Source organism: Gopherus flavomarginatus, chromosome 15 (genome assembly GCF_025201925.1).
Source record: "Gopherus flavomarginatus isolate rGopFla2 chromosome 15, rGopFla2.mat.asm, whole genome shotgun sequence".
Classification (NCBI taxonomy): domain Eukaryota; kingdom Metazoa; phylum Chordata; order Testudines; family Testudinidae; genus Gopherus; species Gopherus flavomarginatus.
This window is the reverse complement of record NC_066631.1, coordinates 14,529,461-14,590,408: the sequence shown is the minus strand read 5'-3', so window position 1 is coordinate 14,590,408 and position 60,948 is coordinate 14,529,461. Positions and strand designations below refer to the sequence as shown.

General features: G+C 50.0%; 1 protein-coding gene across 1 annotated transcript; it reads left to right on the top strand.

Annotated features, from left to right (window-relative positions):
- The first annotated feature begins 2,253 nt into the window (after positions 1–2,253).
- Positions 2,254–30,910, top strand: LOC127034778 (carbonic anhydrase 15-like). The gene is made up of 8 exons (XM_050924003.1): positions 2,254–2,342; positions 15,602–15,637; positions 19,756–19,926; positions 20,434–20,594; positions 22,318–22,410; positions 25,906–25,972; positions 26,666–26,832; positions 28,952–30,910. Exons 1-8 carry the CDS (start codon positions 2,282–2,284, stop codon positions 29,171–29,173), a joined length of 978 nt encoding a protein of 325 aa, XP_050779960.1. The 5' UTR covers positions 2,254–2,281; the 3' UTR covers positions 29,174–30,910.
- The last annotated feature ends 30,038 nt before the right edge of the window (positions 30,911–60,948 follow it).

Genomic DNA, 60,948 nt, shown 5'->3' with positions numbered 1-60,948 from the left:
CGGCTCTCGGAAGCCGCAGCATAGCCCCACTCTGGCTCCTACGTGCTCCAATGGGAGCTGCAGGCGCTCTGCCTGCGGATGGGGCAATGTGCAGAGCCACTTGGCTGTGCCTCTGCATGAGAGCTGGAGTAGGGACATGCCGCTGCTTCCGGGAGCCACTTGAGGTAAGTGCTGCTTGGAGCCTGCACCCCCTGCCCCCCTCCTGCTCTCCAAACCCCTCGCTCTCAGCCTGGAGCACCCCCCTGCACCGCAAACCTTTCATCCCAGCTCCACCCCAGAGCCCTCACCCCCTCCTGCATCCTAACTCCAATTTTGTGAGCATTCATGGCCCACCACACAATTTCTATTCCCTGGTGTGGCCCTTGGGCCAAAAAGTTTTCCCACCCCTGATCTAAGGCCCAGTGAGTGTCTCTGCTGTTTCATTGCTCTTGTTCTCCTCCTTTCTCTTTATTTTTGGCTCCACTTGTGCCTGGACCCCTCCTAGGAATCCCTCCCCCACCCCAAGTTTACTGGAATGAGCACAGCTTGGTTGTTTCTTTAGCATTGAAATCAACAAATGCTAAAAAAAACACTCCCCCCCCCCCACGTTCCCTGGAGGGATGGCATCCTGTCCCCCTTGCCCCCAGCCCTCCTTAGCACCCTGTTGCTAGGCCTGGCCAGGGCATAAGCCTCGCAGCCCAGCAATGGGGTGTGAGAGTTTTACTTACATGGCTGTGCCTGCACCATCCAGTCAGAGCCCCAGGGCCTCTGCACAGGCCTCTTAAATCTTTTGTTAGAGGTTTCTAGAGGGCCAGAGCCAGTGCTAGACACAAGCAGACTAAGCAGTAGCTTAGAGCCCTAACAGCTTATGGGGCCCCCTTATTTTTGTGTGTGTTAGGCCCATCTGCTCCTCGGGCACATTTGTTGTGTCTAACTCGCCCAGCCAAGGGACAGAAGTGGGGTGTCAGTCCAGTAAGCTCACGGAAACGTGCTGCCCCTAGAAAGGGCTATCTTAGTGCTGGCCTGGCCTCTAGGCAGGGTACTTGCTGCGTGGAGAGGGGGTGATACTCTAGGGCAGGGGTTGGCAACCTTTCAGAAGTGGTGGGCCGAGTCTTCATTTATTTGCTATAATTTAAGGTTTTTTGGGCCAGTTATACATGCTAATGTTTTTAGAAGGTCTCATTCTATAAGTCTATAAGATAGAACTAAACTATTGTGGTATGTAAAGAACATAAGTTTTTTTTTTAAATGCTTCATTTAAAATTAAAGTAAAATGCAGTGTCCCTCAGACCGTGGCCAGGACCTGGGCGCTGTGAGTGTGGCTGAAAATCAGCTTAGATACTGCCTTCACCACCCGTGCCATGGGTTGCCTACCCCTGCTCTAAGATATCCTGCGGTGTCCCCGTTTACCAAGAAGACCACACCTCTGTGCAAAGCAACAGCTCCCACCAGTCTGGGGGACACACAGCCAGAGACGGGTTGGCTGCGCCCCTGTTCAGAATAAGGGAGATCCGTGGCTGGTCTCTGCGTCTGGCTCAGGGGTTCAGGAAGGGCATAAGCCCCTTGGAAAGCTGTGGCTCGGCGTAGGGCTGAGCTGCAGCAGTGATGTGTGGGCAGAGCAGGCACGTGCGACCCAGGAGTCCTGCTGGCCAGGCTGCAGCTCTAACCACTAGGCACCATTGCCAGGTGTCCAGTGGCCCCTGAGGGGAGGCTGGGGCTTGCTAGGCTCCCCTGCGCCATGTTCCCGCCGAGCTGCGCCCCCCGCCGGGAGCGGGGGCAGGGCCGGGGCTTGCTGGGTCCCCCTGCGCCATGCGCCCCCCGAGCTGCGCCCCCCCCCGGAGCGGGGGCAGGACTGGGACTTGCTGGGCTCCCCTGCGCCATGCGCCCCCCGAGCTGCGCCCTCCCCGGAGCGGGGGCAGGACCTGGGCTTGCTGGGCTCCGCTGCGCCATGCGCCCCCCGAGCTGCGCCCCCCCCGGAGCGGGGGCAGGACCGGGGCTTGCTGGGCCCCCCTGCACCATGCGCCCCCCCCGGAGCGGGGGCAGGACTGGGACTTCTGGGCTCCGCTGCACCATGCGCCCCCCGAGCTGCGCCCCCCGCTCGGCCCCGCGGCGGGGGCAGGTGGGCAGGGCCCGTCGCGGGAGGCGAGCGAGGGGTTAAGCGCAGCCCGGCTCCCGGCGCTGAATATTTAAGAGCCGCGCGCAGGCGGCAGCGCAGCCCCGGGTTCCCCTCGCGCCCCGGACGGCCGAGGCTGGGCGCGAGCCGCAGAGCGCGGGGTGGCCCCGGGCAGCAGCCGGCCGGAGGATGCAGCGCCTGGCGCTAACTTTCCTCGCTTTGCCGCTGGTGCTCCGCGCCGCTCCGGGAGGTGAGCAGCCCCCACCCCGGGCAGGGCAGGCTCCAGGGACCCGCGCCGGCTCTCGCCGAGCGGCTGCAGCCAGGGGCGGGGCGGGGGGACTTGCCTGGGGCAGGACCGAGCGAGCCCCTCGGGATCGGGCCGGGTTGTCTGGTGACTGCGGCGCTCTGCCCCCCCAGCGCCCCGGGAATGGCCCCGCGGGGGGAGCGGGACTCTGCTGGGGCCCCTGCCCAGCTCGCTTCTTCCAGACTCGGCCGCTACCTGGCCTGGGTCCCCGTCTGCTGCTGCTTTTCCTGCTCTTCTCCAGCTCGGAAAGGCCTGAGGGGCCAGAGCCCGGGCTTGTTCCCTTTCCTCCCCCTGGCTGGGTGTGGGAGGGTTTGGAGACACCGGAGAGCAGGGCTGGCTCTCGGCTCCCCTCTGTCTTTGCGGGCAGGTGGCATCACCTGTCCTAGGACCTGCCTGCGAGCAGCACTGGAGGCGCAGGAGCCTTCCACCTGCTGCTCTCAGCCCCTGGCATTCCCAGCTTCTCTGTGGGCTACAAACGGCCCTGCCCTGCTGAGTGCCCCAGCATCCCTGCCACTCATAAAACCCCTGGTGGGGCAGGGCGGAGAGCAGCAGCTGGGACGAGTGGCTTGCCCTGGCTTTGGTGCTGAGCACCAACCGGCTCGGAGGCTTGCCCTGGAATTGCTGGCTCCCCCAATTGCTGGCTGCTGGCACCAGGACAATGTCAATGGGAAAGGGGGGCTCATTTCCATAAAGTGGTGTACCCGGTTGTTTCTTGCCTTAGGGAGGCAGTTTCCTGCCAAGCTGTGGAGAAGCTGCAGCTGTGTCTAGGGATTTACCGGGACTGGATCAAGTGCACAGCCAGTGGCCAGATTCTGCTCTCCCTGCCGTTGGTGTAAATTCACGGTAACTCCACTGATGTCAGTGAGGATCCAGGCCAGTGATGGAGTTCAGGGGTTTGGCTCATTCTCATTATGCATTAGAGCTGGCTGGAAAAGGTCAGCAAATGAAATTTCAATGAAAGACCAACTGAATCTCGTGGAAATATTTGTGATATTTTCCATTTGCTGCCCAGCTCTGCTACTGGCAATAACAACACTCAGCGGGTGCCTGGCAGTAAGAGCGGTTAAGATGCTGGCCCGGGATGCAGGAGTTCTGGGTTCAATGCATGTCTCTGCTACAGGTGACCTTGCGGGAGTTGCTAGGGGCAGATCTTCTCAAGAGCTCTGCTTCCATGTAGACCCCACGGCTAAACATGTAGACTCAGTTTTCTGGCTCTCAAATTGCTGGAGACCAGGACTCCTGCCTCACTGGGTGAGGAGGCTGCTGGCATGGACTGTGTCCTGCCAGCAGCTCCTGGGTTTGAGCCTGAAGCTCTCTGAGGCGTCCTTGTGAGAGGTGCTGGCTTCACAGCTCTGCAGGCTGATTTGCTGTGCCCAAGTACAACGTAGGCAGGGGCCATGTGAGCCTTTAGCACTGTCCCACCAATGAGCCTCACACCTGATCTGCAGGGACCATGTCTGGTGTGTGGTGGGAGAGCTGCCTCCACAGCCCAGCCAAGCTTTGGCTTCTCAGCCGGGGATGCCAATAAATGTGTTGCTCAATGCTGAGGTTACACAGACCTTCCTCCACTAGGAACAACCAGGCTCTCAACTCCTTTCACTTAAGGCACCGATCAGACCCCAGCTGCTAATATTTTCTGTTTATGGATCTACTGACCTGTGGGACCAGTGAGCTCCAGGCGAGAGGAGCCGTATCTGATTGCCGAGCCTCTGAGCCATTTCGTTCAACATCCACTCCTACTTTTCTTCATCACGCGTGGACACTTTAAATGCTACAGCCGCTGCGGTTGGCAGACTAGCCTGAAACCCCACAAACCTTGATGTAGAGCAGGGGTGCATCTGGCCCTTCAGATGTTTTAATCTGGCCTCGATCTCCAGCTGGGGAGCGGGGTCTGGGGCTTGCCCAGTTCCATGCATGCCAGGTCTCTGTGCGGCTCCTGGAAGCGGCAGCATGTCCCTCCTATGCATAGGGGCAGGAGGGGAGACATGCCACTGATTCCAGGAGCTGCTTGAGGTAAACGCAGCCCGGAGCCTGCACCCCTGACCCCTCTTGCACCCCAACCTCTTGCCCTAGCTCTGATCCCCCTCCTGCCCTCCAAACCCCTTGATCCCAGCCTGGAGCACCCTCCTGCACCCCCAGCTGAAGTCCTCACCCCCTCCCGCACCTCAACCCCCAATTTCGTGAACATTCATGGCTTGCCATACAATTTCCATACCCAGAGGTGGCCCTCGGGCTACAAAGTTTGTAGATCCTTTGCTCAGCCACTCAGACTGCAAGATGAGGGACCTTGCAGCACATCACTATGCACTGGGGAAGCTGCCTAGCGCAGGGTGGGGGACTCAAGGGGTCAGCGCTGAATTTCTTGGCTCTCACTGCCAAGTGACTGGTTCCAAGCCATCCCAGGAGGTCCATGAGTGACCGGAGTCAGGAAACTGCTCTGGAGGCCTGTGGCAATGTATGATTGACAGCTCCAGTCCAGCTCCCTGGCTGACACTTGCTCCAGTCCTGGCAAGTGTCTGTCTGTTGCATTTGGCACTTCCGGTAGAAAAGCCAAGAACTGAACTGGGTGTAAAAACTGCACTGCCCCTAGGTACAGTCCCTTACTGGTGGGGAGTGGGGTGTGTGTGATGTAACACTGCTGCTACTCTGGCTTTGCCTGACTTGCACCTAATTAGACAACTCCAGAGCCCCTTGAAATTGTGCATTCAGCACCTAGATGTGTCCTCTGTCTGTCTGGCTCGGTGGTTCTTTGCACAGCACCCCACCAGGTCATTGCTCCTTGCCCAAGGGATCAGCAGATCTCCAGTGTCACAGGGTATCTACGAACAGGGAAGTTGGCCTGCAGCACAGCTCTGCTCCTGTCAGAGCAAACTCAAGCCCCTCCAAAGCACAGGAGGTTTCCCTGTTGGGATCACGTTGGGGAACTGAAGTCACTACTGCAGGAGTTCACAGAAGAACCTACAAGGGCGATTGATGCTCTGCCACAGTGGACAGCAGAAGGAACACAATGGCCTCCCATAAATGTGCCAGCTGAATCCTCAGGTGAATTGATTGGCTAGTTAGGCTTCAGATTACCTGATCTGCAAATGACCATTTTCATGCAGATGGGCAGGTTTCACCACATGCAAATGGAGATACCTGGGAGTGCTCTGAGTGCATTACTGGAGGTTGTTTCAGGTCCGGGTCATCTGAGTGCAGTGCAGAGAGGACCCGGCTGGAAATTTGTGATCCCACTGTTCTAGGATCTGCTGGAAATTGAGAATCAGAGAATCAGATGGAATTCTAGACTAGCTCAGGCTAGGACAGGTGGGGCTAGAGGGCCTGATCCAAAGCCAAAGTCAATGGGAATCTTTCCATGGACTTCAATGGGTTTTGGATCACGTCCATTGAGAGTGTGTGAGCGGGGGTGTGTGTGTGTGTGTGTGTGAGCGGGGGTGTGGAGAGTAGTTGGGCGCAATGAATGAATTCTTAAGAAATTGTGAGTAACTGCACAATGGGAGTTTGTAGCAATGGCAGGAGTGCGTATTGTTCAGTGCTTTGAATTCACTGTGATGAACTTACTTTGCTGATTGAAGGTATCACAACCTGTCTACTGCCCCTAAATCGGAAGGACTTTATCTTTTGATAGCATTTGTCAGAGAGGGTTATGGCTAGTCTTGAGCATGTCCGGCGTCCTCAAGAAACGGATCAAGCTGATGAAAAACATCTACAGCAAGGTGATGAGTGTGGTGGCAATAGACAAGAATCCGATGGAATGGGTCAGGATGACCTAGAAGCAAGGATGCACGTTATCACTAGATTTGGAAGCAGTAGTGGCTATTGCACTGAGAGATGCAATGGGAGGTGTCATGTTGTGTGGGAGGACAGTGAACAACTTTATTTTCGCAGGTGATATTGACCAAGAAGGATTTACAGAGAATAGCTGACAAGGTAGATCAGAAAAGCAGAAAAAGTCAGACTGAAGATCAGCACAGAGAACACAAAAATTATGGCAACTGGAAGACACAAGGGAGAGGTAAAGATAAAACCCAGAGACAAAGAACTAGAACAAGTGGAAAAAATGTGTGTACCTTGGAGGTACTGAAGAATGGAAACTGTGAAGATGGCATAAAAAAAGAATTGAATTAGCGTCTACTGCATTCATAAAACTCTGTAACATCTGGAAGGCCAAAGATATTTCAATCAAAGCAAAAATCAGCATGTATGAGCCAGTTGTCCTGCCAACGCTGTTGTATGGGTTGGAGTGTGAGGAAAGCCAACGAATGAAAGGTGTTGACTGAAGAAATGGACTGGTTGAGGGGAACATTGAGAGTTTCAAGGCATGTCCTGGTAATGAGGAAACGAGGACAATTGGTTCTAATGACTCAGTTACTGATTGTGAGAACTTGAACACAAAACAAAACAGGAAGTGAGGAGAAAACAGCTAAGCAAGTAATAAGCCTGTTACAGAAGAAAGATGACAGTGGGTGGTTTGGACACACGGCCTGAATTGACCCAGAAAGTACACTGTACATGGCGATACATACTAGAGTGCAAGAAGCTAGACACAGGGCAAGACTGAGGATGCATTGGATAGACATGGTGAAAAATGACACAGAACAAAAAGGTTTAAAGAGGAACAGAACTGTGAAGCTAGTACAAGACAGAATGTGGTGGGAAGACTTCATTTGGCCCCATTGTCACTGTTGAGCTGATGGACAGGAATAAAAGCCAAAGCCTGTCCCTAAAACAAGAGTGTTCTTTACAAATATCACCTCTAGATCTGGGACAGATTACTTACCGGGCTCACCTGGGCTTCTCATCCTCCCGGATGTCCGTGTGCTTGCTGTGTGGTTGGTATGTCCCCTCAGAGTGCATTGGGCAGTAGGGGCAGGACTGATATTCTTAGATAACTCAGGAGTAGTTTAGTTGGCCTGTAGCTATGACTCTTTGCTCTGCCTGAGTAAAGCTGGAAGAGAGAGGCACAGTCAGCCCCATAGCGGGATGTAACATTTCAAGCTCACAGCCCTTGGAGGATATCACGTATTATTTATATTATCGTAGTTCCAGGACCCTGTTGCCAGAACAAAGGGTCTCTGCCCCAAAGAGCTCACAACCTAAACAATGCCTGGGGGCTGAGGAAGGGTGTTCTCTCCTGGCTTTCTTATACCCCCCGCACAGCTGGGCAGAGAGATACAGAAAACTTCATGTGCACCCTGGAGTAAACGTGCAAAGCTCTCTGGTACCATGCTGGGGGACGCAGGATAAAATGCCGAGATAAATGGCGGGGTTCACTCCCCTTTGGTCCGACACAGCCTAAGTTTGCTGTGCTTCCGGGCCCATGCTGAGGGGGTGGCAGGACAGGGTGCAGCGCATTCTTTGAGATGGCTGGTGACTCTAGATGTATCACTGGGTGTGTCAGTGGGACTTTTGCCTGCCTGAGGAAATGGGCCCTGAAAAAACCATGAAGGGCCATTAGCTTTTCTTGGTGGGTAGAGTGGGGAGCAGAACCGATGGCAAAGTAGGGAAGGGGGCAGAGCCCACGCTGGGTCTGGCTGTGAGCAACCAGCCATGCAGCAGCACTGTCCGTGTCACCCTCGTGAAAGCTGGGCCAGCCCCTTTGCTCCTTCGGGCGGGACAGCGCACAGCACAGGGAAAGCGAGAGCGGGGAGCGGAAGAGGGGAGAAGAGTTCCCTGCTCAGGGTGTTTGCAGAACCTTCAGCAGCCAGTTCAGCCCCGCTTGACTTGGGCTGAGTTAACGCAGCGTCTGCCAGGGCTGAGTTTGGCCATCATCGCTCAGAGGAGAGAAACTTCTCCCGCATGCACCATGGTGACCATGTCACCGTGTGCCCTTCCCCGTGCCTTGCCCCCGCCAACCCCGGCTCCCTGGGTGCCCCTTTCCATGCATGTCCCATCTGTGTGTACTCACCACCCTGGGGAGCCTCTCCCTGCCCATCCACCTCCTCATGCACCCTTCCCTGTCTGCCCCCCAGCCTGGGACACCTCCTCTCCAGCTTCCACCCTGTACAGTCTCTGCCCACACGCCTCCCACCCTGGGCACAATGGACCCACCTAGTCCCCTGCCTAAGCATTGATTGCCTGGAAGTGCAGGATGCAGACTGGACAGTGCTCGAACGGGCTGCTGGCGGGGATGGGGGAGGAGGGGAAGTGCTGGCTCCAGTCACTTGCCTTATTTTGCATTCCCGCCATGTGCAGTGCTGCGCTTCCCTGTTGCACTGAGGCCATGCTGCAAATGAAGCAAGTGCTGTCGGCACAGAGATTGGGGCCAGCGGGGCACTGACCCTTGTTAATTGCTCTGGTGTGTCTCGCTGGAGACCTGAGCAATGAAGAATGTGCCAGACAGGGTTACGTAAATGATCTAGAGGCCTTGTCTAGGCAGGCGGCTCCGGGCTTTCGGGCAGGGGCCATGCTGTTGGCAAGGTGGGTGCTGCATGCCCTGGTGCCCACCAGCTGCATGCCCTCTGCTCAGGCGCTCCTAGGAAAATGACTATTTCGCGGGGCTCGGAGCACGTCTCGGCCCTGCGTGCTCAGGTGTGGAAATACAATACGAATTGTGCCGGAGGGGGTTTTTGACTCTTTGACTCTTGTGTCCAACAGATGATTTAATCTTTGGGAGGGGCGGTAGCGTAGGCAGAGGGGAGTCTGGAGAAATGAAGGGGTTCCAGCACAAATCTTACCTGGAAACATCAGCTGCAGGCAAGGTCGTCCCTAGGGGGCCTGGGACAACCCTACACCTCTGTCTCAGGACCCGCCCCTACTCCACCTCTTCTCTCAAACCACCGCCCAGCCTCTTCCTGGCTTCCGCCCCCTCCTCCGAGCGATGCCAAGAACCGGCGGGGGGTAAGGGGGGGTGGGCTGGGGCCGGGTTTCTCATTGCTGCTGGTGCCAGGCCCGCCGCTAAACCCCCAGGCTGCCCTGGGCCCTGCTCCCCGAAGCTTGGGGCCCAGGGCGGTTGCCCTGATCCATCCTATGGACGGGACAGCTCTGGCTGCAGCCAGGGTGAGGGAGGTGACAGCCAGCTGTGTGCAGCAGGAGGCGAGTGACCCCAGTGGGCCCTGGCAATCGCACCCTGCACACTTAGCAACAAGCCTGCTCCATACTATTCTGCGGGGAGAAGCTGGAGGAAGCTTTTCCTGGTAATTTGCCTTTGCTGGGTCTGGATGGTGATACTTCAGTGAGGCAGGGTGATGTACAGTCTGCTCCAGAATGTGTGTGAGCCTTAGGGTGCATTGAAGAGGTTTTGTCAGTGCCCCAGCGCATGATGTTTTGCAATTTAGTTTAAAATTATGGTCTGTCTTTGAAATTCTCAGTCTTCCTGGTCCTGCTTAGAGGTTAGGGGGCTCTGTAGGGAAGTGTGTGATCAGAGTTAGTTCTAGAGCAAGATGGGGTGAATTGTGGCTCTGTTTTTAGGGAGCAGCCTGTTCTAGCTTCCTGTGTTTTGGGGTTCCTGTGTGGTGGTGTGCCGAATTCTAAACAGTGTTATGGTGCACCTTCCGGCAAGTGTATTTCTGTTTTTAGCAAACTTCTCTATGTGTATGCTGTGAACATAACCCAGAGCACAGGGGTATTAGTATCATGCACCCTCTGCTGCAGGCTAGCCTGTAGCTCTGATGGGCTCTTGTAGGTAATTACCTTTGCAGTTTTGCAGCACAATGCCTTCTCTTCGCAGAGATCAAAGTGACTAACAGGTTTAGCCTCACAACCCTCTGTGGAGGTAGGGAAGGATTGTTATCCTTGCTTGACAAATGGGCAAACTGAGGCACACAGCCAGGAAGGGCCAAAGGGGACCTGGCTCTGTGTTCATGACTTTCAGCTTTTGGAGACAACTGAGGTCAGATTTGTCCCTGAGTGATTGCACAGCAAGGCAGCGTCAGAGATGAGAGTAGAACGCAGGAGTCCTGACTCCCAGCACCATGTGCTAACAACTAGCCAACATGGCCTCTTTCACTGTGCTATGCAGGTCGCTGATCACCTAGGCCTAAGCCCATGGTGATGGCTCAGGCTACCACTCCACTGCTGTGTGTGTGAGGAGGGGAGGAGATGGCAAGTCACTGGGGGCAAGGGCAGCTGTGTCTGGGAGGGGTGGGAGGAAGCAGGGCTTGGGAGATGTTTGGTTTTGACAAGGATCAGACTCAAAGCTCCCACGAACAGATGCAGAGACCCCAAAGGCAGGAGATCAACATTTCCCCAAACCACCTGCACAGTTTTTTGCACCCAAACTGAAATTCACCCCCACCTCTGGCTCGGGGAACAGAGGTCCAAGGAGCAGGAAAATGACTGAGAAGTTTCAGTGCGTCATCCCAGAGCTTTGGAGAGAAACAAATCAGCCAAAGTGATGAAGCTGGGGCAGGATCCATTGCAGCCTTGGGGACTGAGTGATAGTTTACCTGCAGTAAATTAGAAAATGATGAATACGGGGCTGCCTGCCGGCCTGCCAGCTCGGCAGTTTCTGAAAAGAGAACAAACAAATAACTGGTGGATTTCCTGGGAGACAGTCGTGTGTGTGTGTGGTGGTGAGGTTAAGGGGGGGTAAGAAAAACAGCCAAGCTACCAATAACCAGGACAAAGTGAGAAACAGAATCACCAATTTCATAGGTAGTTTTGGGACAAAGACCCCGGGACTAGAGAAAGTGGCTACGGGTGGCTCTCAGGTTTGAAGAGAAGACTAACGAAACATGCAGAGAGGAAGGAAGGAAACAGTCTGCTTTAACACGGCATCAGAAAAGGACAGAGTGGAAGGTTGGGTGACACTTATCTGTTGCTGTAGGAGCCTCAGGCCAATGGACCAGGAGGTTTATTCCCCAGTGCCAGGGCTAGAAATGAGGACTATAGGTTCTAATGACGCAGTTACTGACTGTGAGAGCTCAGCAAGGGAGCTTTCTCCTGGGGGGACATGGTTCGCTGCAGCAGCCAAAGTGGTCACCTTGTTAGCCATTGAATCATGTATGGGTGATGGGTGTGGTGGGTTGTAGAACCTTGAGGGTCATCTGAGCCCGTCGTTGCTGGATTTGAAATACAAGGGCTGGTGGGCTGTGACTGCTCCTTACTGAGTTTTAATCATGTCCTTGTTACCTTGTGCTACCCCACCTGTTCTCTCATTTTGTACTTAGTCCCTGCCCCAAAGAGCTCACAATCTGATGTGCGTACACACAGTACTTTGTGCAATGGGGTGTTGACTGAGGCCTCTGGGGACTACTGTCATATATGAGTATCAAGAATAATGGGACGTTAGAGAGACCCCATGGCCCAGCTGGCATGGCACCAGCATGGGAAACAGCCCTCCTAAGCCTTGTTCCTGTCTCTGCCACTGACGTGCTCTATGACCTTGAGCAAGTCCATTAACTCTCGGTGCCACCATGGAAGGCGTTTTGCTGTCTGTGGATGAGAAGTGCTAAGTGTTGTGGGAAGGAGAAAGGGGTGTCTGGAAATGTAATGTGGAAATATGTGAAATGAGCTGGGAGGGGACTGTGGCCGAGTTTTTCATCTTGATTAAATCCAGAGTAAACACACAAAAGGGCAACAAAGGCCAGGCTGGTTAAGTGGAGATGTAAAGAATAGGACAAGCAATTATAAGGAGGTTAAAAATACAATCAATCTGCTCAGGGAGAGGATTGCAAGAGCTATAAAAATAAACAAAAGCAGGTTACAGGGATAATTAGAGGAGCAAAAGCTAATATTGAAGGCTGGATTGCAGTGAAGATCTCTGCTCCTAAGAAAGGTCTCCTTAGATCTATTATTAATAGGCAGAAGATAAAAGGGAAAATTGGTCCAGTAAAATGATGATGGGGAGCTGAACACAAGTGCTAAGGCGAGGGTGGATTTTACGAGAGCTTGTTGCTGGCTTTATGGGATGGGAAGAAGACAGGGAAATGCCTGAGACAGGAAGGCATTTCTTGTAACTGGACAGGAAGCTGTTGCCCCCTATTCTCCCCCCTCCAATGTGTCCTCCCCTGTCCCCTTCATCCGCTCTTCCCCCTACCATAGTCTGTCCTCCTCTACTTGAAAGCAGCTCTCTGGCTGTCTCCCACCCTGTCGGGATGGGTGAATTCTTTACTAGCCAGAAACAGGGCATATAGAGCCCTTGGATGCTACCACATCCCTTTCACCTGGCATACAGGGGCTGGAGCAGGGATGAGGAGCTCAGTTCCTGTCTCCTGCCTTCTGTCTGTCTTGTCTACTTTGACAGTGAGCTCTTTAGAGCAGGGATTGTTTCTGACCATGGGTTTTCCCAGCACCTCTCACAACGGTGCCCTGAAATCAGTTGTGACATCTAGGCACTACTGTCATAATAGCGACGATGGTCATTGCCAGATAATAATTAATTTAGGACGACATGTAAAATGAGCTGTCCCTAAAGAACAAGTAGGGGACGAATTGGAACGTATGTAGATTGCTTACCCTGCATCACAAAACCCTGATGTGTTCAGAACTGACAGGGAGGATGATGCCGGAGAGTTGGTGGAAGACTGAAGAAAAAGCACAGAGAAAACGAAGTAGGAGTGATCCTGGCAATCGCCAACCTGCACATCTTCCTCGTAAAATGGTGCAATTGTTATAAAGTGGAGACTGAGTCATGAAGCACCTAGAGATAAGAGAACCATAGTTCCTGAGCACTAAGCAGGATGGATTCAAGAACAGATCCAGCGTGGTGAACTAGACTGTGTTCCTTTGATAGCAGGAAAATGGTATCAGTGGATGAAAGGCATGCAGACAACTGCCTATTGTGTTTGACGGTCACTAAAGCACATTGATATAGGGTCTCATGAAATCTTGTTCTCACAATTAATTCCAACCGGACTGGCCAGGATTAGTGACACAGATCCAAAACCGTGGCAGCACTATAAACAAAGCAGCGATGAATGGCAGCGTATCAGCCTGGCAGGTGATTCTAGTGCGGGTACTGCAGGGATAGAGGGTAGATCCAGTTTAATTAGCATCTTCTACAGTCATCTGGAAGAAGGGGTGAAAAGCACACGATTGAAATGTACAGGTGATATTTGGGAGGTGTCGCAATTGCTGCTGAGGACAGAGAATTAACGCAAAGGGATCTCGAGAGGCTAGAACTATGACTGTGATCTATACAAATGAGATTCAGTTTAATCTGTATCTTCCTGATATATATGTGTGTGTGTGTGTGTGTGAAGGGCCTGGGCAGTTGCTGTAGGCTGCAGGGAAGAGGAAATTCACAGTTTCATGAAGTACAAGAAGGGCTCAAGCCCATCAGTAGTTTTGAGGCAAAACTCCCCTGGTGATGAATGAAATTAGGCCTGTGGAAGGAAGACAGGCTACAGCCCAAAGTGCTTTTGGACTGAACCCTCTGGTGCTGCCCCGCGAGGCTCAAAAGCAACAGGTATCCTGCATGATAGGTGTTTGCTGTTGGATAGCTCAGTCCTTCCTCGTGCTGCATCTCAGACAGAAGATGCTGAACGGTAGGAAGCAGAAGGCCAGCAGGATGGGCCTGGTACTGGATGCCAGAATAAAATGCTCAGTAATAAGGGATTCTAGTAGGTTTGTTCTTCGCATCCCCCCCTTCTCTGTGGGTTTAGCATCAGTTTTCCCTTTGGGCAAATATTTCTGGATAAAGGTAAACCCCAGATTGCCAGTGTAGCTCATCCAATGCTAGTTATAGCAGTGATGACCTGTAGGACAGACCTGTTCCATTGGAACTGTGCGGAATGCATCGGTGTGACGCTGGATTAGGTGTATCATGTGCTGATTTTCAACCCTCTTCCCCTTCACTTTCCTGCTCCGCTGCCGTAGGCCACAGGAGAAATGGGGCAGGTATGTTCTTGCATGCTGGCTTTTGGGCACTTGGGTGTGAACGTGGTGGGGGGATGGGCTTGGGATGGAGCTTGGGGTGTAGCTCATCCTCCTCACAGCCCGGCCATGCCCTGGAGAACGGGGGCTACCATCACCGGTGATTTCCAAAGCCTTTGTAATCAGAAGGTCACTGAGGCATTCACAGAAATAACGACAATAAAATATGGTGCTCATAGAACAAGCTGTAGCCACATACAGGTCCAATCGTGCAAACGGGCATATGTTTCACTTCAGTGACTAGTCCGCTAGAAGTCAGTGGGACCACTCACCTTCTGGTCGTTGGCAGCAGGGTCGGCTCCAGCGTTTTTGCTGCCCCAAGCAGCGGGGGTGGGGGGAAAAAGCCGTGATCGGCGGCACTTTGGTGGCAGGAACTTCCCTCCAAGAGGGACTGAGGGACCCGCTGCCGAATTGCCGTTGAAGAGCCGGATGTGTTGCCCCTCACCATTGGCTGCCCCAAGCACCTGCTGGTGCGTGGAGCTGGCCCTGGTTGGCAGAGTTCAAACCCTGCAGCCCTAGTCTCTACTGCTGGTGCTGAAGGAGAGCACCTCTTGTGCTCACTAAGTGGCAAACTTTTATAGTGGCTGGGCACTGCTGTGAGAAGGAGACATGATCACATTCACTATGCTAGTGTTACACCCAGGTTCCTGTTATTTAAGGGGGGCGGGGGGCACACAGCTTTAATGATAGAGGTTTTGATAATTCAGCTAATTATTCAGCTAATTATTGGTCCAAATTTACCTCTAAAATGGCTGGTTTTAGCAAAATCCGGTGTCTGAAAAAAAGAGAAAATGTCACCAGAACCATGATAACCTGTTGCCAAAATGACCACAGGTACATTTCAGTGATAGCACAGCCCAGGCAGGAAGGGACAACTTGCTGAAACCAGGCAAGAATCTGCTGTGAAAACAGTGCTGGGTAATTCCTGTGATTTCCTCCTCCTCCCTCCATCCCCCAACACATCAGTCACTGGCAGGTCAGGAAGTCTGGCACTCGGAGCAGGGGGCAGAGATCAAGGTAGCTGCAGTATCTCCAGATCTCCTGGTTGCGGTGACTGGTATTCTGAAGGGTGACCACAAGAGGGCTCCATGTGGATCCTTCTCATTTAGATTCCTGGACTGCTAAGGAGAAACTCCACGAAGTCACGTGGGGCTTTTGAGGCTATTGCTGTTCACTCCTATATGTTGCCTCTGTAGAATCAGGCCCACGTCAAAGCCTGTGCATCTATCCGCATGTTGTTCTGCAAACCCTTCATGGCTGCTTAGAATGATGGGTCAGGAAAAGTGAGAACGCAACGAGCTCTTTGCCCCTGCGAAAATCTGTGGATTTTAACGCCAACTTTTCCCATTCCTACCAGCCTGTATTCTGAATTCTTCTCTCTCTTGCAGTTTCCTGGTGCTACGATTCACAGGATCCCAAATGTGGTGAGTACAGAAATTGTTTCAAGTTGGGGTGTGTGCAGAGGGCAAGTGTGCTGGGGCAGCGTGTCTGTGTGCACATCCGTGTCTGAAAGCAGTGTGAACGTGCGTGGTGTGTGAACGTGCGTGGTGTGTGAACGTGCATGCGTGGTCCTGGGGGCAGAGATTACGGTAGCTGCAGTACCTAAAACTGCCCTTGCAACCCTGGAATTCAGAGAGATTTTAAAATTACTTTTTGCAAAGCACCTATGTGGTTATTCCCATTGAGCCTAATCCAGCTCCCTCTCCCCGCAGGCTAAATCAGGACTGTCTTCTCTGAAGTCAGGGCCTTTGCACTGGTGCAGGAGCAGAATACGTCCGCCTAGAGTCAGGCATTTGGGGTTTTTAAATTTGTTTTGCATAAATATTCTGGGCCAGGCAGAGCCCTGGAACAGCGGAGCGAGCACTGGGACAACGTGTGATCTAGTTCATGGTGGGAAACCTGACCAAGGGAAGGAGAAGTGAACCCATATGATGCTAACGTGTGAATTATTTGAGTGCACTTTGAAGCCTAAATTGCCCACATGCTAATATATCAAATAAGCAGCTCTGTCTCAGCTGTGGTCAGTGACCTTAGGGACAGCTTGAGAGGCAGTTAGCAGGGGAGCCTGTATTCTGCATTGCTGTGGAGGTGAGGCCTGTGTGCTGGCCCCCGGGATCAGGAGGTTTTCCCTGTCACTTTAACGCCGAAGTATTGTGCTGTCCACCTCCTGACGTGGCTCTCGGGAGAAGCTCAGCACCGCATGTTTTTTCCAGTGACTGTTTCCCCTTTGTCATGCCTAGCTCCATGGCTCTCTTTGCTCCTGGCCCAAAAGGATTTCAGGGTCTCTCTAAATTCAGAGCAACTGTTGCATCGCCTTGCTCTGAGATGACACTGAGTGGAGAGCTACCAGCAGCCCTGCCAGGCCCCGCTCATTTGTCACATCTTGCTCGCTTGTTTGGAAGTCCTTCACTTCCCTGAGGAGTGGGATTTGGTTTTAAGTGTCACACACAGCGTGTGGTTAGAGCTTCCCTGGACAGGAGGGGGGTGCATTGCAATGGGACCCCCTGTACAGAGGACTGCAGGGCCAGGCTGAGGGAAAGGATCCATTTGCACTCGGCTTCCCCATTTTTGCTGAGGACAAGATTTGATATGTAGATAGAAAATGGCTAGGGAGCCGTGCAAATGGTGCCAGGATCTCAGCAGAGGCCAGGAGTCAGCAACATTATTCAATCTCCTGCTACCCTAAAGAGAAAACAGAGATGCGATGTGAAACGTCAGCCTGGCAGTCTGATGGGTCTGCTTACCGCCCAGCTCAGAAAAGCCTGGGAAACACAGCGTGGGGTGGACGGTTACATTTCAGAGGCCAGAAACGCCCTTCGCTGTGTCACCAAGAAAATAAACTGGTTGCTTTACCCGTACTAAAATATAGTTGCACATTTAAAATGTCGGTCATGCTTGATATTAAAGGAGCGGTTATAAATAGTTTATAAAGGGTTAAAAAGCTTAATAAATGTTTAAATGAATGGTTAGTCAATGGTTAGAGTTCAATAGATCAGCAGGTTGTTTATAACCATGGCTCATAGCCATTTATAATGCCTTTGAACGATGTGCTGATAACCATCTATCATACATACTGTTCATGTCTATAACATACTTATAACATCTATGAATCATTTATTAACTCTTTATAAACTATTTATAAAATGGAGTCATAATATAAAGTGTAACCAAAATGGGTAACTTCCATGGGAATGGTACATAACTAGTGTACATTTTATATGCCAGTATTGGACTTACAAAGGAGAGTGACTTCTTTGAGGACTTATGGTGTATCTGTGCGGTATTTTATTTCTGACATATATGAGGCCCTGTAAGGACTAGTGTGAATTTTGAAGCCTGCCATTTAGTACATGTTGTTATAAGAGTGGCCATGCTGGGTCAGACCAATGGTCCATCTAGCCCAGTATCCATTCTTCCAGCAATGGCCAATGATAGGTGCTTCAGAGGGAATATACAGAACATGGCAATTCTCGAGTGATCCATCCCCTGTTGTCCAGTCCCAGCAGCTGGCAGTCAGAGGATTAGGGACACCTGGAGCATGGGGTTGTATCTCTGACCATCTTGGCTAATAGCCATTGATGGACCTGTCCTCCATGAACTTCTCTATTTCTTTTTTGAGCCCAGTTATCGTTTTGGCCTTCACAACATTCTGTGGCAATGAGTTCCGCAGGTTGACTGTGCGTTGTGTGAAGAAATACTTCCTTTGGTTTGTTTTAAACCTGCTGCCTATTAATTTCATTGGATGACCCCTGGTTCTTGTGTTACGTGAAGGGGTAAATAGAATCCTAGAATATCAGGGTTGGAAGGGACCTCAGGGGGTCATCTAGTGCAACCCCCTGCTCAGAGCAGGACCAATCCCCAACTAAATCATCCCAGCCAGGACTTTGTCAAACTTGACCTTAAAAACCTTAATAACACTTCCTTATTCACTTTCTCCACACTATTCATGATTTTATAGACCTCCATCCTATTTCTCTTAGTTGTATCAATGAAGCACATCTGTACTGAGACATATTGGCATGCACCTCACAATCCTTCTATGCGTAAGTGGTAATATGACCCAGTGGCCTGGGCGCCAGTTTAGGATTTGGGAGGCCACGATTCAGTTTCCTGATCGGCTGCAGATTTCTTGCAGGCCTTTGGGCAAGTCACTTAGTGGCTTTCAACCTCTGTTTCCCATCTGTAAAATGGGCCTAATAGCACCACTCCCTCTGGAATGCTGTTTCAGTGCCTGACTCTGATCAGATGTGGTGCAAAAGGGAAGGACCCAGATGCTTTGCCCCATGGGCATCCAAGTGCCTTTCTGACTGTCCAGTGACAGGAGTAAGGCCCTGACCCCTCTCCCCCTTCGGTTCAGAGACAGCCAAATCTCAGTGACGTTGTTCCTGGGCTCCAGCTGACGTGGCGAGTGGGAGGACTGCTGATGAGTTGGCTTAGTGTTCTGCTTTAATTGTGGCATCTTCTCCTCCCAGGCTCTGGACTGTTTCAGGAAAGCAGATGTTCCATTGTGCCGCTCATTCTAAAGTGCAGAGGCTGGATTTCAGCAGCCAAAACATTACTGATCAGGGAGACTGTCTGGCTTCCTTCCTTGTTACAAGGTTACGCACCTCGCAGATTAATGTTACTCACCACGGTTTCCACTGAAACAATCCCAGCTTCTTGGGAGCCTACAGCTGTAGACAGCAGAGCCAGGCGGTGCCGACTGTGGTAGCCCAATGACGCATTTGTGTTCGTGGCCTTACGGAGTGGCTTCGTCTCTGTCTTGATGGCTTATCAGAGGTGTGAGGCAAGGGTTTGTGCTGCCTTAGTGCGAAGGCCTCAGGCTTACAAGTGACCATCGTGGTAGCTGTGGAGAACCCAAATGGTTGCTAGTGCACAGACCCATGAGAACAGCCTCAACCGGACAGGGCGGGGAGGCCTTGGTGTCTGAGGGGGCCGTGTACGGCAGGGAAAGATGGCTGAAGCAGGGGGGAGGGATGGGGCTGAAAGGGGTGCGGCTGGGCATGGAGAACCTCTCCAGGGGAGACCTGGGAGGAGCGGGGGAAGAAGAAGAAACCAAACCCAGCGAGAAAGCTACTAGTGGAAGCAGACCCTGTTCTTCAGGGACTCTAACTCTAGCTCAGAGATTAGGGGCCGACTGTCAGGCTAAATATAGGCCCTGGCCCAGTGAGGAAATCCTGCTGAATTATGAATGAGGCTTGACTAAGACCCGGCTCATTACTATTCATGAAGGTCGGCTAAGCGAGCGGCCGTCTCTCATGGGGCGGGGGGCCGTGGAGGGAGAGGCTAATGAAAGCACTGGCGTGCGCTGTGTCCTTTGCGGCCAGAGAACGCTCGCGGGCAGACGTGCTGCGTTTACCAGCATTTCGCTTGTTGAAAGCAGGACAGCCAGGAGCCCCTGGCAAACCCAGCTCCATTTTAATACACGCCCCAGGAAGCTGCTCTCGCTGGCGTTCTCACGTGATGACACCAGGACCCTTCACTCCGCAGTAGCTTGCCCCCATGTGGGTCATGTTTTACCCCTTTCTCTTTCTCTCTCCAGGCCCCAGGTACTGGAAGGATCTGGCAAAGGGCTGTGGAGGAAATAACCAGTCGCCTATTAACATTGACAGGCGCAAAGTGCAGAGGGACAGGAATCTAGGAGACGTCCTCTTTGACGGCTATGACCAGGCCCCGCCGGGCAAGTGGAGGCTCATGAACAACGGGCACACGGGTGGGTATTTGTGCCAGACTCCCTCTCTCCCTCCCTCCTTGGCCCCTCAAACTCTCTGATCCAGGGCTGGATCAGTCAGCTTGGCTTGTCGCAGGATTCCCTTCGGTATGATATACTTATTATTTCTACTGTGGTAGCACCTGGGAGCCCTGTCGTGGCCCAAGACCCCATGGTGCATGCTAGGTGTTGGACAAACACAGAACATGATCCCTGCCCAGAGAAGCTCATGGTCTTGCATCTAGCTCTGTTATTCACCTGATAATGCATTGTGCCCAAGAAGAATGGCCTTGAGGTTTGCCCAGCTGCATGGAAATTACAGAGGTGTGAGCTGGCTGATTGGACTCTTTTTTATGTGCTCCTCCATTCCCATGCATTCACTCCCACGCTCCCAGCCACCTCTACCCTGTCTGTTTTGTGTCCATGAGAGGTTGTTGATGTCCTGGGTGAGGCTGGTGGGATTGCAGCCATGTGTTTCCCCTCTGTAACTTCGCTCTGGCCCGTTGACAGTGGTGATGAGACTGGAAGGTGTGTCTGCGAGCGAACATATCAATATCACCATTGGAGTGCTGCTTGAGAAGTACCGAGCCCTGCAGTTCCACTTTCACTGGGGGAACCTCGAGGGGAATGGCTCGGAGCACACCATTGATGGACACCAGTTCCCCATGGAGGTAAGTGGGGGAGAGATGGTCATGCCTCATGGGAGTTGTAGTTCATAGTAGCAGTAGGGTTCATAGCAACTTATTGCTGAGAACTCCACCTGTTGCTGTCAAAGATAATGATTAAGACTGTGCACTCGAGCTGCACAAGACCCCCAGATTAATGTGTATATCTTAGGTTCAGCCAAACCCCAGGTGAACCCACATCTCTCTGAATTTTGTGTTTGTCAGAGCTGGTTGGAAAATATCCTCCCCTATTCCTCTGGAAAACTTGAGTGAAAAAATGAAAGAATATTCATTTTCATTGAAGTTTTGTATGGACAATTTCAAAGTTTCAGTGAATAACCATAAACCAAAATTCATTTCTTTTCTGAAACGCCACAGCAGTGCCTCATGCACCCATTCACTTTTATAGGCCTGGTTCTCTTGTCAGACGGCACCTTCTGTGATGCGCTGCAGTCTCCCCTCTTAGTGAAGGGAGGCCATGCACCAGGCCATGGCACATCATGGAAGATGTAGTTTGGGTGAGGAGCCCAGCCCACAGAGGAAAATGGGCACATGAGGCACCTGAACTACAACTCCCATGAGGCTAAACTGCTCCAATCCAGAGTCCTTCCCATGAATGGGGCATGTGATCCTGCAGCTAGAGAGATCGTTGTTCTGTATGTTCAGAATACATTCAGTACGGTTCATTTAAAAATGGTGACTTTTTATGACGGGTGAGTGTTTTCTCCCCATCCTTCCCACTTGACTCAAGATGCCCATCCTGTTCAGAGCTATAAGGTGATAAATATCCCACCCATCAAACTGTCTGACTGGGCAAACTCTGCTAAGGGCTTTAGGATACTGGAATGGGGCTGTTTGCTAGTCATTAATGAGCCATTAGCACAGGGGTGGACAACCTGAGCCTGAAAAGGAGCCAGGATTTACCCATATACATTGCCAAAGAGCCACAGTAATATGTCAGCAGCCCCCTGTCATCTGCCCGCCCCGCTTCCAGCGTCTCCCACCCACCGGCAGCCTCCCCGATCAGCACCTTCCCCGCACTTCCCAATCAGCTGTTTTGTGGCATGCAGGAGGTTCGGAGCTGGGGAGGAGGAGCGGAGGAGCGAGGGCATGGCAGGCTCAGAGGGGGCGGGAAGGGGAATGGGGGCAGAGCCAGGGGTTGAGCAGTGAGCACCCCTCGGCACATTGGAAATTTGGCGCCTGTAGCTCCAGCCCTGAAGCTGGTGCTTATACAAGGAACTGCATATTAATAGATGATTATTAGGCTGTGTACAGCAGGGTGCATGAATGAACACGGGTGTGTGTCTGCAGAGTGCATGCCCAGGGAGAGAGGTAGCCAGGGAATACCTGAGCGCAATTGCTCCAGTACCTTCCTGTTCTCGGAGGGAATGAATTTTTAATGCAGCCTTAAAACACCAACTGCCTGATTCTGCTTTGCACTGAGGGCCCTTTATGGCACTCTGGCAGTGTAAAGAGGCCTCAGAGTGAGCGTGACTGTCATTGATACCTACGCTAAGGCCCCCTTGCACTTCCAGAGTGGTGTGAAGGGCCCCTAGTGTCAGGGATATGGATGCCCACTAGGGTTGAGGAGCTGTGTGCACCGTTGACTACAAAGGGCGCTGGACGTGGCGAGCTGAGTGTCCGTTCGCTGTCCCTGTGATTGATGGGGTAAAATCCCACAATGGCCTGGAACAAGTCTCACCCTCATTCTGTGTCTCTTCCTCTCTAGCTGCACCTTGTTCATATGAACACCAAGTACAAAACCTTCAACGAGGCCAAAGGGCATCCGAATGGGTTGGCCGTCCTGGGCTTCTTGTACAAGGTACGTCAAAAACACCCTGCCCCTGGCTTGCACGTTCACGGCCAGATTCCTCCGAGTTACCCTGAGGAGGTGGCAGAGAGTAGCCTGCGTTCTAGGCCCTCTAATAAACAAAAATCCCCTTGCTGGAGTTCCCACTCTGTGCTGTGTTGAACTGTGGGCCGCCACATCACCAGGTTGTGATCAGTTTAGAGAGAGAACCTCAGGCTGGGGCATGCAGGTGGGACATTGCCCGGAGAGTACCTGCTCTGGGTCTAAAGTCCCTTGACCCTGTCAAGTCAGCCCCTTTAACCAGCACCAGAAATGGCACTTTGCCTCCAATGCAGATAGGAACACTCCCGCAGCGCAGCCGCGGTGCCCTGGGGTCTGATTGCCACAGCTCAAGTGTGCTGCAAATCCTGAGGTCACAGGCTGTGTGCTGCCAGGCCCAAGAAACACATCTGTGGCTTGCTTCAAAGTCACTGTGTTCACTGTACCCCAGCGGTAACTATTGGTTTAATCTCTGATTTGAGATTCTAATTTACCATGTAACTGCTGCATCGAGGGCTGGGGAACAGGGCAAAATGCAGCCCTCTGTGCCCGGTGCATCCGACGGAATGCAGCAGGGAAAGGTTTGAAGTTCACCCCAACGGAAGAATAACCCAAGAACATGAACCCTCTGGACAGAGTAGAAGTCACCACTGAGTTGAACTGCAGCTAAACTGAATGTGGCATCTTGAGGCAGTCGCGGGGGTTCCCTGTTTTTGTAAAGCAAATGGACAAATGTGTATTTTAACACAGCCTGGTTCACCCTCCTCTCCCACCAACCCTGTGCTGCTGTCAGGAGCTGCCTAGAATGTAGCCAAGTTCTCATTTCGTTCAAAGACGGTTCTGTCCCGAGAGCTGCTCCATTGCTCATTCCAGCGCCAGGCCACTTAGCATGTGGAAAGTCACAAATTTCCATTTCTGAAAACATTCACCTTCTGGCTGTCATTACAGCTCCTAAGAACCATGTGCTTTTTGCTGCACTTTGATGTGCTCAAGAGTGAAAAATGACCTAGAATGCATAAAGAGGGATCAGATGGAGTTGTGGTGTTAGATGGACCCTAGTGATCATTTCCTTCCAGAAAGAATAGGCTTGAGCACACACTTAGCCTTTTCTGGGTTGCAAGTAATGTTCCAGCTCAGTAAAGCACTTGAACTCTGCAGGTGCATTTCTGTATCTGAGTTTTGATCATTGCAGGTTTTGGTCCATTAACTACATAAGTTATGTTTTCCATACACCGAGTAACGACACACTTACAGTCTAAATTACTTCTGATTCGTGATTAAGAAGCAGCAATAAAACAAGAAAGAACCAAACTAAAGTCTCCAGGAGAGAGCACAGTGTGGGTGTCTCTTCTTCAGCTGAATGGAGCCCAGCAGATTTCTAGAAATGTAAAGGTGCAATGCACAGAAGACAAAACCTTCTACATTGCCACATGTGCCATAACAGAGATAATCAGTCAGACGGATTGCTCTCTCTGTCCAAAACATTATATAAACCTTAAAGAATACTATTGAAAGACTACAAATAAAAGTTAAGCAGATAGGTAGTGGGAGGTTAGCTGGGAGTTTATAGGTTTGAGAGACCATTGTTACAGCTGGGGCAGTGCTCTCTTCCTCTGCTCCCCTGGATATGAACTGTGCAAAGCCAGGGTGGTTGGTCGCATTGTAACCAGCTCTCCAAAGTACAGGTGAATAGTGAGAGCTAAATCAGACTGATTTCAATCAGTTAGGTGATATCCCTCTCCTGACAATGGTGTTAGCAGCTGGGGCTCCAAACACCTGCAAACACCATTGAAAATACCTTTCCTGACTGCCCATTATGGTGCTTATGAAAGAAAGTCACATGAAATGGCTTAAGGGTTCTGGGAAAACTTCATTTAGCTGATGTGGGAACGAGCCGGTGTGGTTTATATCAGTGCAGCGCCATTTCTCTGGAGCTAGGAGCGTGTGAGTGAGACAGAAGAGGAAAGGAGCGCAAATATTTACATATAGTGACTGCACTTAGAAAGCTGCCTCTGTTCTCTCCACGGGGAGAACGCAAAGCATGGAAAAAAGTCTTTTTAATAATAATAATAAACCTTGCGTTTCTATAGTGCTTTCTATCCACGGACCTCAAAGTGCTTTGAAACACTAGTGATGAAGGGGGATGATTATTCCTAGTTTGTAGGCAAGGAAACCCAGGCCCTGAAGAGTGATGTGATTTGCCCAAGGTCACCTAGTGAATCAGAGATAGCAATGTAGAAGTAGAACCCACGGCTTTTGACTTGCAGTCCCGTGCTATAACCAGGAGACCTCAGCCGTGTTGGCTTCGTTCTGAGCCCGCGGTGTTTGGCTGTACAGCAGGTGCATAGGAAGAGAAGTGTTTTGGTCCTCTACAGTGCTCTGTGCCTGTCTGCTGGTAGCTGTGACCCTGTTGTGTACCGGTGAGTGAAAACCAGCATCACGTCTCACAAAGATGCTTAATCCACGCGCTATCCAGGCAGCATGCCTGGGTGGGAGCTTCATGTCTACTGGGGGGCTCCTTAGCCACCTACTTTGCTGTTTGCTGGGATAGGATTGTGATCAGCATGTTGTCTGGTACAGTGACCTCGCCCGCCCGCAGAGGAGCTTACAATCTAGCAGCCTGAGACTGGTTTTGTCTTGTGAACAGAATTGGATTCTTTTCCCATCAGGGCCTTCGTCTGCAATGCATGGCCGCTGGAGTGTTCCCATGTTAAACTGTCACTCAAAAACATACCGAATCTTGGAGATTTAAATATACCTCCCACATTCCGCTGTTGATCATGGCAGAGAACGGGCAGTTTTGACGGACAGCTTGAGCAGACAGCATTAAACTCCTGTTTAAGAACTGACGTTGACTTCCCAGCTTTCTATTGTGTCACTTCCCTTGCAGAATAGCAGCTCCCTGTGGGCATGGCTTAGGGAGCAGCAGTGAGATCTACAATAGGCCTGTAAAGGACGTTTCAGAGCATCCTCATGTGGGAAATGCCATTAAAGATCCCACGGCACGTTTCATAAGAGGTGGGTGTTAACTCCAGTGCCAGGGCCCAATTCCCCCTTGGTACTGACATCAGCCTTCTTAGAATTGCTGCAGTGTCTGTAGGATGCCGTTATTCGTTACTGGGTAGAGTCACTGCGTGTTGCTGAGCAGTGATTGCGCACGTCTCGCAGGTGGCTGAGTTTCAGTGAAGGCGGACGTGAGCCAACTGGGTAGTTCATGTTAGTTTGTAAGCACTTTGGATCCTCTGAGATTAGCAGGTGCTGTCGAATCTCCATCGTTGTCCAAATTGGGGAAGCACAGCACAAGCATAGGTGTCCAGGCACCCATCACTCTGCACGAGAGCTGCAAACGCACTTGGGCTCTGAGGTACCCAGTTTTTGTCTGGAACCATTTGGACTCCCCCTTGTAAATAGAATCCTCGAGATCTGCTCTGGGCTGGTTGTTCATTCTTCCCCTGTAATGCTTGGCAGGTGTCGGATGTTGATAACTCCAATTACAACACGATTGTAGCTGGCCTGAAGAACATTTCCCGTCAAGGTGAGTCCTCCTGCTCCTCTGTCGTCTCTGCTCCAGAGCAGGCAGAATAGAGGATGAGAGGAACCCGGAAGCAGGAGGGAAGGGGATAGGTAGGGGCACCAGTCACTGGTTTCAAGGACCCTTGACTCATTTCCATGCCACTGTGTAAGTGGGTAGTTCCTGGTGGGTTAACACAATGTGGGCACAGGTGTGTCACTGCCATCAATCTACATGGCCTGCCTGTTGTCTAATTCAAGGACACTCTGCTGTGAACAGCCCCTTTTGAGAATCAGTGGCACTGGGCTTCCTGGGGCCCATGCATGGTGTGGAAAGCCTGGAAACCAGGGCCAGTCTGGGGCTGTCTGAGCCAATGACTTGCTGATGCCATGTTGGGTTCTCGTTCTGTGCCAGGGGAGGAGCAAAGCCTGTCAGCCATGCCTGATGCCCTCCTGCCACGGGCTCACAGTGTTACCTGTTGACTGACTTGTGGAGGTGCGGTGAGGGCAGCCTCCCCAGGGTCTGCCAAGCAGAGCCAAGATGCTGCTGTTGCACCTAGTGATCTAGCACCATCTGCGGTGGCGAAGGATGCAAGGTGTGAGGCAGGGTTGAATGGTGCCCGCTGTAGCTTTAGAAATGTCAGCTCTTCCAAACCATTCATCCCCAGGACGGGCTTTTGTGATGTTGGCTTTTCATTCTCTCTCTCTCTCTCTCAAGGGGATTTTGTGGATTTAGCATCCACATTTTGCTTGAACAACCTTCTTCCCAGCATGGCCAAGCTGTCCAAGTACTACCGCTATCCGGGCTCCCTGACCACCCCAGACTGTGCGGAGGTTGTCCTCTGGACGCTCTTTGAGGAACCCATCCCTATCAGCCAGTCTCAGGTAAAAGGGCGTCATAGCTCTCAGGGCCGGCTTTAGGAAGTGTGGGGCCCAATTCGAACAGTTTCGACGGGGCCTCGGCAGGGATGACTTAAAAAAAAACAAAACCCACACACATGTAAAACAACATGTGGGGCTTGTACTCACCGGGCGGTGCTCCGAGTCTTCGGCGGCACTTCAGCGGTGGGTCCTTCACTCGCTCCAGGTCTTCAGCGGCACTGAAGGACCCATCACCGAAGTGCCGCTGAAGAGCCAAAGCGCCACCAGGTGAGTAAAAATTAAAAAGGCGCCTCTAGCCAGGGAAGGGATTCTCACTGGGCGCGGGGCCCTCTTAGGCGCGGGGCCGAATTCGGGGGAATTGGTGGAATAGGCCTAAAGCCGGCCCGGACAGCTCTGTTGTAGCTACTGCTCTGGTGAATCCTGCAGAGGGTCTTCAGTATGCAGAGGTCCTTCCCAATCCCAGCTCGTGGGCAGCAGTTCAGGGAGCAGAGATCCTGCTCAGATTGTCTGCTTTTACCATCCCTGCCCACTGAAATGCCACACAGGACCATCTGCTGCAGGTGCTGGACTTGAAACCCATTCCAGGTGGGCACAAATAGCAATTTCAAGTACATGTGCTCCCAAGGGAAATGGCATCCAGGCAACCTGGGCTTTGCAGTTCTGACCTGGTGCATCTCCTCCTGGGGACAGTACTCTGCACCATTCTGTGTCAGAGCTGGGCAACCCGTGGGGAGTCAACCCCCTCACCTGCCTGCCGCCCCCACGCACTGTCTCATTATCTGTGAAAATAAAAGCCTGGAGTTCCTGCTGCTGTAATTAGTAATGTAATATTATTCATTCTTCAGTGAGTATTGGGCAGTTGCCAGTGTACCAAATTGTCAGTGTGCGTGTTGTGTCCACAGAAGATGGCAGCCTGTTGCAGCTCTCCGTTGTTTAACTCTTGCTTCGAGCTCTGGAGGTCACATGTCATTTTCACTGTTTTGTGCCAGAAAGTGAATACAGTTGTTTTTTCTCCTTGATGGGATGACTGCAGCAATATCATGTGACTTATGTAGCCACTTTTCCTTTTATTTCTTTAGATTGAAACAATAATAAATTACTTGCACAAGAAGCTCTAGGGCCCTGACAACTAGCTAGTTTTCTAGCAACTTAATCATGACCCCTAGGCAACATTAAAAAGTCATATCTGGATAGTGTACATTGCCTGCCAGCGGCAATCAGCAACCAGGAATGGGAACAAATTAACTAAGCTAGACAGTAAATCAAAGCAACAGAAAAGCTGCTCTCCACCCCCAGACTCTCCAGAAACATCTTTGCAACCTCCCCACTAAAATCCTGCTGAATAAAGTGGGGATCAGGTAGCTGGCAATTCCCAAAAGTGTGCTACAGTCAGCAGTGCTCCATGTGCGTTGCCCTGCTGTGCTGGCATGTTCCCTCTAAGGACCGCTGGGCAAAGGCTGTATGGGCAGTAGTGCCCCAAGATAACATGCTGGTTCCTTTTCCTGATTCCAAGAGGAACAGACAGACTGGTGGAACGTCCTCCTCTCCTGGCTCAGTGGCTGCTCTGCAAACCCAGCTTCCTTGAGGCAGGTGCAGCCTAGCCAGCCATGTGCATTCCAAAGCCATCCGTGGGGCCTCAAAAATCATGAGATTTTCCAAAAATAATAATCTGGGGTTCATTGCATTGGCCTGCTGGTTTCTAAGCTGCTGGGTGCACTCGAGTCATGTTTTCAAGGGTTTCTCCACAGCTATGAGAACTAGATACAACTTTTTTTTTAAATTGAAAGCAGAGATTCTCGTGGCATCACTTGACTCCAGGAGCTGAGTCTTTAAGAAAAATGCCTAGTATCAGGAGCCTTGTCCAAGAGTGAGCAACCCTGAGTCACAGGGAAGCATGGGGATGGATTCTGATGTCTGCCTAGGCCCCAGTTTAGCAAAGCTGTTAAGCACGTGCTTCACCTGAAGCATGTGTTTAAGTCCATCCCTGTTCAAGAAAGTACTTAAACATGTATTTAAAGATGAACATGTGCTTAAAATCTTTGCTGAATCAGGGGCCTGCAAAGTATTTTGCCTGAACATAATGAAATGGCTTGAAATCTCTCTCTGTCTCTCACATCTGCAGCTGAACGCATTTGTCAACACAGTTCACTTCCCGGCCAATGGCATCGGCACCTCTTTGGCGAAAATGACCAACAACTTTCGACCGCCACAGCCTCTCAAGAACCGAAAAGTCTATGCGTCCAGAGATGCCACAATCAGCTGCAGTGCCATGCCCAGTGTCAGCCTCCTGCTCCTTCCTCTGCTCTTGGTTTTCCAGATTGTCCACTTCTCAGGTCCCTCCTAAAGGCCCCTCCCCTGACTCCTTCCCTTCTTTTTCATGAATGATTTGTGATTATTTTATGATGTCTTCATATCAGTGATTCCACACTGTGATCATTTTCTAGCCACAGGATTGAAAGCGATGAATGAAATGAAAGCAGATTGGCGGGGGGTACTGGGCCAGACCAAAGGTCCATCTAGCCCAGTATCCTGTCTTCTGACAGTGGCCAATGCCAGATGCCTCAGAGGGAATGAACAGAACATGGCAATTCTCCAGTGACCCATTCCCTGTGGTCCTGTCCCAGGTTCTGGCAGTCAGAGCCTTAGGGACGCCCAGAGCAGGGGGGTGGCATCCCTGACCATTTTTACTTATAATCATTGATTGACCTATTCTCCATGAATGTCTCTAATTCTTTTTTGAGTCCAGTTATCCTTTTGGCCTTCACAACATCCGCTGTCAACGAATTCCACAGGTTGACTGTGCGTTGTGTGAAGAAATGCTTAATATTTGTTTTAAACCGGCTGCCTATTAATTTGATTGGGTGACCCCTGGTTCTTGTGTTGTGAAGGGGTAAATAACAATTTCTTCTTCACTTTCTCCACACCAAGTCATAATTTTATAGACCTCTCTCATATCCCGCCTTTGTTGTTTCTTTTCTAAGCTGAACAGTCTGTCTTTTTATACCTCCTCATATGGAAGCTGTTCCATACCCCTGATGATTTTTCCATACCCCTGATTGTTATCTGTACCTTTTCCAATTCTAATAAATCATTTTTGAGATGAGGTGACCAGATCTGCATGCAGGTTTCCAGGTGTGGACATACCATGGATTTATAAAGTGGCATTATGATATTTTCTGTTATTATCTATCCCTTTCCTAATGATTCCTAACATTCTGTTAGCTTTTTTTGACTGCCACTGTACATTGAGCAGATACGTTCAGAGAACTATCCACAATGATGCCAAGAGCTCCTTCTTGAGGGGTAACAGCTAATTTACACCCCATTGTTTTGTCTGTATAGTTGGGATTATGTTTTCCAATGTGCGTTACTTTGCATTTCTCAACATTGAATGTCATCTGCCATTTTGTTGCCCAGTTACTGGGTTTTGTGAGATCCCTTTTACAACTCATCACAGTCTGCTATGGGCTTAACTATCTTGAATAGTTTTGTATTGTCTGCAAACTTTGCCACGTCACTGTTTACCTCTTTTTCCAGATCATTTATGAATATGTTGAACAGCACAGGTCCCGGCACAGATTCCTGGGGAGACCCTGCTATTTACCTTTCTCCATTGTGAAAACTGATTGTTTATTCCTACCCTTTGTTTCCTGTCTTTTAACCAGTTCCTCATTCCATAAGAAGCCCTTCTCTCTTATCCCATGACTGGCTACTTTGCTTAAGAGCCAATGGTGAGGGATCAAAGGAAAAGGAATGTTCGTTGCTAGTTTAAAAAATCAATAACTAAGACCTTGATTCTACCAAGACTTTCATGTAACTTTAAGCACATGAGAACTCCCACTGAGCTCTCCCATTCCTCACCTGCTTAAAGTTAAGCACTGGCATTGCAGAACTGGACCACTGGACCCTCACATCCAGTAAGGGCATATTTACAAATGTGACCCCTTTGGTTTTGCCAGCTGCGCTATGCTGGAGTGACTGATGATGTGACACACACACAGTGCTTTCTGTTGAATGAGAAGAAATTTTTAAATGATGTCAGAATGCAATTGTAATAAATCTAGAGTTCTTACATCTCTGGTCGGAATCACTTGGCTTTTTGTTTGTTTCCATTTGATACTTTGTGCGTCTCCATGGTATCCTGGACAGGGGGAGTTGCCCCATTTGGGTCTAGTGGATAGTCAGTGTTCGAGGTCTTGCAGGGGATGTTTCCGTTAGGAGGCGAAATCAATTATATGAGTCAGGTTTATTCTTGGGCGTGATCTTCTTCAGTGACAAAAAATGTGCACAAAGTCTTTCCCCCTGAACACAGTAGAAACAAACAGCAGCAGAAATTCTTAGTCAGAAATCCCCAAGTCTGCTCTCCCCCTCCTCACAGTGACCTCTGTGCTCAAGAAGTCCTGTCTCTGCCCAGGGTCAGGCTCAGAATTGCTTCACCAGAGTTCCTGCCTCTACCATACACAGGCAACAAAACCAACATTCTATTCTCTGGGTTTGCAACCAGGGAAACCCCTCAGCCCACACAGTTTAGCACCGTCCTGCCATGTGCCTTGGGCAGTCCCTCCATTTTTTGTAGGTGTCTCTTCTACATAAACAGGCTTAATTGCCCCCCTCCTTTGAGTCTGTAAGAGTGCATGGGACATCCATTAACTTTACGTGGGCCTGGGATAATCTTTAGATCAAAGACTCGCCCTTTAGCACCTTTCAACCTAACAGGGGCTTGTGGCTAAAAAAAAACCTGGGAGATTTTTATCGAAATGTTTTTTGTTTTGTTTTTCCCCCATGAAAATTCAGGTTCCCTTCCTGGAAGGCTTGGTGGCCTTATCTAGGCCCCTGGTACATAGAGCACTAGGAATTTGTCATCCCCCAGCCTTGCCATAAATAGAGCTGGATTTTTTAGCCTTCGTTTCAAAGCACAGGCCAGAGGGTTAGATGGTGTCTGAGTATTCTCTCGTTGGAGACATGGAACTGCAAAGCAGCTGAGTTCAGATGTAGATGCACGCATCAAGGAGGAAGCATGGGGGACACCATCCATGGATGGTTTGTAGCTTGTGAATGCTCCCGCAGGGTGTTCCCCATGGGCTAAGTGTTCCCTGCAGGTGGAGACATGAGACTTTCAGTTGAAGGACCCGATTCCTCCTCTTGTTTACAACAAATCTATTGACTTAATTGGGGTCACTCCTGATTCACACTGTGTCAGTGAGAGAGGAATCCAGCCTTTCAGTCTCCCATTAAGGCACCGCTGAGAGTATAACTCAAATTGTCCATACCAGCCTTCACCTTGTTTTTTATGTCAGTCAAGAGCGATGTCTCCACATGGTGAATCCTCTGCTCTGGCAGGGGAACGCAGCTGGTCACCCTCTAGAGAAAACTGTTAAGGCTAAAATGACTGAAATGCAATGAAAATGTACCTGCCAAGATAGCTCTGGCTGCCAGATCTGCTCTTCTGGTCCCTGCTGCCCTTCATTGCTGAGGACAGGGGATAGGGGCGCTGTGGGGAAGGGAATTGGGATGTTCATCATTTATGTGCTGAAATTTCAGACTTGTGTCTTGTCCTTTCCTGAATTCCGGAAATAATAACCCAGATCCTCTTCTAAGAGAGGAAAGAATGGGTGGGAATGAACGAATAGAAATTCGGTTAATTTTTTAATTTCCTGTCCTAACAAGCACTGTCAGGCCGTAGCAGCTGCTGCTTTCACCCCAGAGCTAGCTGTATTTTAGTGGTGAAGGAAATCTCGTATGTTAGATTTGCAAACATGTTTGGGGGATCCTTCAGAGTGACAGGTACAATGGCTGGGATTTCCCTAGCAGCCTAAGGGAGCCCACTGACTTCCAATGGGATTTGGGCTATCCTGGGGGAGGGATAGCTCAGTGGTTTGAACATTTTTCTTGCTAAACCCAGGGTTGTGAGCTCAATCCTTTGCCCCAGACCCCTAAGTGGTCACTTAGGGATCTGGGGCAAAATCAGTATTTGGTCCTGCTGGTGAAGGCAGGGAGCTGGACTCAATGACCCTTCGGGGTCCCTTCCAGTTCTAGGAGATAGGGTAGCTCCATTATTATTGTTATTATTATAAGATTATCTGCATCCCCGGGTCTCTCTAATATTGTGCACTCCCTGTGCAGGAAAAGCCTATTGAGATAAAAATTGCCTGACCTCCTGGGGTTAACACACAGAGGGCTGAGGTACCTGGCTCTTTTGCAAAGAGCGAACCCGATCTCAGGAGCCTGAACTTTTCCTTTTATTCTCAGTAATTGCAGCTTTAAATTTAGAACTGGAGAAAAATGAATAGAGTCTAAAGTTAGCTCTGGAAAAGGTCAGTCAATTTTAGTTCATATAACCCAGTCCTCTGCACCCACACAGTCCTTTCAATTGAGCCTTTTCCCTGGGGAGGGCTTTCTCCTTCACTCTCCTCCCATCATTGGTTTTCACTGTTCAGAGAGCTCCGGTATTTATGGAGGGGCAGCAGTCGGCTCTAAGAATACCCGTTTTCAGAGAGATGCTTCATAGATTGAATACATGAATTAGAGCCCTCTAGAGCTGAGGCTGATAGGTCCAGCCCAGATAAGCTTCCTTTCTTTGCATTTTAAGGTCTGAGTTCCAAACCTGGCTTAGGTCCCGGATAGAATGAGTCTAGACGTCTCTTCTGAGCTTAGTGGACACTCATCTGCCAGCTGCAAAAAAGTCACAACAGTGCTGTGTGGGTTTATTAACTAATGGATATACATGCAGCGCTTGGAGATCTTCCAAAGGAAGGTGCTAGAGAAGTGCAAAATATTAACAATCAAAAGGGCGAGATTTCCTAAGTTGATGACTAAAGTTAGGCAGCTACATCCATATTAAGACATGTAATAAATTGCTTGATTTTTCACTGATGCTGAGCAGCCATGGCACCAGGGACTTCAGTAGCAGCTGCTGGGTCCTTCTGAAAATCAGGCCCCTTCTTGAGGGGCTTAAATATGGATTTCTGCACCTAACTTTAGTTCCCCAACTTTCAAAATGGGGACCACTGTTTCTACATTGGTTAAAATCAGAGTATCCAGAAGAATGAGAGGGCTGCCTCTTCAAAGATCCCCTACCCTAGGCAGGCTTTGGTAAAAGTAGGGTGAAGATATGAATTCATTTTGCCATGGCTGCTTACTCCTTGATCTAAGCATAAGACAGACAGAGAAATAGACATGGGGGTAAGTGGAAATGATGAGACAATATTCGTGATAAGCAGTGGTCGCTGAACACCAGTGGCCTAAAGCTTATCAAGTTTTTTGTAGGCATCGTGGCAAAGGAGAGTTTTGCGGAAGGAGTTGATGGAAGATAATGAGGCAGCTTTGTGGGTATTTATGGGGAGCCCCTTCCAACTGTGAGGAGCAGCGTGGGAGAAAGCACAAAGGTGCTTGTTTGAAAACGTAACAAGTAGCTAATCGAGGATGGCACCAAGGGCTCATCGGAGGTGAGGGACATCTTGACAAGGAATGAAAGCTGATGGGGAGGGTGGGGACTGTGAAGGGCTTGAAAGTAGGGGGGAAGCCAAGTAGCTTATATTTCATGTGCTAGAGAAGGGGAAACCCAGGGAGGGATGCAAAGAGAGGGATGACACAATCACAGTGACAGGCTATGAAAATGATCTTTGCCGTGCTGTTTTGAAGACGATTGTATTTGTCAAAGGCAGAGAGAAGAACATTGCAGGAGTTGAGATGTGAGATGATGAGAGCTTGAATGAGAATTTTGACTGTCTGGATGGATAATAAAGGCTGTATCTTATAAATGTTCAGAGAGAATCAGCAAGGTTTGGACATAGCCTGGACCTAGAGAGAGGTCCAAGTCGAAGATGAACCCAGGTTACAGGCCTGAGTGAGAAGCAGGATGGTGGTGGTGTCTTTAGCAATTCAGAAAGGAGGTAGCAGGGAGGACTTGAAAGAGTAGGGAGATGGAGAGTTCTCTTTAGCCATATCGAGCTTGAGTTGATGGCTAGACATGTACAAGGAGATGTCAGAGACCAGCCAAGATTTTAGTTTGGACAGGAGGTGACAGGTCTGGAATAGAGAGGAAGATCCATAAATCTTCATCTTACAGATGGCAGTTTAATCTGTGTTTGAGGATGAAATTACCCAGAAATAAGCCCAGGGACATAAGAGAAGGGGACCAAAGACAGACCACTGTATTTTGGAATATTTTGCAGTAGGTGTCCTCTCTCCCCCACCCCCCTCAGTTTCATATGTACAAAGACTGATAAATATGTCTGAACATTTCTGTGACATACATGACGTTTACTAAGAATTAAAAGAATGCCATAGCCAAGGAAATTTTTCTGAGCACCTCCACCTGCCTTTGTCACTGAAGGTGTCAGCTGTCTTAGGAAAAACATAGATTAGATTTAGTGAGGGTGCTGTGACATTTCAAAGAGCGGTCATTGTGCGACAGCGGGAGAAATTCACTATTGTCTACAACATTCCAGGAAGTTCTTCTTAGTAATTACTGTGATGGGATCCCCGAGGTGCAGCCGGGGACTGTGGGACCACTATGCCCCCTTAACTCCCCAATCTGGGCTGTCTCTCACAAGGCTTTGCTAGTGACAAGCAGCAAGCCCCTCCAGGTGCTGTTATCAGCACAACGGTATGTGGAGCTCCACACCCAGCTAGATTGCATGGAATGCTCCCAGAGCCACTCATGAATCACACACATAAAGGCATCAGCCAAATTCCCACAGTTCCCAGCCTTGTACCTCAGGAATATAAGGACAAGCAGTGCAAATTTATTAATTGCTTCACCACTTCATGGATGGAAAGTTGGATATACCCTAGCCTTTGTAAACCTGAGCAAACACCCTTAGCAAACACTTCAGGCAAACTCAATGGTAAAGATAAACAGTTAAACACATTTATTGACAACAAAAGGTAGATTTTAAGTGATTATAAGTGATAGGCAAAAAGTCAGAGGTAGTTACCAAACTAAAATAAAATGTAAGCATGCAGTCTAAACTCTCAACCCGATTAGACTGGGCAGCATCTAGATTAAGCAGTTTTTCTCACCTCACTAGATACCGTAGTTCAGAGTACACAGGTTTCACCCTTGAAACCTGAGCCAGTCCCCTCTCTTGGAGTCTTCAGTCTTCTGAGTGTCCTTGTTGCTTGCAGTAAAGGTGGGGGAAGGAGAAAGGCCCAGCAGGTGGCCACTGTGTTCTGTTTTATACCTTTAGTCCATGTGCTTGGAGAACACACGTCCAAGCATGTCTAGGGGGCATTGCTGAGTCCCCAGGAAAGGTTAAGCAATTCCCCTGGGCTGGCCTTGTGCAGGTGAGTCCTTGACTTTTAACTCTCTTGTTGGACAATGGCTGGTGATGTCTGTTCAGTACCCACCTGGGCACTGGTTACCTCTTCCCTTGTCATTGTCTCTGGAGAGCTAGGATCTGGGTGCTTCCCAAACCCACAACATATTTTAGTGAAAACTATACAACACAATTCTTATAACTTCATATGCATTGATGAGATAGAACAATGGCTTTCAGCAGATCATAACCTTTCCCCTGATACCTCAAATGGCCTGCTTTATATGCAATATCACAATTATATATAGGTGTGGAATAGGAGGGTTACAAGGTGCTCCCCTGAAGCATAGTATGTCACAATTACATCTAGTGAACAGTGAGACAAACCAGGCCCTCCTCCTTCAAGTGGCTCTGTATATGGGAACCGCTGAATGCTGCAGGGCCCTGTGCGCTGTGGTTCTTCTGCATGGGCCAGACATCTTGCAGGAGCAGAACCTTAGTTAGTGAGGGCAGAGATGGATTAAACCTATAAGGTGTCTGCACCAATGTCAGTTTGTGTTCGGAACTGCAGGTCGTATTCTGGGTACGGGCTTGGATCTTCCCCCACACCAGGCACAGGACCTACATTTGGTTCGGATTGTTTAAAACACAGAACGAGTCTCTTCTATAAGTAAATGAGGGAAACACAGCAGATCAATAATGGCAGAGAACACTGAGCAACTGCCCTCCCCAGAATCCATCTGTGAACCATTACACCCACATCGTAAATCTTTTGGTACGGGGGAGCGGAACGTTGTGATCACAGACTTTTGTCTGGCACCAGGAGCCTTTGCTTTGTGGCTCGCTGGTCTTCTGCCATTAGCTCGTAACTACAGGATTTTTATTGTAAAAGAAAAGGTTATTTTTTAAAATAGTGTTTGTTAAAGGGCATCTGGAAAATCTTCTGTGACATGAGCACATTAGCAAATTCTACCTTCTCTTTTTCTCTCATTTTTAAACAATTGAAATAATATTTAAAGTAAATAAATACTCTAGCAGAACTCTGATTTCAATAGCCTGTAAGGCAAAATACTCTTCTTCTACATATGTAGGACATATGACTTATGGCACTATGCTAAATCAATAACTATGATTTAATAACTTCAAAATAAATAGCCGTCAGACAACAGTCAATGGATTAAGGCAGTGGCTCTCAACCTTTCCAAACCACTGTACCCTTTCAGGAGTCCGATTTGTCTTGCGTATCCCCAAGTTTCACCTCACTTTAAAACTAGTTGCTTACAAAATCAGACATGAAAAGACAAAAGTGCCACAGAACACTAGTACTGAAAAATTGCTGACTTTCTCATTTTACCATGCAATTATAAAATTAATTGATTGGAATATAAACATTGTACTTACAGTGCAGTTTGTGGTATATAGAGCAGTATAAACAAGTCATTTTCTGTATGAAATTTTAGTTTATACTGACTTTGCTATTGCTTTTTCTGTAGCCTGTTGTAAAACTAGACAAATATCTAGACGAGTTGCTGTACCCTGTGGAAGACCTCTGTGTACCCCAGGGGTACGTGTACCCCTGGTTGAGAACCACTGGCTTATCGTAGTAAATATAAAGATTTAATTTTGTAGGCCCTGAATCAGCAAGGAACTGGAACATATAAGTAGTCCCATTAAATCAAACTTATACTTATTCATATGCTTAAAGTTATGCATATGCATCAGTGCCCTGCTGAATCAGGGCCAAAGCTGGGTTAGTTTCATGTGGTTGTTGCCATAAAAGTTCCTGTGACTGTATTTCAGTATTTCTTGTTATAATTTTTGATTTTATCATTTATTTCTGGCCACAAACGATGCCATAAAATATGTAGTGTATGCTGTTAAGGGCATCTCTTCAGAGTTAGTTACAGCTTTGAAATCATCACTGCAACACAGATGCATAGGCCCAGTCTAGGTGTCTAGAGGTAGCATTTTATGCAGTAGTCTGGATTCTACTGGAGCAGAGCAATCAATCCACAATGACTAATCTACTGGAGATATCATGCCTTTTTCCTGGGAAGTGTCCACAAACAGCTTGTGGTGTTCAGTTTTTGGACTGAACCATTGAATTCTGGTCCATAGATTGTTTTTGAGTCATTCATTGCAAATATCCAAAATTCAAGGGGCATTGGCTCATTTTGATTGGATGTGTAGGCCACATGATATTATTTCTCTACCCTGATTGGATGAGTTTAACGCTTAGGTTTAGGATTCCAGTGCAAATGCCCCAAGTCTGAGCTAGAAATTTGCTTTCTGGAAATATTCTCCAGTATTCACCTAATGCTTGCGTCTTTCGGCAATCATGTCTGCCTTTGGAAGCGTGCAGTAGAACAGCAGTGTAAAGGGAAAACACACAGAAGCGTAAATATAGTAACTGAGAATTCAACACCTTTATTTGAATAAACATTAAAGAGCAATTTTTGCTGGATTTGCTCAGCTCTGCTGGTATCAGGTTCAGGTTCCAGATTTGGGTTCTCACTGCTCAACCTGGCAGAGGACGGTGGCAGCTCTCTAGGAAGCTGATCCGAACCTCACTGAAGTCATTACCTAAGTGGATGTTGCATCCAGTCAAGGCTAACACGTATGATTCAATAGTATGAATGTCCATCCTCCCCGGGGAAAGGGGTAGAAAGGGGACAGGAACCAAATGAGTAACTGAGCAGGACAGTGGGCATAAGCCTTTCAAAAGTGACTAGTAATTTTGGGTGAGACACCTCAAAGGGCTCTGATTTTCCCAGGCTGAGCACTTTCTTGAAGTTAGGCCCCTTTATGGGGTCTCAAACTGGACACCAGCAGAGGGAGAGGCCCAAATTCACTGGTCACTTTGAAAACCATGGTCTGGGTTTTTAAACTGGGTGCCCCAATGAAAGTCCAATTTCTGATCTTTATGGTGCGCATACAACTTCCCTCCGACTCCAGTGACAAAGCTGCAACCAGTTCTCCTTTGTCTGGCTGCACTTCTTCCTCTCAGGGGAAGCGAGAATGAAAGGAACAGTATGTATCTTGGTTCAAATATCACTGCTTTGTTTAGGAAATAATGAAATGGGTAGACGGAGGGATATTGCATTTTAGAAAATTGTACTTTCAAGATACTGACACATCCCAGATCCACAGCCCAGTGAGCAAGAGAATGGATAGAAATATTAGTTCACATAATGGAAGCGCAGCATGAAGAGAGTTTGAACCAATGGGATTCCATGCTTAGACAGCCGGCCTGATTTACTGGGCTGCACAAGGTGCTCCATCAAGGATGGCAGAAATTCCCCCGTGATCAATTATTCACCAAACAGCACTCATATGCGCTCACCGATGTAATAGTAACATATTGACGCTGATGGAGAAAAATAATTAAATGCTTTGTACAAGGACTGCAGAGTTTAAACAACTTGTCGATTTCCTAGCTCATGCCACACGCGAGATGTATGAACAGCTCCTGGAAAAGAGAGCCGTTCCCCAGGGGCCAGATTCTGGCCTTCTTACTTCACCTGAGTAGGGTTGTCCTCCTCAAGCAGTTACGCTGACATTCACTGGACTCAAGAGAAAGGGTTTTGCAATCAGAGCACACCAGCAGGATTTCCTTGCTATGTGCCTGCTCCAAAGCTGATTGAAGCCACTGGAACAGCCTCCCCCTGATTTCAGTGAGCTTTGGATCAAACCCTGTTTCTATAGCAGACCCAGCAGGGAAAGGCTAATCTGCACATGACACCAGTGCCAGCAGGTGTGTAGAAAAAGAGCCGTCAGCTGTGGCAGCTGGAGCTGGCAGGCTCAGCGCCCTGCAGGGTGGCAGGACAGGTCAGGCCTCAATAGAGCTTTTCCAAATTGCTTAGAATCGCTACTGTGCATCTCAGCGTTTGTTTATCTCCCTTTGCCTGTTCACAGGTGGTAGCTATAAGACACAGTGGGGCCTGGGCACCTGGCTGTCAGAGATGCCAAGTATGCATTATTCCAAATAAAAGTGCTGGGAGCTGTGGATGCCCCATGCCTCTGTCACTTAGGGCTTTGAATAAAGTCTCCCTGCCTTTCTGTTTGAGAAGCTGGTGTCCAGATCCCATAGATCAGTGGTTCTCAAAATGTGGGTCGGGAACCTGTTTTAAAGCGGTCTCCAGGACTGGTGTTAGCTGGACTAGGGCCTGGGGTCAAAGCCTGAACTGCTTCAGCCCTGGGTAGCAGGGCTCGGGCTTTGACTTCAGCCCTGGGTGGTGGGTATCAGGCTACAGGCCCCCCGCCAAGGATTGAAGACCTTGGGTGTTGGGTCCCCTCCCACCCCCCAGGGCAGCAGGGCTCAGGTGGGTTCAGGCTTTGGCCTCCCCTCGTGGGGTCAGGTTGGCATTTTTGTTGTCAGAAGGGGGTCATGGTGCAATGGTGTTTGAGAACCACTGCCTTGGATCTAGGTTGGACATAGATTGGTCCTGCCCAGTGATGACCTCATGATCATGCCCCCTCTACTAAGCCAGTGAGGTGGCTTGGTCTCCACCTGCACTGCCCAGTGCTAAAGCATCTCAGAGACCCAGCAAAAACGTGAAATGTTCCGGCAGCTGCTACTTCTCCCTGCCCTGCAGATGGACTGATACCCAGGGATCCCAGAAATCCGTTTGCCAGGGGAAGATGCAGAAAAATGCAGAGTTTGTGTTTTTACAAAGAATCTTTACTTTTTACATTTTGTGAAAAAAATAAAACCAGATATTAACTGCAGTAGAACCCTGTTCATCAGAGCCTCCATTACCCAGCTCTCCATGTCAGCCAAACCGGGGCTGACAGCCTGAAGCCTGATGCCTTTACCCATTCTCCGGATTATCCAAATTTGTCATTATCTGAAATGGTCCTGGCCCCAGTTAGATTGGATAAATGGGGTCCCACTGTATATCAATAAAACATTGCGTTCAGTTGATACCTATAGATATATCTTATGGTTGGGGAAAGTAAAGTTCAGCCTTTCATTTCAATCGTGGAGAAACATAGATTTTTATATTTTTGTAATCAGAATTTTTTTTTATCACGGAAAACTAGGATCCCTGCTGGTAACCCTCAGCCACTGGTAAGGCAAGCCGGAGGGTTTATCTCATGTTATGGGACAATAACTGTAAATGCTATCAAATGAGGGCTCCCTTTGTCCAGTAATTGAAAAAGTCATCCCAGCATTTCATTAAAATAGCAGAGAGGAGTAGGTTTAAGTTGACATCTGCGATGAGAGGAATGAGAGGAAAATACCGTCACAACTCACGCTATAAGTACAGAGGAAGGCCTGTGTGTAGGATCAGATCACACCCAATGCAAGCCCCTTAAAGATATTGTTTCAGAGCATGATGTAGATGCTGGTTCAAAAGGCCCAGAACCTCCAAGATATTTAGGTGCTTATCTCCCATTGAATCAATGGGAGTTGGGCACGTACGTATCTTGGAGGATCTGAGCAAAAGGGACACATGGAGTGGTTTAGAATTAAGGAAGGAGGAAGGTTTGATTCTCCTACTATAATTGAAATGGACTTGTTCTTGCCCCTATTTCATTTTCAGGCATGTTACTAGCAATCTATTGAGCTCCTATCTAACTCTGCGCTTGGTGCATCTGCTGCCTGATCTGCAGCTACCAAAATACCTTGTACTCTGTGGTGCTCTTACTCAACACCTCTTAAATCAAGCAATTCCCTGGGCAGGTTATGAATGCATGAGCAGCACTGCTGAGCTGCCCACTCCTCCCCACATGCACACGGATAATAATATATACTAGGGATGGGCTAGGCCACGAGATTTGAACCCAGATCTGGATTTCAAACATTCCAAAGGTGGGGAGTATTCAAAACTGTCTTTCTAGCTGTTTCTCGGGTGCCTATCATCTAAGCACTATTTTGATTTGGCTCATTACTGAGTTTGACCAATCTAGGGGTTTGGTCTGGATCCTGCCCTGGGTATCAAACATAGGTTAAGGTTCCAAAGTTTTGGTCTGAGCCCACCTGTAGTCTATATTCCTCCAGTTCAGTTATCTCAAACCCTGTCCCCCCGAAACCTTTCACTAGGTAGTAATAGCACAACCCCAGTGAACCATAAGCATTGTGATTTAAGCATTATACTTCTACGTTTACCATCTCTCGTTTCAGCATAACATTTCCCCTTCAACTGCTGCAGCCTTGAGGAGTTACTAGGTAAGTTGCACATCATTGACACAGCCTTTTGGTTGAGTTACATAGTGCAATCGGCTCTGTAGATCATAAATGACACATGGGAGCCCTCACCTTTCAGGAATCTCCACTCAAGGAGAAGACTAAAAGCTACTGTTGTAATTTAGCAATTTGCAGCTGTACCAACTCTGTGCTGTCACCGGAACATCTCCTAGCAAAGTGCCATATTGTTACTTAGCATTAAATACCTGTCATTGCATCAGCCTTTCTTTACTGCAAGGTTGTTGGGGTTTTTTAAGTGTCTGTCACATTAACAACCAGATGCTAATTAAAAGAATTAAAGACTATACAGATTATGCATCAGCCTGCCCATAAAGAGGAGCTTAAAAGCCACTGCTCTGGCTTGAAACAACAGTATGGCCAGTCATTGCTCACTGTCGCTCCACAGAGAGTAGCCCTGGAAGGAATCAGAGACTGCATTTCTGCGCTAGCTGCAGTACATCCATCTGGGGGACACCTAGGCTTCCGTGCAGAGAGTGCAGCTGTGGCCAGACTCTGTGCGTTCCTTCCCTGCAGGGCACCACAGTGTGCAAATTGCCTGGCGATCGTGCCGGCTACAGGATCCGTGCTCTGCAGTGATCTCTGCTGCCCACGAATTCGATGCTGGTGACTCAGTATTTTACACAGTGCTTGGTTAGTTCCCTCTCCCAACATCTCCATTCAGATAGGATTGGGGCGGAGGGTGAGGGGGAGGTTGCTCAGTAGGCAGAACAAAAGCCCATTGCCTGTCTGCTCCCATGCCTGGCTCGCTCAGTGGGCTGTCACACGGTGCTGTCATACGGTGGGTGAGGTATCACCGTTCTGCTGGCCATTTTGTGGCCATAATTTCCTGTCTGCTGGTAGCCCCTGGCAGCTGGAGGTTCCATGATCTTTTTAGGCTGCTTCTTGCCAGCGGGTTTCAGGGGGTTTGCAGGGGGTAGAAAGGTGCTTTTCACCTGCAATGGATCCACAGGGTCTGAGTTGGATCAGGGCCCCAGTTTACCAGTCAGGGCTTTTTGGGCTGTGACGAGGGTCATGGCTCGGAGCAGGACTTGGTTTCTGTTGGGGCCTGGCAGTGGGCAGAGGGAGGGCACGGAGCGAGCCTTGAACTGCTCCTCCAAGGTTGATGGGATCCTGCCCCCCGGCTTTTCTCTCTGTCCAGCCCTGTGGTAAGTGCCTTTCAGCGGGCCAAACGTGGCCTCATCCTGCTCTTCCAGTGGGCTCAGCTCTGAGGGCAGCAGAGCGTGATGCGCGCCGTGAGCTTGCAGGGTCTCACGCAGGCTGTTCAGCTCCTTGGTCACATCCTTTCTCACAGCCTCGATGCTGGCAGTCACCTCCCCTCTCAGTGCTGCCAGCTCCTTCTGCAGCTTCTTCTCCACCTCTGCAGGGAGCTCCCAGGCGTAGCCAGCAGGGTCTCTGTGCTGCCCACACACTGCACAGCCGCTGTCTGTTGTGCCCTCTGGGCCTGTGCTGCTGTTTGGAGACAGAGCTCCTCCATCATCTGCCTCCCCGTGAGTGAATTTCTCTACCAGCTCCATCACCCGGCTACCTGGGCTGGGGTTCTCCTGCGGCTCCCTGATGGACACCTGGGCTCGCAGCTGGCTTCGGAGCTGAGCCATTCGCTCTTCGTCAAGGCTCTCTCTCTTGTGGTCTCGGGGGGTAGGGGTCTCCTCCTGCCGTTCGTCCCCAGTACCCTGGGCTTCGCCTGTGTCTGGGCTCACTGAATTATTTGTTCTCCTCTGCTGCTTCCTCTCTTTATTGTGAGCAGATGCCGTGTTCTGAGCAGAGGGGGAAGCAGGGTCCCCCTCCCTCCGCAGGCCATCGGTGATGGAATGAAGCAGACGCACATTGTTCCAAGTTTTGTTAGGCTTGGAGGCCATGTTCCGGCCCTCCGAATTGCAGCTCAGCCTGTGCACAGCTGACTGAGTGTTTGAGAGTGTGTAGCAGATCGTTAGTGTTGCCTAACCCTGAGCTGAGACCTGGGGGATCCCAAAGGGAGAAGGAGGAGACTGGGGAGGTGCCAGAAAACCACTGCTATAGCTACTGGTAAGTGGAACCTTAACAACTGCCAGCTTAGGAACACAGAACAGCTGAGTTGCTGGTGCAGGGAATTCCTCTTCCTGTTTTCTCACCTCACTCTTAGGCCTAGGCTTTTCAACCAACCCAGATGGGAAGCCGAGATTTTAGAAACAGGGAGTGGAAATAACCCCCTCACCCCTAGGCTGCAATCCTCTGCACAAAACCCAACATCTCTCCAGCAGGGAACGCATGGCAGCGACAGTAGTGAAAAAATAGTAACATTGGGTACAAAGGGCTAACGATGGGATCTCCTGGGAAGAAGCTCCCTGTGCTGCAGACCATCCTGGAAAAGCAGTGCTGGCCGTACATGAGAGGTATTCTGGGTCCGGGAATTATAAACGTAGTGAAGTTCAGCCCAGATGGTTCATAAAGTGGGACACTGAAGTCCTTAATGAGGCATCTGAATAACAGTGGTCTGATTTTCAAAGGGACTCTTCCAACTAAGCAAAAGTGCTCTCTGGCCCCTCCAGATCCCCAGGGGCATCAGCCAATGCCTGAGGGAGGGGCTCAGTCCCATCCCCTCAGCACAGGGTGCTGAATCTGCACAGCCCGGATCAGGCGGAGGGTAGGCAGTGGGACAATGGGATTTCCCCTCTGGGGTGCGGGAATGTGCTGCTTTGGTACCCTGTGTGCGGGGCTGGGGAAAGGCATTGTGGGCCACCTGCCAAACTGCTCAATGTCTCGCCAGCTGGCAGGGCTAAAGTCTTGTGTGCAACCAGGGGCGCCTCTAGCTTTTTTGCTGCCCCAAGCACGGCAGTTAGGCAGCCTTTGGCAGCATGCCTGCGGGAGGTCCCCGGTCCCACGGATTCGGTGGCAGGCCTGTGGGAGGTCCCCGGTCCTGTGGCTTTGGCTTACCGCCACCAAATGGCCACTAAATCCACGGGACTGGGGACCTCCCACAGGCAACCTGCCGAAGGCAGCCTGACTGCCGCCCTCGCAGGGACCGGCAGGGCGCCCCCAGCAGCTTGCCACCCCAGGCACGTGCTTGCTACACTGGTGCCTGGAGCCACCGCTGTGTGCAACCTCCCCTGCCTGCACTTGACACCTATGGCCGCTGGAGTGGGCTTTCCGGCCTGTGGGGAGAGGTGTGGAAGCCGGGGAGTGGTCATGGCAGTGGCTGGCAGTTCTCCTGTTTGCCTTTGCATTGGGTTCCCTTGTTTGTTTGTGCCGGTTGCTATCAGCAAAACAACACTGAGGGCCTGATGTCTGCCATGCTGGTGGCTTCGCAGTTCCACGCCAGGCGATATCACATGCAAACCAGTCCCAGCCTCTCCCCCAGTCCCCCTAAGTCCCCAAGGTGGCAACAGATGCTGCTGTGAGAAGTTGGGCTGAGATGACCCAGTTCATTTTCACCTGCAGGGCTCACTATATAACCTACCAAATCTCCTCACAGGGGCTGAGCAGTCTGGTATGTGAGGCCATCAGAAAGGCCTGAACCAGACTCTCACTGCTCCAGAAGGCCCTGAGGGGACCTCTCCAGGCCCTGGGCAGAGCAAGGCCCTGCTCAATTACAGCCCCTGTTGCGACTGATCACAAAATCATTACCCACTCAATCTGTTGTTTGCACTTCAGGTGCAGGGCCATTAATTGGAAGCCCTGGTGCTGTTTTCTCTCCTTGCCCGGCTACCACAGGTTCATTAAGGGTCCCTCGGCGAATTCCCTCAGGGCCTGAGCATTGCCACAGCCCATACAAATAAATACAAACCATTGAGCCCCCGCTCCAGGCCTAGAGTAACCCTAGAGTTCTCTGGCATTGGGAATATGCCGCAAATTCCCGTTTCCCCTGTAGTACAAGAGCCAGACTCCAGATCAGATGCTGAACAGGGGCTGGAGAATGTCTGCTCATCCCCCTCCCAGGCCACACGAGAGCAGTGAGTTGTGTCCCAAATGCAGCATTTGACATCCATGTCAGCAAGACTCCTGAGAAGGAAGGAGCTGCTCTTTTTTCATCTGTCCTGTTGGACTCTCACTTCTCCCCACAGTCCCTGGCTGAGTGTGAAGGAAACATCCAGCAGGTAAAGACTGATTATACAGCTCTGACCAGCAATAGCAAATGCTCTCTGAGCTACCAGAGCAATTAGAGCCCCCAAGTAGCCACAGCAGTGTGCAGATTGGATGAGAGGAGGCAGCACACGTATTATGGCAGGCTGGGCTCTTCTCCCTGGGTGCCATGATTCCTGGGACGCTGCAGCACAGAGACTGCTTGCAATACAGGGCTGCCAGCTCAGCAGATTTGCCACTTGTTTTTGAAATGCTGTTTTGTAAGTCACCATGCAGCCATTAATGACCTTATCCTTCCAATGGATCAGCCACAGCATGTGCACGTCTCCAGACTGGAGGGTGAACCAGCATCTGCAAGACATTTTAAGCAGGGAGGGATTCTGTACAGAGAGGGTGCATGAGTGGGATTCTCCACCATGACAGGCTCAGTGCTTTACTCTCACACCCATTTTCTCTGGACTCTGATCAACAGATTCTCTTCCCTTCTCCCTAGTCAAATGGCTGATTGCTCAGGCAGTGATTAGATGGTGGAGCAACAGTGGCAAGTTTGTTCTCCCTTGTTGTTTCTTCTTTGCACCCTTTAATAACTTGTTCAGGTCGTAGGGTGGGAGAGGGGACTTCGGTTGTTACTCAGTATTATAACAGTTTTTCTCAGGTTCCCACAGCCATTGGCAGTGCAATACATTTACTTGCAATATATATTCAGCCACTAGGTGAGCTGTAGAGGCCCCTCAGACAAGGTGACTTGGTGGACCGGTGAAGAAGGGAGACAAAGCTGGAACTCAAGCTGTGTGGAGGTCTTTTTGTTTGTATCTATAGTTTGCAATTATTTTCTTTAATAATGACCCCTATTTGAGATGGATTGTGATTCCCTAGACTATGCCAGGTGGTGTTAGAGCTTTGCTTCCATCAGCTGGACATGGTCCTTCAGACGGGCCAGCAGCATTTCTTTTGTTTCCTCTTTTTTTGTGTGTTTTATCCTCTCATTTGGAGGGGCTAGAAGAATATGCCTTGTCCTCCTCCAACAGTTGTTAAGCCTGCGACTCAGAGGATCTGGACTGCTAGTTACGCTGTGATTCTGACACCTTGTGCTGCTGAAATGCTCCTATGGTGCCCTTTAAAAGTTCTGTCATCCTAGTTCTTGGGCTGGCTCCTCGGCTGCTGCAGATCGGTGTGGTTTCATTGCCTGGGACGGAGCTATGCTGAACTGCCCCAGCTGCAGTGTTTAATCTCTTTGCAGATTGTTCACAGGCAAGAGGAATGGTGCTATCACTAAGATTCAGTAGTGGAGGAAATTCAACCGTATGCAAAGGGCCAGTAAAAGGTCTGTGCACCATATAAGTCTCACTTAAAACCTATTTTGAGGGATTAAGTGGTGCAGACTCTCTGCACAGGGGGTGAATTTCACCCTAATACAATGATAACCTTGCATTGCTGGCCAGCACTGACGTCAAAACCTATGACTCTAAAAGGGCTTTTATCAAGTTCCTCCTACGAGCTCCTGAAAAACTTGGCAGAGGCAGTGTGACCTTCTACCTCAGAGCCATTGATTGGGGAGTAGTGCAGGGGCCAGGGCTCTTACCTTTCTCACCAGGTTTGGGTCCGCCTGGAGCTTGGTTCCAGGCCAGTGCCCCAAGATACTGAAGCTGATGAAACTTCGGAGAGAAACAGGAGAAGGCAGAGGCGGCTGGGAAACACCAGCGGCACTTGTTTTGTTGTGGGGACTGGGAAGAGCAGCCCCGCCACGTTAGCAAAGTCAGGTGAGTTGCCAGCAGCTCCCAGCCCCGGGGAATTGAAAGCGAGAGGAAAACATTGAGGAGGCAGTGAAACCCAATAATATACAAGGCTCTGTGGTGTCAGCCCTGCTGTTTTACAGGTGAACAAGTCCCTCAGTATCCTGATTATGCCCTGCTTTGCTCCTCTGACCCCGAGGCTGGCAAAGGCCAAGGAGAAAAAGTTCCACCAGGGACCATCAGCCGAGCAGCGTGGGAGGCACCAGGGCCCCGTCTCCCCTCTAACAGCCAGAATGCAGGCTCCTGCTGAGTCACTCGCTGCTAGAGATAACTTGCAGCTATGCCGGTAATACTGCTCCCCTAGAGTGTTAATTAAGGTAGACGCTGTAGTCTCAGCCTAGTCCTAATTAAAATGAGACTCTCTAATAAAATACGTGCAGCCTAACGGGGGGATACATCACTATGAATCAGTAACCACGTTCACTGGCCTGTTAGTGGAATAACAAGGTACTGCCCAGAGCGAGATGAGGATCAGAAGCAGCAGGGGCTGGAGAAGCCAGGGAGAGCAGGGGGAGGGGAGAAGCTAGAAGGAGAAGAGAAAGAGACACACGCTCTTACTGGGATCCCACTGAAATCAGTGTCCAATTGCCCATTGGCTTCAATGGAAGCAGCAGCGGGCCTGGAGGGCTCTGTGGATTTGCTCGCTGATGTTGCCTCTTCCTCTTGATGGGCGGAAGGTTGCCTGTGGCACATCAGCTCTCAGCTCAGCCACGCCACACACAGCTGGCCCCATCCCTCGTGCAAAAGCGCAAAACATCCCAGCAGGCTGGTGAGGAAGAGGGGTGGCCCAGGAGATAGCAGAGAGCCCAGACAACAGTCAGTCTATTGGCTAGACAGATAATCCATTGGCTACAGCGAGATTAAATCCCTGACAGATGCCGAAGGGGCCAAAGAATGGCTCATTCATTAGTATCTGGTTCTTTACATTCTTCGTTCAGGAAACACAGAGTTCGCTTGTGCCCGGGAAGGCTGCAGGTCCAGCTACCCCTGTAACTGAGGTCATTTCTGTTCATGCACAGGTCAGGGGGGTTCCCTTTGCTGTGTAAACCTCACCTGATGGACCCACTTCTCTAAGTGCTGAAAAGTCCTAAGGGCCAATTTCAGCCCCTGTTCAAATGGGTGAGGCTACACTGAAGTCCATACTTGCTGACACCAAGGCTGAATTTGCCCCTCAGTCTCCGGATCAGCTAATTTTTGTGCCTCTCCCAAGGCCGAGGCTGATAGCTGTGCTGAGCCGCGTGTGGTCGAGGCTTTTATTTCTGGGAGATTCATCAAGCTCCTGACACTCAGGACCTGAACCTGACTCCCCAGAGGTGAACGCCGAGTGCTGTAGTCACTCGGCCTCCTGAATGTGGCTGGGGAATTGGCTTTTGATTAACAAGGAATCAAAGAAATAAAAGCAGTTTCTGGGGGAGGAGGGGGTAGCAGCAGCAGCGTGGTGCAGAGGGTGAAGCGTGAGAGGGAAAAGCTAGAATGCCTCATGTTAGCTCACTGGGGAATTGTAGCGCTTTCCTGCACTCGGTTAACAAAGCACTGCTCGACATTGCCCTCATTAAGGACTCTCTCTGGGCCAAGTTTGCAAAGTTGAGGGACCTGTGGATTAGTTTAGATCCATCAGCTGCCTTCAAAACCATTGATCCTGAGGGAGCGTGGACACAGGGCTGGCTCGAAGGGTTTTGCTGCCCCAAGCAGACCAAAAAAAAAAAAAATAAAAAGCCACGATTGCGATCTGCGGCAATTCAATGGGAGGTTGTGATGGAGTAGGGGCTGTCTGTGTGGGGAATGGGAGAGCAGGGGAGGACTTTAGGGGATGGACGATACCGGAGCCTGTAACCTGAGCTAGGTAAGGGAGGGGAAAGGTCAACACCTTTGCCCGGGAAGGGGGAGCAAAGGAGGGGAGTGGCAGGAGGGAAGCAGTTTGAGTTTGGGCTTGGGGCTGTGTGGGCGGAATTCAGGGTATCCTAGCTAGGATCCAAGCACCCTGAAAGCTCAGAAGGACTCGATGGAGGGGTCCTGACTGTGCCTGCAAGCTCTGCTGTAACCTGTGTTCCTGTTGTCCAATAAACCTTCTGTTTTACTGGCTGGCCGAGAGTCACTGTGGGTCCCAGGAAGAGGGGTGCAGGACTGGACTCCCCCACACTCTGTGACAGAGGTCCTTCACTCCGAGCGGGAGTGAGGGACCCCCTGCCGAATACCTGAACGTGCCACCCCGGTCTGGAGTGGCCGCCCCAAGCACCTGCTTGCTAAGCTGGTGCCTGGAGCTGGCCCTGCGTGGACACATCCGTTATTTCTAGTCAGATGAGAGGAAACTGTGTCCCCTCCATTGTGCAAAGGTGCAAAACATTCCTTGTGAGGGGTCCCAGAAGCTACCACTTGGTAGCTGCTCAGGTGCCCTGCCAGCTTTGGGGTACCACAAGGTCCTGTCTTGTCACGCTTGCTGTTCAATGTATATATGAGGGCGGATGGGCTGGGGGCCTTCAGCATATTGATGACACCCAGCTGCATGGGCCAGATTCAGACGAGCCCAGCTTCATTTACACATTGAAATAAGTGGCTGGATTTCCAAGAATTGGATGCTGAGCACTTAAAATTGGGCCCCATGTCACCATCTCATCCCAGCCACCTGATGCAGCTAGGTGACTTACAAGTGCCTGAATGAGGCTGGGACATGGAGGAGGCCGCCAGCCTCTGTGCCTCAGTTTCCCCATCTGTAAAGTATTGCTCTCCGTTGTGCAGTGCTTTGAGATATTTGGCTGCAGTGGGCTATTTGGGGGTGCAGCATATTATAGCATTATTATTCCATGCCCTGAGCCTTTTGGCTTTCCCTCAGCCAAGCTCTTTGTGGAGTCACTGTGGTTTTTGTTTCCATAAGGACTGGGCAAGGCCTTCAGGGCTTGGTGTATTATTTATGGCTGTAGCAAGCTCATGGGGCAGAAACATTTCAAACCCTTTCCAGCATCCCAGGAGTGAACGCTGTAAGAGGATCAAACCATGGGTCACACTGCTCTCTCCCGGGGAGGAAATCTTCTGCTGGGGGTCAGGGTTTGCCCCCAGCAAGGAGGAGGCTGTGGGACCTGCCCCACACACTGTGGATCCTGTGGGATCAATGGGAGACCAGGGTCACTCATGCAGAGGCCTGGTGCTTCTGCCTCAGCCCTGCCCCCCACCCCGCCACAGTCTAGCTCCACAGGAGCCACACTAGCAGGGAAGTGTTCTGGCAACCGCTGCCCCAGGCAGCAACTGGAGGGAAAAGACTAGAAAAATAAACCCAACCCAAGCAAAGTGCCTCCTGCGAGGATGATAAACTAATGGCCCCGAAGGAGGCCAGCCGGCTGGAGCAGCTGCCCAGAGCTGGTTTGGACGAGACCGGCCTAGTGATTCCCTTGTTCCGTTCTGAGGGAAGGATAGGGCGTTTGAAGGCCACCTGTTCATCGAATTTCAGCCCCCTGGTTCTCCTCTCCTTCCCCCCACCCCGCACGTCCCAGGGAGTAAGCAGTTGAGCTGCTATGAAATCAATGAGTTCTGAGGCTCGCTCCACAGCGCCCCTTTGATGTGCTGGTGCTGTTCTGGTTCCTTTCTGTACAAACAAGTCTCCCTCCTCAGAAAGCTCCTGGCTAGCACAGCATCAGAGACAGCAAAGGACTCTTAGCGAGGCTGCGAGAGGTTGGTGCATTGAAACCAAGAGCCAGGTAAGACCACACTGCAGTCACATGGCTGAATTCATTGCTGGAAGGCACTCAGGTACCATGGCGAGGGATATGGGATAAGCACTTGTATAGAATAGAAATGTGGCTGATTTCTGGTTTAATTATGTAGCTAAAACACTCAGACTTGTACACACCTTCAAGTAGATTAGGATCCTATGGAAGAAACCCACCAGTTTTCACCCATCCTGCCCTCCTGTTAGATCATCTAGCCCTATACAATGTATTTTCTATGACTTTGTCCTTTCTAGTTTTAAATGTCTCAAGCAACAGCAATGTCTCAAGCTGGGAAGATGCCCCTGATATAAAGCTGCTTCCCTGGCTCTACAAACAGCTGCGTAGAGCTGGAAGGGCAGCGTTAGCCAGGCATGTGGCAGAAAGCAGGAGGTTGTGAGGTTCATTTCGGGCATGTCTGTGAAGGGCTAGGAAAGCCCATAAACAACACGACATAGCAGCATCACCCTCATGCCCTGCCTGGCCTGTGGCTTGTCATGGGATGGTGGCCTCATGCCAAACACTAATAAAACCTAGCGACTCCAACCCAGTGGGTTCCTCAGAGGCCAGGAAATGAAGTGTTGCAGCAGGACGAGTGGCTGGACTGGGGAAGTCCAAGTGAGTGATGCTCATGTTCAAAGCTGAGGGAAAGAAGAGTGATAGAACATGAAGCCACCGGACCCCGCGTGGCTGATTGTTCGTTCCCCTTCACTTCACTCATCCGCTTCCCCCTCCTCTCAGAGCTCTCTGTTCAACATTGCATTCGAATCACTTCCTAAACGTTGGTTGGGTTATTACAGAAAGGAGCCTGGCTGGCAGGAAACAGGGCTTTGCCGGAAGGACAAGGCAGCCCTCAGATCCCAGTGCACAGCCTGGATTCTCAGTCGTGTTGTGGCTGATGCACTGCACCCACGACTGATCAGCATGTTTCTGTTCCCCTGAAAAGGAGCGTTCAGGGAGCTGTGATCTGCTGCTTGGCATAGCCCTCACCTCTCTTCCCGTGGGGAGAGCCGTAGCCCCATAGCACGGCAGCTTGAGGGAGAGGTGAAGTCTGATAGTGGAGGTCCAGGAGCTCATTTAACAGGTTCATTCATTATGCCATAGCCCTCTCCTTTGTTCTCAGGTCTTGGGCAGGCCGCTCGATGCATTCTCATGACTATCTTTGGGATAGGCTGTATGTCAACGATGGGGTAAAGATTTTCATGAGCATTTCTGCTTGTGAATGCCTGGTTCCCTATTCTAACAGCTACCATTTCCCCATTCCCTACAGCTGGGGCACCCACAGTTTACCTGACACAAAAATGCAGCACCTCCTCCTTCTTAGGTGCTGCCCAGAGAAATCCCTTGAGGGTTAGTGTTGGTAATTACTCTGCTGCCTAATTACCACAAAGTTCTGGAAATGACCTTGCTTGGAGGAGTGGAGGGGATTTGCATGCTTGACCTTTCCTTAATTATTTCATTAGCTCAGGTAATAGCCTTTCCCATGTTCCTTCCATAATGTTCTAGGCTGGGAAATAGCTCATTACACGGAGGGGCCTTGTAGGGCACTCGCTCCCGGGGCGGCTTTGGCACGGATTGCTGGGCAGGGGCTGGTGGAGGGAGAACTCCCAGACTTGTTTGTGAGACTCCTGGCAGCAGCACGATCAGCTGCTTTTCTCTAAGGAGGCGAGGAGGCCTTGGGAGCGGAACTACTGCTGGAATAGACCATTCCAAGCCGTGGTGCTGTGGGGCAGGTGTGTTCCTTGGTGCTGGGGAGAGAGTGACCTGGCGCGCGGGCCCCTTTGCATTGAGAAGGATGAGGCAGGGAGGTGGGTGTGCGCAGGGCTGGCGCTTCCATTTATGCGATCTAGGTGGTCGCCTAGGGCGCCAGGATTTGGGGGGGAGGCATTTTGCCACCCTCAGTGGCAATTCGGTGGCGGGGGGGTCCTTCCGCGCTCCGGGTGTTCAGTGGTAATTCTGCGGCAGGTCCTTCACTCGCTCCGGGACCCGCCATCGAAGTGCCCTGAAGACCGGGAGTGCGGAAGTACCTCTGCCTAGGGCACCAAAAACCCTGGCGCTGCTCCTGGGCGTGTGTGAGATGCAGCATGCAGACCCCTCTTGTCCAAGGCTAGAAGAGCTTGCGTGTAAACAAATGAGCCCTGAGCATGTTAGCTACAGCACACAAAGGCAAATGAAAGGCCAAGTGGTGGAGGAGCATCAGGCTTAGGGGATACTGAGCAATGACAATGAAAGCAGTTAAGTAAGTGAATTGAAATCAGGCATGAGCCAGAGAGGGGTCCCTGAGGCCTGTTCTGGAGACCCTGGGCCATTGGATTGCTCAGGGCAGGGAGCGTTCAGCTGACAAGAATTATGCATGCAGGAATCAGGAATCCCGGTGGGCTGCAGCCGCTGGGGCCTGATTAGAAGGGCTGTTAGGTGAAGGATAAGAGCTGGCCCTGAGGTTAATTGCCCTGGTCACACACTTCTTCAAGGGCTGGCTCGCTATAGAGGCACGGAGCACCTGACAGACCCACAGGGCAGCTTTCATGGAGCTAGAAGGAAACTCATTCAGGTGCAAAGGACTCCAGCTCAGTTCATTGGTCTCTGGAGAGAAAGGAAGCCTCCTTATGGTCCAGACAGGCCGAGCTCCCGGCTGCAATGAGAGGGGGAGATTATTAATTAACCATCTGAAAGGCTCTGGGGTTCACGAGCTATAGCCAGCAGTGACCCAACCTCAGCTGGGCTGGGGATGCTGCATCTTCATGTCAATGCTCTTTTTTAATGTAAAACTCCTTGGAGGTATTTGTCCTTCTCTCTCGGGGCCGGCTCCAGGCTTGTGCCCACTTTGCAGTATGCCCAGTCCCTCCCCTTTGAGGACCTTTGTTCCATTAGCCTTTCCTCCCAGCTGCACTCCGTCAGGCCCTACACGCTGCAAGGGAAATTGTGGGATTTCCATCTTCCTGGGCTCTGCTGCAGGATCCAACCCTCCTACCAGATGCCCAAACCCTTGATGGATTTTGAGTGAAAAACAAGCCGCTCCAGCTTGGGCTGTGGGAGGCTGCTGGAGGCTTCTCCACCAAGACCCGGAGGAATCCAGGCCTGGCTCTGGCTGTCACCATCCCAAAAGCCAGAGCTATTGCTCTCATTCTGAGGGAGATTCCTTTAGGGGACAATTCCATGAGCTTGGTTCTGTCACATTTGCCGTTGGGTGGGAGTGATCTCCAAAGGGCCCCATGCTGGGCTCCCCATCAGATCTTCTCTGAGACATGCAGGGTTGGGAATGCACGCCCAGTGTCATGGTACAGGCCGCACCAGTCAGGCTGAAAGCCTTTTGGTTCTCTGTCTGCTTCTTCTGCTCTTCTAGCTTTCCTGTTGCTTAGGGCCATCACCCAGGAGACAGGCCCTGAATTACCTCACACTACAATAGCTTGGATTTTAAAATTGCCTCCCAGTCCAGAATAATCTGCCAGCATCAGCCAAACAACAAAAGGACAAGCTCCTTACACTCCCTCTCCTCCTCTTCATGGGGGCTGCTGGGTCTAGTCTGGTGGTGGATGTTTAATGCTCTGCTCTGCCCACCGTAGTCCAGCATCATGTGTCTGCCAGGATTCTTGCATCCTCTTTGCTCCTGGGAAACAGAGTCACAGAGTGACAGCATCGGTGGGCAGTGGTCCAGCCCCCCTGCAGTTGGAGGTGGGCAGATAGCCTGTGGCCTGCGTGGGGAGCAAAGGGCTACACAGAGACCTTGCTTTGTCTATGTCGGGCAGATGCAGAAAATCAATAGCTGAGATTTTGGCCAGTACTCTGTAGAGGTCAGACAAGATGATCGGAATGGTCCTTTCTGGCCTGAGCATCCATGAATCATTATAGATCAGATTCTGCTCTTCCTAGTGCGAGGCGCTAAGTGCTGAGCTGGGGCTGAGGAGAGGCTCCCCGAGCCAGGCTGTCTGCACAGAGCAGGATGGTGGAAGGAGGCCAAGATGACCTGCACTTTGGGGCAGCCCCTTTTGTGGCTCTGTCAAGCAGCCCTATGCAGTCAGGCTAGTAACTATGTTCTATGTGCGGGGATCTACGCCGTGGCTACTGTATCTCCTGCGAGTCACTGAGCCCCCCAGCCACCCTAGGGCCAGTCCATATCTTAGATCCATCCTGTGCCATGCTTTCATTTGGGGGTGCTGAGGAAAGCTGACATCCTGTGCCAGTCACCTACCACACCCAAGCGTGAAAATGATAGTGAGGTAGTGGCAAGGTGGGAATTTTTCTCTACAGAGAGGACAGGTCTGACAGCAGACGTGGCTGTGGCTGCAGTGAGTGGCCTCTGTGTGCGGTAGGGAGCAGCTCAAGGATCCCGGTGGGAATGGCCTGACCTGATCTTTGCAGAGACCTATGCGTTCAGGCCTCACTGCCTGGAGGGCGACCCGCGGTACCAGGAATGCGCACAGCCTGGGTGCCTGGCAGCGCTTTCTGTGCCTGTAGGTTATTGTTCCTTCCAAGATTCTTGAAGGTGACAGACGGACAGAGAGAAAACCAGACAGAAACGTGTCATGGTAGCTTCTGACTGGCCACCCTGAAAACACCTGGCCCCCTGCCTGCTTCAGAGCGCTGCTGTACCTGCCTTCGAATGGCGGCCACCCACTCCTCTGATCTCTGCACAAGATAAAACCAAGACAGAATGCCAAGCTTGTGAGCTCCCGTTGAAACATCCCGGGGTGTAACAGTTTTGCGCCGATAAAAGACTTCGCTTGAGCATTAACTGTTTCAGTTACTGAGCCATAGCCCAGGGGCTGCCTTTCCACCAGGCTCCAGCCAGTCATGCCATGCTGAAGTCCTAGCAAGCCCCACGATGGCCCCTGGGGGTGCACAAAAGTGAAAGGAGATCCAATAGGGATGCAGTATGTACAGTGGCACCACTTTCCTTCATTTAGTGCTGTGAGGCAGGGCAGGTAAAAGAGGCCAAGATTTACTTGACCCCTGTGTCGTGTCACTAATAATCTCCATGGTTCTCAGCTGGGTCGTTTTCCGTGTGCTCCGCAACTCAACCCCTTGCTTTTGCCATGTGCCCAGAAAATGTCATAGGTTCTGCATGCGGCTCGTGTGGCACCTGTAAGGGCACTTGTGAACTAACACGTGGATCCTATGGTGATGGGGAGCCCACGGAAGCACGGGGAGAATGAACTTGGGCTGAAGGGAGCTGCCAAGGGGTGGGGTGACAATTTCTTCTGGGTGTGATCATCTCCTACTGCACTCCGCTCCAGGAGCCTTATTTACAGCCCATGGATGTCAATGGGAGTTTCTCCACTGACTTCAGGGGGCTTTGGATCTCCAAAAAGCTAGAGAGGGAGAGACTCTCTGCAGGGGGAAGTTGCTTCTGTGGAGGGGAGCCAGCCTAGAGGCTAGGGAGTTTTCCAAGGCATCTCACTGTGAGCAGGGTCCTAGTGGGGAGCCAGGTGTGATCACTCAATTGGGGTGAACTGCAAAGAACAGGGCAGAAAATCCCCATAAAGCTGGTGGATATTCCAATACTTGGGGTGTATCTACACTACCTGTCAAATCGGCGGGCAGCGATCGATCCAGCAGGGGGCGATTTATCGCCTCTAGTCTAGACGCTGTAGATCAATCCCCAAGCACTCTCCTGTCTCCTCCTGTATGGCACCACTGTGAGAGGTGTAGGCGGAGTCGACAGGGGAGTGGTAGCAGTGAAGACACCGCAGTGAGTAGGTCTAAGTATATCGACTTCAGCTCTGTGAATAACGTAGCTGAAGTTGCGTAACTTAGATCGATCCCCCCAGTGTAGACCAGGCCTTAGATTCACCAAACCAGCATAAAACAGCTTCTTTATTACCTGCCTGGTTACTCAGAAGTCCAAACACAGTTCCCTTCAAGTGATCCCACCTCAGGCCTCCATCCAGGTACCCACATCAAATATGATGAAAATTCCTGAAAATCTTATTTCATCAAATAAAAGAAAAGGTTCTACCAATCCCAAAGGATCAGGACCAAAATCAGGACACAAATTCAGGACCACTTCCTTCATGGGCTTTAGTTGTATCCAGAATCAGCTCCAGGTTACCTGATAAATCTTCAACCATCGTAGGCTGGCAGGCTTCTTCTGTCTGCTTTACAGACAGAAAAGAGCTGGAGAAACATTCCCCTTCAACATTCAAACAACTTGGGATATCCTTTCCTTTGTCCCAGCACACATGGTTATTCACAGACAATTGCTTGGAGATTGGGGTAGTTCCCTTCAAAGGCAAGTCATTACCCCTAACAGACACAGGAACATTTCCTTTGCTCTCACAATTCTCCACATGGTAACAGGTAAGGTATAGGGATACTCATGTTCCACTAACCTTGCCTTCCCAAACTGCTGATTAGACAAAGCCAACATCTCAGAAGGCTGCCAATGCTCATCTCAACCTTTTTTGCCTTCCCCTCCCTTAACAGCTAAACTGCAGTTTTCCACAAATAGTGTCTTATTACGCTGAACTACTTTACGCACATCACTTTACCTGGGTCAGACTGACTTTCCCAAGTTTTACTAGCCAACGTTCCATCACCCATAAAAACTTTACCTTTTCTTCCTCAATTAGGGCTTTAACCTGACCACCAACTTTAATTTGCTCTAGAGAAACATCTTCCTGAGCCTTATCTAATGCCAGATTCACTTCTGAGATACCAGAGAGACAAATAAGAATTTTTTCCACATATGCACTGCTTCTTTGCACAGATGAACAGCCATCTCCCCCACACAAACATTTGGAGAAACCCTCCATAGGCAAATCCTTACCCCTACTAGACACAGGTTCAGGATTCTTTCTTTCCTGTGAGTGGTTTATGTCAGGTAGATAGACTGAACAAAGTTTTAATATCATCCCCAGTCAAAAGATCCTTAGGCAATAACTTCCTTACATGAGCTATAACTCCATGTTTAACACCATTCCATTCACGATGGATTCTGGCTACAGGCACACGTACAGTAAACTCATAGAGGATCACAATATTCACACTTTGATTTGGTAAATAATCTTCCTCTTTGACAAAAATCTGTTTTAACAAGAGTGATGTTAGAAGCTGTAATTTGCCCTAAACAGCTTTTTCCATTGACTTTTACATTCTCTGCACAAGTTACGGGGTTACTTTCACCTGAGTTCACAGTAAAAGTATTTACATAAAAGGTGGCAGCACTGGGGTAAATTTGGTTACACACAGACAACTGCTTAGAATCAAACAGCATGCCAGCATTGTTACAAACTGGATGGATTCTATCCCCATCTTTGTTGTTGAGAGGAACTGTTTTTTCAGGATGATACAGTTCCTGCTGTTCCTTTATTCTCTTGAGTTGGAGCTTAAGTCTGGACGCTTTTGCCTTAGTTCCTGCAATCGAATATCTGCCATTCTTTGTTCATGTTCAAAATACAAGTGTTCTCTTTCAGCGCCTTCTCCTTCCATATCAGCTATTCTTTGCTTTTGTTCAAGTTGTAGCTGCTTGTTTCTCACTGCAAGCATTTTTGCTGGGTCTGCTTCCTTATCATTGACAATTAACAGATTTTTCAGTTCCTGCTCTGGGACCTTTTTCTTAAAATACAGCCCTCTCTATAAGCACAATTCTTCCAGGCTTTTTTCTGTCAGGATCTTGATCATAGGTCACTCGCTGTAACTGATTTGTAACCCTTAAACTCTCCAAGATCAAAATTAAATTTTGACAAGCATGTGGTTCTGATCCAAAACCCCGATTAACCTGTGGGAATGTGTATCCAAGCATGACTACGCCACTATGAGCAGGGTCCTAGTGGAGCCAGCTGTAGTCACTCAATTAGGGTGAACTGCAAAGAATGGGGCAGACAATCCCCAAAAAGCCGGTGGATATTCCAAAACTTAGATTCACCAAACCAGCATAAAACAGCTTCTTTATTACCTGCCTGGTTACTCAGACGTCCAAACAACACAGTTCCCTTAAAGTGATCCAGCCTCAGGCCTCCATCCAGGTACCCATGTCAAATATGATGATCATTTCTGACAATCTTATCTCATCATATAAAAGAAAAGGTTCTACCAATTCCAAAGGATCGGACACATCCCCTCCCAGGTTATTGAATATTCCAGACCTTACCCAAATACACACTACAGACCATTCTTATTACCTAAACTAAAATGTATTGAAAAACAAAAGAGAGTATAGTTAAAAGATCAATATACATACAGACATGATTTCAATCCATTGAGGCACAGATTCGTAGCAGAGATGGTGAGCTTTGTAGTTGCAAAGAGTTCCTTTAGAATTCAGTTCATAGGTCATAGTCCAGTGTCCAAATATAGTCAGGGTGGACCAGCATAGCTGAGACGTCAGTCTTGTGACTCAAACTTCCCCTGATGAAGCCTAAGCAGATCTGAGATGACAGAATCAGGACCCCAGGATCTTTTATACAGTTTCATTAACTCTTTCACAAGTTGGGATTTCCTCAGGGAACAAAAGGTCATTAGGATGACTTTGAAGGAGGGCCACGAATTAACATAAGGCAGTTTGCTTTTTCATCCACCATTCACAGTACATTTCAAAGAGAGGTGAATACTGAGATAGCCCATGTTTATAATTCATTTAAATGATATCAGAATACAGCATTGTTTACATTGTTGTTTACATTGTCGACCCTACTCATACATATGTAAATACACAAAACTACAAACATTATCTCCCTACATGTCTTTTGAGGGTTATTTATTTTGCAGGATGTTTAACCCTTTCTAGCCATGCCTGATGCCCACTGTAAAGACTCAGCATCCAAAGAAATGACCTTCTGATAAAGCAGCTCATTCCTACTTCTTGTCAAGCTTATTAGATCAGTGTTTGGCAAAAAGCCCCAGGTGCATGGAGCCAATTCCATTCCTCACCGCTGTCACCATGTGAAAATTGCCTAATCAAAAAACTTCACAGGGGAGATCAGGAGAGATCCAGCTTTATTACAGGAGAGGCTTCTGGAGAGATGAACTTTGACCTCTTCACATTTATCTCAGGTGTGAGTTATTAGCCTATAAGCCACCAGGACAGACTGCCCCAGTAGGCTGTGAGATAACAGGTTGCTTATGAAGTCTCAGCTGAGCTCAGGAGAGTCAATTTATGAACC

Coding starts and splice junctions, on each gene's coding strand:
- LOC127034778 (XM_050924003.1), top strand. CDS start 2,282: ATGCAGCGCCTGGCGCTAACTTTCCTCGCTTTGCCGCTGGTGCTCCGC. Junction 2,343..15,601: donor GCTCCGCGCCGCTCCGGGAG/GTGAGCAGCCCC, acceptor TCTCTCTTGCAG/TTTCCTGGTGCTACGATTCA. Junction 25,973..26,665: donor GAAGAACATTTCCCGTCAAG/GTGAGTCCTCCT, acceptor CTCTCTCTCAAG/GGGATTTTGTGGATTTAGCA.